Below are 70,424 nucleotides of genomic sequence, written 5' to 3'. Positions count from 1 at the left end.
ATTATGGTTAAATCTTAATATCGCCACGTTGCGTTACAGACTAAACCAATTAAAAGGAAGAAGAAGAAGAAAGCAGTTCTATTCTTAGACTTGTAAAAACCAGTTTACCGACTGCGGTTAGGATCAGAGGAGTTTCCGTGGACATTAATCAGCAGCTTAACATTTCACTTCTATGTGATGATCCAAATGTTGAGTCAACTCTGACAGCATTTGTGGGAAGAACGATGTTAAATAAAGAACATGTAGATAAGTTGAAGGATTTTAAGATGTGCACCTGAGCCATGAACTTTGTTAACGATATGATCACTGAACAGGACGAGGGTCACATGCAGCTCCAGCAGTCATTACTCAGGTATGTTAATCTGCTCTCTCTCTGTGGAATTTACTGTATGAATCCTGCTCTATTTTTCCTTTTGTGGTCAGGCTGCCCCCCCGTAAATCCACACAGCTGCAGAGCCTCACAAAGACCGCGTCCTTGTGTCCTCTAGTACATTAAAACTGTCACGAGGTGATTCTGCTTCCCACAGCACCAGACTCTTGTGGTCTGGAGGAAAGAAGCAGATCACTAAATCACATATTTCCTGTTCTGCCTTGTTTGGATGGTTCTTGCCATCTCTCTGTAATGGTCTGGGTGAGATCTGGATCAGGAAGGAGAGGATAATGACAAGAAATGAGGGGCCTCAAACCAACAAGTGTACGTCTACAAACTGAGCGCTTCGGTCTAGTTCAGGAATCTGCTGAGAACTCAGTCAATCAGCAAATCGTGAAGAAAGAAAAAAGAAGCTGCTAATTAATGAACAGTCGGTGTTAATGTAACGTGGAAAAAAACCCTAACAGTAGAATCTACTGAAGAACCATTAGTCTACTGAAGAACCAGCAGACTACTGAAGAACCAGCAGACTACTGAAGAAACAGTAGACTACTGAAGAAACAGCAGACTACTGAAGAACCAGTAGACTACTGAAGAACCAGTAGACTACTGAAGAACCAGCAGAAGAAACAGCAGACTACTGAAGAAACAGCAGAAGAAACAGCAGACTACTGAAGAAACAGTAGACTACTGAAGAAACAGCAGACTACCCTAGAACCAGCAGAAGAAACAGCAGACTACTGAAGAAACAGCAGACTACTGAAGAACCAGCAGACTACTGAAGAACCAGCAGACTACTGAAGAACCAGCAGACTACTGAAGAACCAGCAGACTACTGAAGAACCAGCAGACTACTGAAGAACCAGCAGACTACTGAAGAACCAGCAGACTACTGAAGAAACAGCAGACTACTGAAGAACCAGCAGACTACTGAAGAACCAGCAGACTCCTGATAAACCAGCAGACTACTGAAGAAACAGCAGACTACTGAAGAAACAGCAGACTACTGAAGAAACAGTAGACTACTGAAGAACCAGTAGACTCCTGAAGAACCAGCAGACTACTGAAGAAACAGCAGACTACTGAAGAAACAGCAGAAGAACCAGCAGACTACTGAAGAACCAGCAGACTACTGAAGAACCAGCAGACTACTGAAGAACCAGCAGACTACTGAAGAACCAGCAGACTACTGATGAAACAGCAGACTACTGAAGAACCAGTAGACTACTGAAGAAACAGCAGACTACTGAAGAACCAGCAGACTACTGAAGAACCAGCAGACTACTGAAGAAACAGCAGACTACTGAAGAAACAGCAGACTACTGAAGGAACAGCAGACTACTGAAGAACCAGTAGACTACTGAAGAAACAGCAGACTACTGAAGAACCAGCAGACTACTGAAGAAACAGCAGACTACTGAAGAACCAGTAGACTACTGAAGAAACAGCAGACTACTGAAGGAACAGCAGACTACTGAAGAACCAGCAGAAGAAACAGCAGACTACTGAAGAACCAGCAGACTACTGAAGAACCATCAGACTACTGAAGAACCAGCAGAAGAAACAGCAGACTACTGAAGAAACAGCAGACTTACTGAAGAAACAGCAGAAGAAACAGCAGACTACTGAAGAACCAGTAGACTACTGAAGAACCAGCAGACTACTGAAGAACCAGCAGACTACTGAAGAAACAGCAGACTACTGAAGAACCAGCAGACTACTGAAGAAACAGCAGACTACTGAAGAACCAGCAGACTACTGAAGAACCAGTAGACTACTGAAGAAACAGCAGAAGAACCAGCAGACTACTGAAGAACCAGCAGACTACTGATGAAACAGCAGACTACTGAAGAACCAGCAGACTACTGAAGAAACAGCAGACTACTGAAGAACCAGCAGACTACTGAAGAAACAGCAGAAGAACCAGCAGACTACTGAAGAACCAGCAGACTACTGATGAAACAGCAGACTACTGAAGAACCAGCAGACTACTGAAGAAACAGTAGGCTACTGAAGAAACAGCAGACTACTGAAGAACCAGCAGACTACTGAAGAACCAGCAGACTACTGAAGAAACAGCAGACTACTGAAGAACCAGTAGACTACTGAAGAAACAGCAGACTACTGAAGAAACAGCAGACTACTGAAGAACCAGCAGAAGAACCAGCAGACTACTGAAGAACCAGCAGACTACTGAAGAACCAGCAGAAGAAACAGCAGACTACTGAAGAACCAGCAGACTACTGAAGAAACAGCAGAAGAAACAGCAGACTACTGAAGAAACAGCAGACTACTGAAGAAACAGCAGAAGAAACAGCAGACTACTGAAGAAACAGCAGACTACTGAAGAACCAGCACACTACTGAAGAACCAGTAGACTACTGAAGAACCAGTAGACTACTGAAGAACCAGCAGACTACTGAAGAACCAGCAGACTACTGAAGAAACAGCAGACTACTGAAGAACCAGTAGACTACTGAAGAACCAGTAGACTACTGAAGAACCAGCAGACTACTGAAGAAACAGCAGACTACTGAAGAACCAGTAGACTACTGAAGAACCAGCAGACTACTGAAGAACCAGCAGACTACTGAAGAACCAGCAGACTACTGAAGAACCAGCAGACTACTGAAGAAACAGCAGACTACTGAAGAACCAGTAGACTACTGAAGAAACAGCAGACTACTAAAGAAACAGTAGACTATTGAAGAACCAGCAGACTCTATTAGACTCTATTGAAGTACCAGAGACTCTATTGAAGAACCAGAGACTCAATTAGACTCTATTGAAGAACCAGCAGACTCTATTAGACTCTATTGAAGAACCAGCAGACTCTATTAGACTCTATTGAAGAACAAGCAGACTCTATTAGACTCTATTGAAGAACCAGAGACTCAATTAGACTCTATTGAAGAACCAGAGACTCTATTAGACTCTATTGAAGAACCAGCAGACTCTATTGAAGACTACTGAAGAACCAGTAGACTACTGAAGAACCAGTAGACTACTGAAGAACCAGCAGACTACTGAAGAACCAGCAGACTACTGAAGAACCAGTAGACTACTGAAGAACCAGCAGAAGAAACAGCAGACTACTGAAGAACCAGCAGAAGAAACAGCAGACTACTGAAGAACCAGCAGAAGAAACAGCAGACTACTGAAGAACCAGCAGACTACTGAAGAACCAGCAGACTACTGAAGAACCAGCAGACTACTGAAGAAACAGCAGACTACTGAAGAACCAGCAGAAGAAACAGAAGACTACTGAAGAACCAGCAGACTCCTGATGAACCAGCAGACTACTGAAGAAACAGCAGACTACTGAAGAAACAGCAGACTACTGAAGAAACAGTAGACTACTGAAGAAACAGCAGACTACTGAAGAACCAGCAGACTACTGAAGAACCAGCAGACTACTGAAGAACCAGTGGACTACTGATGAAACAGCAGACTACTGAAGAACCAGCAGACTACTGAAGAAACAGTAGACTACTGAAGAAACAGCAGACTACTGAAGAACCAGCAGACTACTGAAGAAACAGCAGACTACTGAAGAACCAGTAGACTACTGAAGAAACAGCAGACTACTGAAGAAACAGCAGACTACTGAAGAACCAGCAGAAGAAACAGCAGACTACTGAAGAACCAGCAGACTACTGAAGAACCAGTAGACTACTGAAGAGCCAGCAGACTACTGAAGAGACAGCGGACTACTGAAGAAACAGCAGACTACTGAAGAACCAGTAGACTACTGAAGAACCAGCAGACTACTGAAGAACCAGCAGACTACTGAAGAACCAGCAGAAGAAACAGCAGACTACTGAAGAACCAGCAGACTACTGAAGAACCAGCAGACTACTGAAGAACCAGTAGACTACTGAAGAACCAGCAGACTACTGAAGAACCAGCAGACTACTGAAGAACCAGTAGACTACTGAAGAACCAGCAGACTACTGAAGAACCAGCAGACTACTGAAGAACCAGTAGACTACTGAAGAAACAGCAGACTACTGAAGAGCCAGCAGACTACTGAAGAAACAGCAGACTACTGAAGAACCAGCAGACTACTGAAGAACCAGCAGACTACTGAAGAACCAGCAGACTACTGTAGCAGCAGACTACTGAAGAACCAGCAGACTACTGAAGAAACAGCAGACTACTGAAGAACCAGCAGACTACTGAAGAAACAGCAGACTACTGAAGAACCAGCAGACTACTGAAGAGCCAGCAGACTACTGAAGAAACAGCAGACTACTGAAGAACCAGCAGACTACTGAAGAACCAGCAGACTACTGAAGAACCAGCAGACTACTGTAGCAGCAGACTACTGAAGAAACAGCAGAAGAACCAGCAGACTACTGAAGAACCAGCAGACTACTGATGAAACAGCAGACTACTGAAGAAACAGTAGACTACTGAAGAAACAGCAGACTACTGAAGAAACAGCAGACTACTGAAGAAACAGTAGACTACTGAAGAACCAGCAGACTACTGAAGAAACAGCAGAAGAACCAGCAGACTACTGAAGAACCAGCAGACTACTGATGAAACAGCAGACTACTGAAGAAACAGTAGACTACTGAAGAAACAGCAGACTACTGAAGAACCAGCAGAAGAAACAGCAGACTACTGAAGAAACAGCAGACTACTGAAGAAACAGCAGACTACTGAAGAACCAGCAGACTACTGAAGAACCAGCAGACTACTGAAGAAACAGCAGACTACTGAAGAACCAGTAGACTACTGAAGAAACAGCAGACTACTGAAGAACCAGCAGAAGAAACAGCAGACTACTGAAGAACCAGCAAACTACTGAAGAAACAGCAGAAGAAACAGCAGACTACTGAAGAACCAGCAGACTACTGAAGAAACAGCAGAAGAAACAGCAGACTACTGAAGAAACAGCAGACTACTGAAGAAACAGCAGACTACTGAAGAAACAGCAGACTACTGAAGAACCAGTAGACTACTGAAGAACCAGTAGACTACTGAAGAACCAGTAGACTACTGAAGAACCAGTAGACTACTGAAGAACCAGCAGACTACTGAAGAACCAGCAGACTACTGAAGAAACAGCAGACTACTGAAGAACCAGTAGACTACTGAAGAACCAGTAGACTACTGAAGAACCAGCAGACTACTGAAGAAACAGCAGACTACTGAAGAACCAGCAGACTACTGAAGAACCAGTAGACTACTGAAGAAACAGCAGACTACTGAAGAACCAGTAGACTACTGAAGAAACAGCAGACTACTAAAGAAACAGTAGACTATTGAAGAACCAGCAGACTCTATTAGACTCTATTGAAGTACCAGAGACTCTATTGAAGAACCAGAGACTCAATTAGACTCTATTGAAGAACCAGCAGACTCTATTAGACTCTATTGAAGAACCAGCAGACTCTATTAGACTCTATTGAAGAACAAGCAGACTCTATTAGACTCTATTGAAGAACCAGAGACTCAATTAGACTCTATTGAAGAACCAGAGACTCTATTAGACTCTATTGAAGAACCAGCAGACTCTATTGAAGACTACTGAAGAACCAGTAGACTACTGAAGAACCAGTAGACTACTGAAGAACCAGCAGACTACTGAAGAACCAGCAGACTACTGAAGAACCAGTAGACTACTGAAGAACCAGCAGAAGAAACAGCAGACTACTGAAGAACCAGCAGAAGAAACAGCAGACTACTGAAGAACCAGCAGAAGAAACAGCAGACTACTGAAGAACCAGCAGACTATTGAAGAACCAGCAGACTACTGAAGAACCAGCAGACTACTGAAGAAACAGCAGACTACTGAAGAACCAGCAGAAGAAACAGCAGACTACTGAAGAACCAGCAGAAGAAACAGCAGACTACTGAAGAACCAGCAGACTCCTGATGAACCAGCAGACTACTGAAGAAACAGCAGACTACTGAAGAAACAGCAGACTACTGAAGAAACAGTAGACTACTGAAGAAACAGCAGACTACCCTAGAACCAGCAGAAGAAACAGCAGACTACTGAAGAAACAGCAGACTACTGAAGAACCAGCAGACTACTGAAGAACCAGCAGACTACTGAAGAACCAGAAGACTACTGAAGAACCAGTGGACTACTGATGAAACAGCAGACTACTGAAGAACCAGCAGACTACTGAAGAAACAGCAGACTACTGAAGAACCAGTAGACTACTGAAGAAACAGCAGACTACTGAAGAAACAGCAGACTACTGAAGAACCAGCAGAAGAAACAGCAGACTACTGAAGAACCAGCAGACTACTGAAGAACCAGCAGACTACTGAAGAACCAGCAGACTACTGAAGAACCAGCAGAAGAAACAGCAGACTACTGAAGAAACAGTAGACTACTGAAGAACCAGCAGACTACTGAAGAAACAGCAGAAGAAACGGCAGACTACTGAAGAACCAGTAGACTACTGAAGAACCAGTAGACTACTGAAGAACCAGCAGACTACTGAAGAACCAGCAGACTACTGAAGAACCAGTAGACTACTGAAGAGCCAGCAGACTACTGAAGAACCAGCAGACTACTGAAGAAACAGCAGACTACTGAAGAACCAGTAGACTACTGAAGAACCAGCAGACTACTGAAGAACCAGCAGACTACTGAAGAACCAGCAGAAGAAACAGCAGACTACTGAAGAACCAGCAGACTACTGAAGAACCAGTAGACTACTGAAGAACCAGCAGACTACTGAAGAACCAGCAGACTACTGAAGAACCAGTAGACTACTGAAGAACCAGCAGACTACTGAAGAACCAGCAGACTACTGAAGAACCAGTAGACTACTGAAGAAACAGCAGACTACTGAAGAGCCAGCAGACTACTGAAGAAACAGCAGACTACTGAAGAACCAGCAGACTACTGAAGAACCAGCAGACTACTGAAGAACCAGTAGACTACTGAAGAACCAGCAGACTACTGAAGAACCAGCAGACTACTGAAGAAACAGCAGAAGAACCAGCAGACTACTGAAGAACCAGCAGACTACTGATGAAACAGCAGACTACTGAAGAACCAGCAGACTACTGAAGAAACAGTAGACTACTGAAGAAACAGCAGACTACTGAAGAAACAGCAGACTACTGAAGAACCAGCAGACTACTGAAGAAACAGCAGACTACTGAAGAACCAGTAGACTACTGAAGAAACAGCAGACTACTGAAGAACCAGTAGACTACTGAAGAAACAGCAGAAGAAACAGCAGACTACTGAAGAACCAGCAGACTACTGAAGAACCAGCAGAAGAAACAGCAGACTACTGAAGAACCAGCAGACTACTGAAGAAACAGCAGAAGAAACAGCAGACTACTGAAGAAACAGCAGACTACTGAAGAAACAGCAGAAGAAACAGCAGACTACTGAAGAAACAGCAGACTACTGAAGAACCAGTAGACTACTGAAGAACCAGTAGACTACTGAAGAACCAGTAGACTACTGAAGAACCAGCAGACTACTGAAGAACCAGTAGACTACTGAAGAACCAGTAGACTACTGAAGAACCAGTAGACTACTGAAGAAACAGCAGACTACTGAAGAGCCAGCAGACTACTGAAGAACCAGCAGACTACTGAAGAACCAGTAGACTACTGAAGAAACAGCAGACTACTGAAGAACCAGCAGACTACTGAAGAAACAGCAGAAGAAACAGCAGACTACTGAAGAAACAGCAGACTACTGAAGAACCAGCAGAAGAAACAGCAGACTACTGAAGAAACAGCAGACTACTGAAGAAACAGCAGACTACTGAAGAACCAGTAGACTACTGAAGAAACAGCAGACTACTAAAGAAACAGTAGACTATTGAAGAACCAGCAGACTCTATTAGACTCTATTGAAGTACCAGAGACTCTATTGAAGAACCAGAGACTCAATTAGACTCTATTGAAGAACCAGCAGACTCTATTAGACTCTATTGAAGAACCAGCAGACTCTATTAGACTCTATTGAAGAACAAGCAGACTCTATTAGACTCTATTGAAGAACCAGAGACTCAATTAGACTCTATTGAAGAACCAGAGACTCTATTAGACTCTATTGAAGAACCAGCAGACTCTATTGAAGACTACTGAAGAACCAGTAGACTATTGAAGAACCAGTAGACTACTGAAGAACCAGCAGACTACTGAAGAACCAGCAGACTACTGAAGAACCAGTAGACTACTGAAGAACCAGCAGAAGAAACAGCAGACTACTGAAGAAACAGCAGACTACTGAAGAAACAGCAGAAGAAACAGCAGACTACTGAAGAAACAGCAGACTACTGAAGAAACAGCAGAAGAAACAGCAGACTACTGAAGAACCAGCAGACTACTGAAGAGCCAGCAGACTACTGAAGAACCAGTAGACTACTGAAGAACCAGCAGACTACTGAAGAACCAGCAGACTACTGAAGAGCCAGTAGACTACTGAAGAAACAGCAGACTACTGAAGAAACAGCAGACTACTGAAGAAACAGCAAAAGAAACGGCAGACTACTGAAGAACCAGTAGACTACTGAAGAACCAGTAGACTACTGAAGAACCAGCAGACTACTGAAGAACCAGCAGACTACTGAAGAACCAGTAGACTACTGAAGAGCCAGCAGACTACTGAAGAACCAGCAGACTACTGAAGAAACAGCAGACTACTGAAGAACCAGTAGACTACTGAAGAACCAGCAGACTACTGAAGAACCAGCAGACTACTGAAGAACCAGCAGAGAGCAGACTACTGAGAACCAGCAGACTACTGAAGAACCAGTAGACTACTGAAGAACCAGCAGACTACTGAGAACCAGCAGACTACTGAAGAACAGTAGACTACTGAAGAACCAGCAGACTACTGAAGAACCAGCAGACTACTGAAGAACCAGTAGACTACTGAAGAAACAGCAGACTACTGAAGAGCCAGCAGACTACTGAAGAAACAGCAGACTACTGAAGAACCAGCAGACTACTGAAGAACCAGCAGACTACTGAAGAACCAGTAGACTACTGAAGAACCAGCAGACTACTGAAGAACCAGCAGACTACTGAAGAAACAGCAGAAGAACCAGCAGACTACTGAAGAACCAGCAGACTACTGAAGAAACAGCAGACTACTGAAGAACCAGCAGACTACTGAAGAAACAGTAGACTACTGAAGAAACAGCAGACTACTGAAGAAACAGCAGACTACTGAAGTACCAGCAGACTACTGAAGAAACAGCAGACTACTGAAGAACCAGTAGACTACTGAAGAAACAGCAGACTACTGAAGAAACCAGTAGACTACTGAGAAAACAGCAGAAGAAACAGCAGACTACTGAAGAACCAGCAGACTACTGAAGAACCAGCAGAAGAAACAGCAGACTACTGAAGAAACAGCAGACTACTGAAGAACCAGTAGACTACTGAAGAAACAGCAGACTACTGAAGAACCAGTAGACTACTGAAGAAACAGCAGAAGAAACAGCAGACTACTGAAGAACCAGCAGACTACTGAAGAACCAGCAGAAGAAACAGCAGACTACTGAAGAAACAGCAGACTACTGAAGAAACAGCAGAAGAAACAGCAGACTACTGAAGAAACAGCAGACTACTGAAGAAACAGCAGAAGAAACAGCAGACTACTGAAGAAACAGCAGACTACTGAAGAACCAGTAGACTACTGAAGAACCAGTAGACTACTGAAGAACCAGTAGACTACTGAAGAACCAGCAGACTACTGAAGAACCAGTAGACTACTGAAGAACCAGTAGACTACTGAAGAAACAGCAGACTACTGAAGAGCCAGCAGACTACTGAAGAACCAGCAGACTACTGAAGAAACAGCAGACTACTAAAGAAACAGTAGACTATTGAAGAACCAGCAGACTCTATTAGACTCTATTGAAGTACCAGAGACTCTATTGAAGAACCAGAGACTCAATTAGACTCTATTGAAGAACCAGCAGACTCTATTAGACTCTATTGAAGAACCAGCAGACTCTATTAGACTCTATTGAAGAACAAGCAGACTCTATTAGACTCTATTGAAGAACCAGAGACTCAATTAGACTCTATTGAAGAACCAGAGACTCTATTAGACTCTATTGAAGAACCAGCAGACTCTATTGAAGACTACTGAAGAACCAGTAGACTATTGAAGAACCAGTAGACTACTGAAGAACCAGCAGACTACTGAAGAACCAGCAGACTACTGAAGAACCAGTAGACTACTGAAGAACCAGCAGAAGAAACAGCAGACTACTGAAGAAACAGCAGACTACTGAAGAAACAGCAGAAGAAACAGCAGACTACTGAAGAACCAGTAGCCTACTGAAGAGCCAGCAGACTACTGAAGAAACAGCAGACTACTGAAGAACCAGCAGACTACTGAAGAAACAGCAGACTACTGAAGAACCAGCAGACTACTGAAGAACCAGTAGACTACTGAAGAACCAGCAGACTACTGAAGAACCAGCAGACTACTGAAGAGCCAGCAGACTACTGAAGAAACAGCAGACTACTGAAGAACCAGCAGACTACTGAAGAACCAGTAGACTACTGAAGAACCAGCAGACTACTGAAGAACCAGCAGACTACTGAAGAACCAGTAGACTACTGAAGAACCAGCAGACTACTGAAGAACCAGCAGACTACTGAAGAACCAGTAGACTACTGAAGAAACAGCAGACTACTGTAGCAGCAGACTCTATTAGACTCTATTGAAGAACCAGAGACTCTATTAGACTCTATTTAAGAACCAGCAGACTCTATTAGACTCTATTGAAGAACCAGCAGACTCTATTAGACTCTATTGAAGAACCAGCAGACTCTATTGAAGAACCAGAGACTCTATTAGACTCTATTGAAGAACCAGCAGACTCTATTAGACTCTATTGAAGAACCAGCAGACTCTATTGAAGAACCAGCAGACTCTATTAGACTCTATTGAAGAACCAGAGACTCTATTAGACTCTATTGAAGAACCAGCAGACTCTATTAGACTCTATTGAAGAACCAGCAGACTCTATTAGACTCTATTGAAGAACCAGAGACTCTATTAGACTCTATTGAAGAACCAGCAGACTCTATTAGACTCTATTGAAGAACCAGAGACTCTATTAGACTCTATTGAAGAACCAGAGACTCTATTAGACTCTATTGAAGAACCAGAGACTCTATTAGACTCTATTGAAGAACCAGAGACTCTATTAGACTCTATTGAAGAACCAGCAGACTCTATTAGACTCTATTGAAGAACCAGAGACTCTATTAGACTCTGTTGAAGAACCAGCAGACTCTATTAGACTCTATTGAAGAACCAGAGACTCTATTAGACTCTATTGAAGAACCAGCAGACTCTATTAGACTCTATTGAATAACCAGAGACTCTATTAAACCAGAGACTCTATTAGACTCTATTGAAGAACCAGCAGACTCTATTAGACTCTATTGAAGAACCAGAGACTCTATTAGACTCTATTGAAGAACCAGCAGACTCTATTAGACTCTATTGAAGAACCAGCAGACTCTATTAGACTCTATTGAAGAACCAGAGACTCTATTAGACTCTATTGAAGAACCAGCAGACTCTATTAGACTCTATTGAAGAACCAGAGACTCTATTAGACTCTATTGAAGAACCAGAGACTCTATTAGACTCTATTGAAGAACCAGCAGACTCTATTAGACTCTATTGAAGAACCAGCAGACTCTATTAGACTCTATTGAAGAACCAGCAGACTCTATTAGACTCTATTGAAGAACCAGAGACTCTATTAGACTCTATTGAAGAACCAGCAGACTCTATTAGACTCTATTGAAGAACCAGCAGACTCTATTAGACTCTATTGAAGAACCAGCAGACTCTATTAGACTCTACTGATGTGTTTTTGTTTCTTCACCATCCTCAGCTGCAGCAGTTGATTCATATCAGAAGAGATTTTAATCATTTTAAATGTACAACAGCATCAGTTTAAAAGTCATTTTCACTCTGTCTCTGCCACGATGTGGAACTTGGACAATATTATTTACGTCAGCATACTGAAATTAAATCAGCTGTTATGTCGCACTAGATTCACAGAGCTGCTAGTGTGGCTGTGGACCTCCAGTGGTTTCTCTTTGTGTTTTCTATTTCCAGCTATTTGTCTGTAAAACTCTCCTTCAGGACTTTGAAACAATAATTATTACTTTCATTGTCAGAGCCTGCGTTAGTACCGGTCCTCTGGATAGTTTAGACGGACAGACTGAAAACTGAACCTTCACTGTAGAAAAATCTAATCATCCCTGTGGGAGTGGGAGTTGTGCTAACTTTAGCTTCTACAGCTTATTGGGCTCCTTAACACGGGTGGAGCAGTATTTTTTAATGTAGAAGCACTTGTCTAGATGCAGGCGGTGTCATGTTTTACTGCCTGAACCAGTCAGTGATTCATCATTAGTTAGTCTAAAGCAGCTCATCAGTTATGGATCTGTGATGTGGCTTTGTTCACACTTGTTGATAAGTTCAGGATTGGTCCTTATGAACTCATTTCCTTCCTCTCACATATGATTGACTCCTAACAGACCATATTTGCTTTGAGATCTTATCCGTTAAAATAAACAGTCTGGAGATTTCTCATGCTTGTCACTCATTTCTGCTGCAGTTAATCGTATAATATTCACACCATCTAATCTTCCTGGAAATTATTTTTGTTGTGTTGCTTTTAAAAATTTAATGAGCGACTGGATTTACGTTCCTCTGCTGTTTAGCAACACTTGTAAGAAGGAGGTGTGGGTGTAATGGATGGAAGTGCTGCAAAGATATAAACAGTTGCACAACATCTGCAGCATCACCAGATCTACTGTTGGTATTTTTATTCTTTCCTTCCTCAGTAATTTAAATCCAGCAGTCCTGCTCAAAGTCACTTCTATGGCATTCACTCTATCTGTCGTTGCAGCGTAGAAAGGATCCATTACGGCGCCATTAGTTTATGTAATTTGTTATTCCCAGCAACCCTCACTAGCTCGCCTCTGTTCAGCGCTTCCGCTCCGAGAGCAGAAACTGCAGGTCAGGAAAGGATAGCAGGGAGGGATCGCATGTGCATCACACAGGCTGCACATGTTCTGAAATGAAAAGACCATTTAAATTTGAGTCCTCTGTGTTATGATGAGGATGTTTAATTTACTTCACATCTCAGGACATTTTGTCACCGTGTGTCTTGATGTGTCGAATTTTCTCCAAACTCCACTTGTAATTTAAATTAAACATCCTTTTGTGCACGGAAGCTTTGGCCGTCCCCTCCCTTCCTATCTGCATGTTAGCAGTGCATCAAACAGTATTTCCTAAAGAGGCTAACAGCCTGCCAATCTGCAAAGGGGGCTGTGGTACGGGAAGGGGAGGGCATGACTCACCACTCCCACTGACGAAACACATAAACATCTGGAAACTGGAATCACGTCTAAATAAAGTTTGAGCAAACAACTTTAAATCAGGCAGACGTGATGTCAGCTCCCCAGTAAGTTCTCCATGATAACGATGATGATAAATGCTATTCTCATTATTTTCTGAGTGGAATTTGGCACAAAAAGAAAACAACCACGCGCAGATAATCACAGATGATTCCAGCACGATGAACATAACAGTCCAGCTCACTCCACACGTTCTAGCATCAACACTTTTATTGATTAGACACATGTGGACCAACAAAGAGAGAAAAACACGAAGCTCTGCTTGTTGCGCCAACAGACCTGATAGTTCAGACAGAAACACCAGAGTTACGTCCACTGTAATAAGTTCTTATAGAAGTCTGTTTTGATTTTGGAACCAACACTTGGCATACCAATTTAACCCCCACCTGTGCTTCTATTTGGCACAGACACAGCTAAGTAACTGCCCCAATGAAACATGTTTGGCCTCATTTAAAACACCTTTTCCTGTAACAGGTCCCGCATGAGTTCAGAAAGTCCACATAAATACACAGTAGAAGAAATGGAGCCTGTGAGTGGGCAGACAGGCACACAGCAGGGGATTTATTAGAATATTGATTTAGTGTTCACACGTGGAGTTCAGTTTCTTTCAATCTGAAAAGTATAATGAAAAAACTAAACAGCACTGACAGGGAAGATGATTCAAGCTCATTAAAGAGGAGAGGGACCATCCAGCAGCCAGCATCAGTGATGGTAGGGTGGGGGGTAGGGGCTCCATTTATGCTGAATGATATATACATATAGCATGCTGCCGTCCACACAATGTGTTTTTCTGTGAAGTCGTTGTTCTTGAAGTCAGACAAAAACAGGCTTCTCATTTTAGGTTTAATGAGCTGTAGCTAACTAGCTAATAACGTGCCTGAGCTGTTCGACAACTTTCTCCTGCTGATTATTTTCGAGCTGACTCATTTTAAAACAACAACAACTCACTGAAGGGATCCCAAACACACATGATGGAGGGATGAGAGACTCCAACATTCCTGTGATCTGGTGTCATGGTTCTGAGCTCTGGACTCAAGTAAAAACACTAAAGAGATGCCAGAGACGACCTCTGACTTGGCACCAGGGGTTCATAATCCTATACAATCAGTCGTCTGGAAACTGTGGGAACACTGTTTCAGTATAATTTCACTTTGAGCTTGTTTTAGTAGCTTTGGAAACGATTAGATTAAGAAACACCCTCCAAACTGTTTACAAATGGATTAGTTCTTACTGCAGCTCACTGTTCAGTACATCGCTTCAACATGTTCTGCTGTGAAGAGGACTGCAGGTGATGATCAGACCCAAACTGTCTGGAAACAACCAACTTGGAGCAACTAAGCTAATGAAGCACAAAGATTTTCTTTGTACTGCTATTATTTACATTTTTGTGACATCAGCCTGTCTCCGTCTGGTCAGTCGTGTTTTTACTCTGTTTACTTTGTTGTAGACACGCCGCCGTGTTCCCACAGTTCAGCAAACCTACGTAGTATTACGTCATCATAAACCAAAGAAATGATGGACAAGTTATAATAAACCAGATTTTTTGTCCAAGCTCAGAAACACAAACAACCTCAGCGACAGCTGCTTTCAAGTTCAAGCTTTTCACATTTATCACAGTTTGTGTTGGTGTAAAAACAGAACAATGAACATGAAAACATCTTCTCAGGGTGAAGTATGGTGGGGGGAGCATCATGATGTGGGGCTGCTTTACCAACTCTGGACGTGGACCTTTAACATTTCTTTATCCACCATCACTTTTAATGTTGAATGTGTGTGTGACATGAAGGACCTGATAATGAGTCAGGAGAGAGATTAGTTGAGGACAGCAGATAAATTATTTAGTTTGCGGAATCGTAACAGAAGGATCTTGTTCTGTGAACATCAGTACTTACTTGTTAGTTGTCAGAATGTACATCGAACCATTTGTCTTTGGGTTGGTTCCAGGATGTTAGCCACACAGTGAAGTTACGCAACGACCATTTAAAATATTAATCGTGCATTTGTCTCAGTGGTTAGAGGCTCATTCAGACACAAAGAACTGCAGCAACAGGAAAATTCACACCACAAATGAGAGCTTCAGCAGATTTCATTATGCTCTCTATTGATCAGAGAAACTGATGAGCTGATGCTCTTTTTCCTTTCTTACAGCCTTCTGATGGCTAATTAACATTTCACTATGATCGAAGTGGTTCAGGGAGTGCTCCTCTTCTTAATGCATCCCCAGACTTCAGAGCATCTAAACAGATCGATACTGGCCTGCCCAGCTGAAAGCCTGCTGTTAGATACAGGTCTGTAAATAACACGGAAATGGCTTCCATCCCACTCGTTTTGCCCACGCTGGTGAAACCGATTCTCAGCCTCAGGCCACATAATGTTCTGTAAAGGTTTTGAAGAAAATAACAGCCTGTGTCCAACAGACAGAGATATGAAGAATAACAAGAAGGTTCCACAGAGTTTCTCTGTTTTTAGGAGACGACGATAAACCGTATCACACTGACACAGGGCATCAGCTGCCAGGTACAAGATTCATCAGTAGTGAATGTTGACCTGTGCAGTGTCCACATGAGAACAATGAGCATCGACTTTAAAATGCCAGAACACATTTGTATAAACCATCAGATTCGTCCTGTATGAAATAGATCATACGTACAAGCTGCAACACTCTGAACACTGAAACTGAAAACAGACAAAGAGGCATCCGAGGACATAATGATTTCAAATTCCTGAATCCTCAAAGTCGCCTGGTGCTCGGAATACATCTCAAGCTGACAACCTCATTTAAAGGGGCAAAGGTCACGTGGTGATTCAGAGTTATGAGAAAGCCATCAAACCCTTGATGGAGCAAGTGACATTAACAGAGCCATTAGTGGCCGGCGATGAGCTGCTAATGTGCTTCTTTGTCACACTGCTGCGGGGATCATACTCTTTTTTATAGGCTGCGGTCAATCAGAGTGTTTATTAGCTCAGCAATCAGGCAGAAACCCACTGAACTTAACTAAGGCAGAAGAAGAACATCATTTCTCTCTGTGGAGTTTACGCTCCAGGAGAGTGAACAGCTGCAAAGTTGTAAAGTTGAAATCTTCATTGTGCCGTTTGGTATCAGTGTGTTCACAGACGACAGGACCGTCTCCAAGCAGCTGCTGATTTCATATTTAATAGTTAAATCTATGGTCTGTGGGACCAGAACCGAGACAGGATCCGATCAGACACAAACTGATTCAACAGTCTGGACACGAGTGGTTGTTTTCTGACTGAATAAACAGGAAGAGAAACAAAACCAAAACCAAAAGACCAGCAGGAGACACACGTTCATAAATTGCTGCTTCTGATCACTGGGAATGTAGAGTAGTGTCAATGTCACTGAAAGCATCACAACCAGCACTGAGAAACCACTGCTGGTGATCAACAGACTACAGTGAACCACTGACTGAGGCAGAGCAGAAACATCTGTGCTGCTGTGACAGTGTGAACTGTGATTGGTGACTTCCTCCCAACTAAAAGCCATGTGTCACTTTCATTCACCGGAAATTCACCAAAAATGTTTTGACAGTTTCTCAGATACGATTCACTTTTTCCCAAAGTAAATTATTTCTGCACCACATCTCCTGGGAGACCACAACATAACCGAAGCACCTGCTCCCTGAGTCCAAGTTCACTCTGCTTGTTTACTCGAGGATCCGGGTAAAGTGAGGAAGCTGTGGCGTAAAGTTCGGCCTGTTTTCTCAGTCGAGTCTGTTTCAGCGTCCAAACCATCCACTATAAACATCTCTACTCCTGAGGGACGAACAACACAAACATTTGACAGCAGCGTGTTTTCAGCCCCCAGCATCAAACAGACATCTTCAGGATGACAGTTCAGAGCCCAGCTATGACAGGTATGGTGGGTTTAGAGGAAGCTGTGTGCAGGAATCCTAGAGGAGCTGATCTAAACGGGGCTGTGAACGTGGGAACGCAGCAAGTGAAAGAAAGCAGGTTTATCGTGTCAGTCTTCAGCTGTTCAGGTCGAACTGATAACGAGCGCCCTCTCACACCACCCCCGATGATGAATGATACCCTGGAGGCGGCGTCGCACTGTTTTCTGCTCAGTGTCTCACAGTGTCTGTCACGATGGTGACACAAGGCAGTAAAATTAAAAACAGCTCCCGTCTCCAACATGGCCGAGATCCGTGGTCAACAAAGTCTGGAAAGCTGCAGTCACTACTGGGTTTCTGTAAGAATGAAAGAAGTCACATCATCAGTGCTGGTTAAGGTTTGTATTTATGGTGGTGAAGCTCCTGGTCTGTTCATCTCCCCCTCTGTTTACACTTGTTCTGGTCTCTGTATCTGATGTGTTCAGCTGCAGACGACCCTCTGTGATCACTGTTCCGTATATATGAACTGCTGTCTGATAGTACGGTCACCACTTCTGCGTTCTTCAGGCTGTGTTCTTCTGACCTATCCCCTCCACATCCGGAGATCTCAGTTTCTGGGAACATGCAGTGACAGCTGGATTTCACAGACAGAGCTGATTCTGTCTATGAGAAAGTCAGTGTGGGATTAGTTCATCACTATCATCATCAGGACGTTAGGAGGCTTTTAGTCACACTGTTCTGGATGAGTGTGCAGTGAATTAGCCTGATTGTGAGCATCTCAGTCTAAGTGTGGAAAATAAAAAGTAATTGGCAAATTGAAGCTACTGGAAAAATTATAGGTCGACAACAAACCCCATTAGGTTTGTCATGTAATGCTGCTTTGTGCAGCTCCCTGAATTTGAACTCATGTCTCCAGGACAATAGTACAACACAACTGTGGCTGGTAAAAACATATACGAAGGATCATTCGAGCCAGAGGCAGTTTGTTAAATGAACAAGCAGCTAATAATCGTCCCCATGCTGCCTAGCTGACGCCGACTGTGTGTCAGGACAATCAGCACGTTAGTTTGACTTGTTTCAGTTTAAGGTGAATCTTTTAACTACTCAGTCTGATTCAGTTCTTTTCTGCTAATGAACTGTTTCATGTTTAGAGGTTTGGTGGGAGGTTTTATGCCAATGCTCGCCCAGCTGAGAACATGCTGTTACTCTAGATGTAAAGCTCACCACAGTGTGCAGGGGTCTGAATACTTTCTGAAACACAGCATATTTCACTGTGGAACAAAGTGGATCAGCGTCTGACAGCGCAGCTTTACCTTCCCTTGATCCACGCCGCTGGACTGGCACCAAACCCTCAGCAGTCAAACTCTGATTATGAGTCCTGTCACATAAATCAGGTGGATGGAGTAAAACTCTGGACTCTCCAGAAATGCAGCACAATGGGTTCTAGTGTGGTGATGAAACTGGACCTGGTCAGACTCCAGGATGAGAACTGTGACCTGCTCTGTGCGTTCACTGTTCGCTGTATGTTGTGGAGAAAGAGGAAACTGCTGGAGCTTCTAGTTGAAGCATTGTTCAACTGTTTTTAGTCTGTTTACTTTGAAACCGTCTAAAATAGGAGACGCTTCCTGCTCGTTGCTCCACTGTGTGCGATTTCTGGGTACCTTGGGTTGTTTGTGTTCAACTTTTTAGACTCACAATGGGTCCACTTAGGGAATTCACGTGGCACCTCAGGGGTCCCAGGATCTAATCTGCAAAGAGAGACATGAACGCTTCCTGTTTTCCTTCCTGGCAGAGTCAGCTTCTCTGAAGATTCAAAACAAATGGAGAACAAGGAAGTATCAAGATGCAGGAGGCCCCAAAGGGCCCGAGCGAGTCCTTCTACAGATTAACTTTGTAAAATATTTGGATCCATCAGTCCAGACACTTAATCCTCTCGTTTAAAAGTGGGATTAACTCACTCTCGCACCAAATATGGACATGAAATGCATAGAGAGCTGAGATGATCACAGTTATTTTTTAATCAGCACTTGACATTTGGTGCAGTTTTTACAACCTTCAATCCAGAGTAACTCCCATCAAAACACTGTGTTTCTGCAGTTCTGTTGTGTTTTAAAGAACTTTGACTTCTAATATTACATTCACATTAACACTTTTCAAAAAGCTTTTTAACTGAGATGCATTAGAGTATCTTCCACGGATTCACTTATTTAGCACACACTAAACTAAAACGTCAGAAATCAGGTTGTTGAATCTGTTCATGAAATAAACGGAACATTTCTGCAGAAACCTGATTTATGAGACACGTGAAACAAACGTAGACTCAAACATTCATGTGCTGCTACGTAAAGTACATTTTACAGCATGTACTTAGTACTTCAACTTGAGTAAAGAATTTTAAGTTGTACTTGTACTTGTAGTACCTGTCAATCTGTGTTTTGTGGGGAGCTGCTGAACCACTGAACCACAAACTGCAAGAACAACACCATCACTAATACGAACATGATTTGGGCGGCAGGATTCCTCCAGTGAAGCCAACTCAAACAGACAACCTACTGCCAGCCTTTAATTTCCACACGCAGAAAGACAACATGACGTTGCTCATTCCCAAAACATTATTGGGCGTTTTCCCACATCTTCACTTTCCCAGTTCATTTTAGTTACCAGCTGTAGCAGCTGTGGTTCTGGGTGTTCTGGTGATTGAGGCATAAATAGTCACTGCCCCAGAACTGAAACATTAAACTGTAACAACATCGACACAAGAAGAAGAAGAAGTTCATCTAAAGTGATCAAACACACTGACAACAGGAAAAAAGAAATGGGACTTTTCAAGCAGCTAACAGGTGATTTTAACTGTTAGTTTGTCGTGATCACAGCACAGGTACGGCAGCGAGTCCGAGTCTGCTCCTGTAAGGAAGTCTAAAGGAAGTCGGATTCACACTTTCTCTTTTCTCTCTACGTAGACTACATGATCTCAGTGTCATCGCACAGTTTCTCCTCCTTTACATTCAGACTAAAGACACTGATGAAGCAGCTTTAACAAGGAGACACAGGACATGTTAGAAACTGGAATCACAGGCCGCCAGACAACAGGGCAGGTAAGTATGCACCAAGCATGTAGGTCACAAAGGTCACAAAGGTCAGTAAGATATTGACGTGTGTTTCGTGTTGGATTGTTGTGTCTTAAAGTGGCCGAGTCTCGAACAAGTGGGATGTAGCTCAGAGGTTTGTCTTCATTTTGAGCGTTGTGCCGATCAGATACTAAATACTGTTTGTATATCCAAAGTTCGATGGGCTGATAATCTGTGCTGCTCCTGGGTGTGTGATCAGACCGTGGGGGCTTTGAGGAAACAGCTGCAGCAACTTATTCTGACACATTTTGATTTGATCATTGTAATCATCACAACATCAGCACTTTGGTTGTGCCAGCAGAACATCTTCTGATAATCTTCTTCATGGTTTATACAGTTTCCACTTTCCTCTAAATTCATGCCCCGAGCCGATTTTTCCATGTCAGAGTGTAAATACTGCTGCAGCTGTGAACTTACGGCCTTCCTGAATCCATGTAGTGATAAAACTGTTCTGCTGAGGAATTCACTTGTTTATGCATCGTGTTGGTGCAGTTTGTGAATATCTGCAGCATGTCGTCAGATTTCAACAGAGAAATGTTCCATTTTTCACACAACACACTTAATGTGTCCCGTTGTTGGAAACTCTCCATATGTTTGTTGACATTAGTGTGTCGAGGTGAAGTCGGACTTAACGTGCTGATATTTAATGTTTGCTACGTGGCAGTCAGGTGTTTTATTAGGATTCAAAGTACCGTCACTGATGCTCGGGGTGTTTGTGTGTATTGTTCTGGACGTCAGAGGGCAGCATCTGCTGCTGCACCAGCATGAGGCAATTTCTCTTTGCGTCCAAACAAAGCAGCTCATCACAGTGAGTGACCCTTCTTCAGTCCAACGGACTGTCCGAAGGACTCCCCCCGTTCGTCTCACACTATAATAAGTTCTGACAGTTCACATGGAATCAGTTGTTCTCTTTAGTGGTTGGAGATATTTTTAATGCACATTAATAAATGTTTACCAGTAAAGCACAGTGAGTTTTATGTTGTTATATTATGTTTATTCGTGTTCATCTTATCCTCGAAGGCACGAGTCAGATTGAAAAGAGCTGATGTGGGACAGAGCGTCCTGGGTTTAATGGAAGTGCTCATAAAACATTAAGTAAACGCTCTTAAAGGGGTCTTGTTCTGCTGCTGCATTAAATCTGAATGTAGAGGAACTGTATTGGAGGACCAGGACTGGACGCCCCTGATTTGAGTAACACTGCTAATAGCACACGGTGCAAGTTATGTCCTGAAATAAATGTAAAAAGTATAATCAGGAAAATGAACATTAAAAGCAGGTGAGTCTCTGTGGATGATACAGACAGATTTTTACTGTTTAATGAATTTTGAAGCAGCATTTTACTGTTAACTGAACCGATGTGGAGCCCAAGCCTCAATAAGTACTTTTACATTCATTCTGTATTGTTCAGCTAAAGTCAACTGTCCCATTCTGGTCGATCAAGTTCCTCATCAACATGTTTCTTATTGTTTTCTGATCAAATCCTCTTGTGCTGCAGCTCCACCAAGTGGTTAAAATCCTTCCAACCAAATGCTGTTCACACCAAGTTAAAAGAAAAGAAAGATCCTGGTGCAAAGATAAATGTATGGAAAGAGACAGAACAACCACAAACTGTGCAGCCATGTAGTTAACGGCGATCACGTGCGTCTTGGATAACACGGTGCATCTCTTCTGTGTTGGTTGTGTCTTTTTGTGGTCACGTTATGTGTTTTGTAATTTTGACTCTTTCTGAACACTTGACATCTCTGTATGAGACATGTTGCGTTTCTTTGTGGGTAGGGTTACGTCACTAGACGATGAGCTGTAGCGCCACAATAAAAGATCAAATTCAGTGTCTGAAACTGAAATCACATTTATTGTTTGTTCTGGAGTTGATTCACTTAACCCTTTGTGTACAGTACAGTTCCTCCCTCAACTGCATCTTTTTCTTCTTTGTCGTCGTCACTTTTTCTGCACTCGCTCAGACAGACACTCTCACAGAGACACCAAACAGCCAGTTACACCAGCCGACGCTTATTCAGGTAATCTCCAGGGGAACTCTAATACACCGGCCTCCCACTCACTTCTCAGTAACGTAGTCACAGACGTGTAGGAGGCTGTAGGTGGCATGTTCGACGGTGAGCGCACACAGAGGGTTCCCTTTAAGGCCCGTTTATTAGAGTCCTCAGACACCAGGACGCGACATATAAGCATTTTCCTCACAATCAGTCACTCGCCAGCTCCCGACCTGCCTCATTCTCACCAGCACCAAAGTTTCAGCTTGGAGAGACTAACAGTTAAAAATAAAAAATACTCTAAGATTCACCTTGCAGGACTGCAAATACAGAAATGCACAGAGCAATAAAAAATACATAGCATCAAAGTTGAAATCAAATCACGATAGAGGAATTAAGATCACTTCTTTTTTAACTACCTCGCTAATAGAACTGCTGATAGCTCTACTAGCATCAACAGTTTCTTAAGTACATGTAGTTATATAGTATGTAGCTATACTCCATAAAAGGGTCGGGGTACTGTTTGGATCATCAACAGTCATGTTTCAAACACTGGAACAAACTTGAAAAGGTCAGCAGTCTACACGGACCCCTCAGTTATTGCTTCAGTTCTAGGTTGATATGAACACTGTCTGAAGCAACGTACAAAGACTCCGAGAGGCTTCAGCCTCGGCAGCTCGAGGTCCGACGGGTTTCTGCGTTTGGACTCGGGGCTGACAGTTCTCCACAGCCCTGCTCCAAATAGAGTTTGGTTCATGTTTAATTGGAATAATCTAACCCAACAGTAACAACAGAGTCCCGTGGCGCCACTCCGGGGGCCCAAGCCTTTCAGACTGGGCGGGGGGTGTGGGGGGGACTCGATGGTACACGTAGTGGATGTTGAGTCCATTGTTCAGCGTGGTTCAGGTCCAATGTAAACGGCTTTTACAGGCAAGACAAGGAAGTAAACAGACTCTTTGGCACATCCCAACACGCCGACGGATGCATGTAAGTCGTGATCAGACGGCTCCTGCTCGGGGGGTCGCTCTGAGCTACGGAGGCGTCTTCTGCTGAAGCAGTTTTACTCCTTTCTGTCTTTCCCTTTAAAAACGGGAAACAAATGCACGTCTGCTATGTACGTACACGAACATCCAAACTAACACACACTCACAGTGTGCACAAGAATAAAAGTGCACCTCTGACCTATGTTTAAACATTCCAGATATCTACTTTAACTTTTAATGACCTAGCTTACCACATTCAGATGCATAATAATAAATAAATTAGAATTTGGGTTACATTGAAAAAGGCAGGAAGAAAATGGCAACACGGAACGGAAAAGCTTCAACACTTCCTCCCACCGTCTGTGTGGGATCAGAAAGAGGCTGTGCCTCCAACACGACATGGGGCGTTTACGTTTGATTGTGAATCAGTGTGTGCATATCGGGTGTTAATAGGTGCTTTAAGCTACATTCAATCAAAATGTATCATCTGGGGTTAATATCACATTAGAAAGTTAAAGGGGGGCTCTTCCCTTTTTAGGGTGTGCTTACACTTCATGCTCCAATTGGAATTTATCTTTGTCGACTTTCACCCATTTCCTGTTCCTGCAGAAAACAATCAGACTCTGTTTCTACACCTTGTTGTGTTGTAGCTGTAATTTGAGATGTCAGAACTGAAGCAGCACCTCGGTGAGGACCACGACCCGAGTCTACAGAGTAAAGGTCCAGACTGAAAACCCACAGAACATCTGTGGAGAGACGTTCGATCCAAACTGATGAAGCTCAGTAAGAACGAGACAAACTGACTAAATGCAGGTTTGTAGAGACTGAACCAGAACGGAATTAAGCTCCTGAATGTGTCGGTAAATTAACATTTTCAGTTTTTGATTTACAGTGGCAGGTACCAGTTATTAATTTCAAGGGTTCACATACTTTTCCACTATCACCATGAAGTTTTTATGATTGTTCTCACCAACGACATGAAAGATCAGAATGTTTAAATTACTTTAGGCACGTTATATTTGTTAATATTCTTGACTTAGACGAACATCAGACGTTTTATGACAAATTAATGCAGAAAACCATGAAAATACAAAAGGTTGACACATTTGTTTTGACACTGTATCTTAAATTTGCTTTTACTTCATGATTATAGTTTAATGAAGGACAAAAATGACTATTTTACCTATTTAAAATTTAAATCTACAACACCACAGAGTGTGAAGTGGTCTGAGGACTTCCTGAGTTCACTGGAAATGGGTGTTTGAGTAAGTGCTGAGTGACAACGTCAATGTTGAAAGTGCCTATTTTAACACTAAGTGTTACCACATGTTTAAAGTCTTGACTCCAAGACTGGCGTAAATATAAATGTCATTTAATCTCAGTCAGGATCTTCATGGGAGAGGCTGAGGCCAGTAAAAGAGGGACAGCACCTGTCCACATCAACCTGGACATTCAGGATCAACAAGGCAAACGCAAAACATTAGTTAGTCTCTGCTCATAACCTCAGAGAGTTTCCACAATCACCCAGATAAACCAGGAGAGCTTGGTTCCCATGGAAACAGGACTAGAAAACCGCTTCAAAGGTGCTTGGGGCTAAGAGGGCTCTTTGGAGGGAAACACTCCTCTTCAACAACACTTTGTAAAGCCAGAGGAAAGAAACAGATGATAAGGAAAACTGGTAAAAACAACAGTGGACGATGAATTTGAGCTTACACCGACTGGGTGGGGAGGGGGAGAGGAGGCGGCGCGAGCGTGGGCTGCTCCTCCGAGACCTTTACTGTCTCTGTGGCAGTGACGATGGGAGCGCACTCGGCCGGAGGTGTAGGGGAGCGGCTTTTGGGAGCTGCGGTGCAGGTCGGGGTGGGGCTGAGGGCGGCGGCCTGGGCCGCGTCTGGCTCATCAGTCGAGGCAGGCGGTTCAGCTGAGGCTGCTTTGGGTGCAGCAGGCTTGTTGTAGTTCATCTTGAGGATGTGCTGCTGGAGGTGTCTGATCCAGTCTTCCTGCACAGACAGCGGGCCATGAAACTCCACCTCGCAGAACCTAATGCACACAGAGGAACACATGAAGACAGGAAGTACACCCAATCTGTCCAACAGCTGCAACATCCACTGCAGCAAAAGCTTTTACACCGACAGACCGAATGAAATCTCTGGAATAGATTTGTTTTGAAGGTCCGCACCGACAGCAGAGGTCAAATCTCTGAAATCTTATATGTTTTAAAACGGGAATAAGGGTCCACATTTCCATGCAGTGTCTCCAGGGAGACATACGTAGTCTGAATGAATTTGTTTTCAGAGAGTTACACATCGAACTACTGGACAGTTGAGTCCAGCCTGGTGACATATCAGTCTCCTACCAGTTCAGTCCAGGAGGATCCTCATCGAACACCTGAACCGCGTCATCTGGCTCTAACAGAATCAGTGATCAATCGTTGTTGTAATTTCGTGCTCTCGGTCACATGTGGTCACGAGCCAAAGCTCAGATCTCAAGATCTCTATTCCACATTACACCTGTGAGTCTCTAACTTTACTGTGAACACAAACCTCAGACACATGAACTCTAACTTGGGGCACTCACTCCAAACCCAGAGGGAACAATCCACCGTTTTCCAGCAGCGAACCATCTGATGCAGTCAAATTCAGTTCCTCCCCCAGGAGCAGCTGCTTCTGTTAAAACTTTTATACTGCAGTTACACTAGAACTTAAGCACTCATTCATGCTGCCTGAAAATCCCAAATGATTCACTATGCTCAATATAGTGCATTAGCATATAAAAATGGAGTACTGCTCAGCAGGGGGTGGGGGTGCTGATTGCTACTTGGGGATTAAGGGACTATTTAAAACTTAGCCAGACGCTTCTTTTAATGCTGCTGTCTCCACATTTCCCACATTCAAGCCCCCTGCTCTAAAACACTCACCGGCACTTCAGGGTGTAGAACTTGCCCACCAGTTTGACCAGTGGGTAGGAGGGTGGTTTGGGCACCAGGGCGGGGACGGTGCCAGTGCGTGGTGGCTTTGGAGGGTCTCTTTCTGTTCCATCGGGACAAGACGGATGCTTCAGCGGTCGACGTTCAAAACCTGAGGAAGAGGAGAAGGCAACAAATGGTTGGTGCAAAGTGGAGCCGCACCAAACACTCGTACATCAGCACATCAGGCATTATGAAGAGGAACAATTCTCTTTTCCTATTTAAATGTCTGCTTGTGTTGTTCAAATGTCCTTGGATACAAGATGAAGATGAACCTAAACAAATTCACGTCTCACGAAATTCAAAGTTGGAATGATCACAAGCTGAAATAATAATAATAAAATAAAGTAATAAATCATGAAAAAGAAGTAGAAGAAGCTGAAGAGTCAAAACATGAAACTTTTTCAAGCAAAAAATAATTAAATGTCAAAAAAATAATAAAAGTTAAATAAGAGGCAGCTCAGTGAAAACAAAGGCTAACACAGCACTAACTTTTCATTTATTTCCCCTGACGAACTGCCTCGATTTCAGTGTTTTACTTTTCCCTTTATTTGAATTATGTCTAATGTTTCCCACAGTTAACGCCGCTGTCGTCTGGCTGCTCTTCGTCGGCTTCTTCTGAACAACAGGCGAGCGTCGTGATCGCGGCTCTGTAAGTTCGGACTAAACGCTAACGTCAGCGACATCGTGCCTGCTAAACCATCACTGATGCCTACAGACATGAACACTGGTCTTTATCTGCAGTTGGTTACTGAGAACCTCTTCGTGTACATCTGTCTGCTTTAACATACCTGGCTCTCATCCAGGAACCTTTGTTCTATTAAAAAAATCTATTTTCACTCAGAAACACATCTGTTGATGGCGACAGTGAGAGTTCTATAAAATAATATTTGAAATGAGCCTGTTCTTCTGTTGTTTCCTCTAAAATAAAAAAACAGACCAAATGTATCTGCCTGAGACACAACGTGTTGGATCCTCACGTACCTCTGGGCAGCCGGACGTTCAGCTCACTTCGTGCCACCTGTGCTTGAAGTGCGAGGCCGCCTGAGAGCCGCGAGAGGCTGGGACTGCTGCGGCCGGGCCTGATGGCGGTGGCCTGCCGGTTGGTGCTAGCTTCGCTCTCTGTGGTCTTGGAAGAGCCCTGGCTGGCCTCACGGCTCAGCGGTCCCACCAGGCTTACGGCCAGAGAAGAAGACCACTGGGAGGAGGATGAGGAAGAGGAAGAAGAGGCCTTCTGTGATGAGAGGCGGAGGACATGATCAGAATCCATGGATGAAGTCAGAGGGGAGCTGCTCTTCTGGAAGTTAGAAAAACATGAGTGATCCTATATCAGCTCGACACCAACACGTCTGTGTGAAGTCCCAGATTATTGGAGATCACAGCAGATCTCCAATAATCCAACAATATTTTTAACCATCTGATTTGTTCTGGTCACAGTAAGAAGCACTTAGTGACATTAAGGTATATCTGTGAAAAGCTTGAACAGACCTCTTTGAGTTTTTAGTTTTTTTAGTGGAGTGAAGGAGAGTTTTTTCTATTGATGTTATTTTGTGTCGGCGTGGAGTTTTTCTTTCCTTTTGACATAAGAGCAGATATAACAAGGCAAAATAATTTCCCTCTGGGATTAAAATTTTTTTGAATCTTAAAATACCTGCAGCTTTGGGATGAGTAGTTATAGCTCATAGTTTTAGGTTAAGTTAAGAAACTCTTGGAAGGATGGATTTGATTATGACATCCGTTTAGATATTAGCTGTATTTCCAGAAGGATTTGAGGTAGGAGCTGAAATCTACCTGCTACAAGTCTGATCAGGGGGGAGGCAAGGAGCCATGTAGTTTTTCAATTAGCTAAATACTGACCCCTCATCATGTAACAGCTGCATCCAAAAAATGGGAGTTGTTTGAGATGGATTAAGGCTGCAAAAGCAAATGATAAAGAGGTGGAGTCCTGTGACTATTACTGCATTACACATATTCACTACGTCCTTATGTGCTTTATTTCATTGTATTCAACCTTTGTCTCTCCTAATACAGTGCAAGTGTTGCCAGACGAGTTTCCACATCTATTGAACAACGCCAAGTACGGATGTTTGGTTATCAGCGACTTGAATGTGAAATAATCCAAGGACAAGCTGGGCCAGGGTTAAACAGCAAATATAACAGACTTCTTCACAGTAAACATGAAGCAGCTGGTTAGCTTAGCTTAGCAAAACAAGCAGGCAGCAGAGCTTCACTACAAATGTCTACAAATAGAAAATCTGTTTGAAATTATTATTATTTGCTCTTACACGTGCCGCTTTGTTGAGCTCATTTCTGTATTACATAAAAAAACCCTTTACAATAAGATAACAAGGTCATTGAAGAGTTAATCCATTCTGTATGTGTGTCACATCGCAGCTCGGGGAAAAGGTGTGACAGTGACGCCAATGCACCAGAAACTAATTCAGCAGAGAGGGAAAAAAAGAAACATACATTTTCTTCTATCAACATCAAGCTATAATTTATCTGAAGATGAAACATAAGCTGCCAGGCACCCCGGTTACTATGGCAACTATCAAGTCAATAGCTGCGTTGTTCTTGCATCTGTCCCCACCGTGATTTCTGCTGCGTGTAAAGACACGGGATCTACAGTAAGGCTCAAAGCTGTTAGACAACACGTCTGAAGCTTTCCAAGACACAAAATGTCTGGCGAGCCACCGGCTGAGACGCCGTCAGATCTCCGAGTGTGGGAACACGGAGCGTGTCAGAGCAGGGGCACCGGTTATGATCCTTCATCGCTCTGTTTTGTTGGAGGCACAAGTTCTTTTCCTTCTGTGAGAAACAAAAACAAAAGATCTGAAGTAAATGGATGAGGTAAAAGAGAACGGACCAGGGGCTGGTGTCAAACCCTCCACATATGACCCCCAGACTGAAGGAGTCTGTTTTGTTCACTTTGTCTCCATTTTTACTCCTTTGGTGTCTAATTTCAATCTTTTATGGATTTCCCGTGTCTGTTTTTGGTTCTGGTATCTTCTTGTGTTCTCTGTGAGTTCTATAACTTTCTTGTTGAAACATACAGGAGGCGCATTCATCCTGAGAACTCCCCTCTTTTCAGCTACACTGACATGAGTTACCTTCTTGAGAGTGGAGCGGTTCCCCTGCATGTAGCTCCGGTGCATCTCCAACACCTTCTGCGGCCTGCTGCGCATCCAAGCGCTCAGCGTCTCGATCGGGGATCCGTTCACACACCACTCGGTGACACCAAACTGCCTCAGGTGGGCACGTGCGTGGCTGGCCAGGGCCTTACGGTTCTCAAAGTAGAAGCCACACAGCTCACAGCTGGGATCTGATACGTACAGGAGGGACGGACAGATTACACAGATCAGTCAGATGCATTGTCTCAGTCCACCACCACAGATTTGAATGTGTTTTGAACATTTAAACATTTTCAAGTGTTGCTGTTGTTGTCATCTGTCACTACAAAGTAAAGAGAACTCATTTTGAAAATTATAACCACAACACATTTGGGGAGAAACCCAGAAATAGTGACTCACCCTGGTGTCCGTGCTTGTCCGGGGAGGGTTTCCTTTTGAAGGAGAAATCGCGTGGCAGAGGAGAGAAGTTTTTAAGTTGATGTGGTGACGAGTGGGGAGTCTCCACTGACTGGGTCCCCTCTGAAAGAGGTCTTTTCCCCAGTGGGGACATCCGGAAAAACTTCCCTGCAGGTGGGGCAGCAGATGGACCCACAGACCCCTGGCCCTGCTTATGGAGCCTCGATCCTGACTGCAGCAAACTGAGAGGAGATTTACGGAACTTGGACGCCTGGTATCCAGAAACACCCAGACCCTCTGAAGTGCCGGCGCCTGCTGTGTTCTCCCATGGAGGACTGCTGGCTCCCTGGCTCGACTCCTTCTTCACTCCCTGGTCTGAGTGAGAGGAGGAGCCCAGACCTCTCTTGTGCATAACCTCCCTCAGGGTGTCGATCGGCGAGCCGTTGACGGACCACTCCGTAATGCCCATCTGACGCAGGTGGGAGCGGGCGTGGCTGGAGAGGCCTTTACGGTTCTCGAAATATTCACCGCAAAACTCACAGCGAATATCTCGCGTAGGCTCCACTTCATGAGCCATAGCTACGGAAACACGAGAGGGAGAATGTCAAGAAGAAGAAAACAGTTATTTACATATAAAAGAAAATATATAAAGAAAGAAATGTGAAGCTACAGCCAGCAGCCGGCTCAGACTCTGTTGGGTGTCTGACTACTGATCCTACACATAACCCCCTGAGCAGGTCAGAAGAAGGTTATCACAGTAAATAACATTCAATAAAGGACTTTCAGAGTTTTTCCTCAACAGCGACATATTGACAGAGCTCCAATAACCCGTAGCTGACGCACAGAAACACCAGCAAAGCTGCTCAAGGTTAAAATTTCTAAGAAAGTAATAGTGACGACCTGCACATTATTCTACACGTTGATTTTCTGAATTAGGAGCTGAATCTCCAGCAGCTGTGCCACGACGTGAAAGCTTGCAGGTGCTAAACACAGGAGTCTAGCCCGTCTTTAACCTCCCTCCCACGTGACATGAACGCAGCATTAGGACACTCAACATCCAACTTACCCAAGTTGAGTGGGAACACACTGTCAGAGTTTCTCCAGCTGCAGTTCAGAGGTTCACTAGAGAAGCCCCCGGACCTCCCAGCTCCCTGCGTGGTGACTTCCAGCTGCACCGGCTCAGGCTTCAGCTTGAGGATGAGCCCGCTGGAGGAAGTCGGTGGAGCCGAGCTCGATTTCGACCCCGCTGGCTGAGGAGGGCTGGAGGGGCGGGCGAAGGTGAAGGGATGACGACTGAGGAGGGTGGCTGGAGGAGAGGAGGAGGTGGACAGAGGGGAGCGAGGGGGTCCGGGAGAGGAAGGAGGTGGAGTTTTCAGAGGCTTTAGAGGAAGAGCGCAGGGCAGGCCACGTCTTGTGATAATCTCCCTCAGGGTGTCGATCGGCGAGCCGTTGACGGACCACTCCGTAATGCCCATCTGACGCAGGTGGGAGCGGGCGTGGCTGGAGAGGCCTTTACGGTTCTCGAAATATTCACCGCAGAACTCGCAGCCGATTTCTTTTGGAGGTTCGTCTAACAGAAAAGGAAAAGAGAGAATTACACCCCACTGATCATTTCTGATACAGGCTCTGCTTTAGGTGCAGCACTCACTGTGTGGAAGGGCCATGAGCTCCCCACTGCTTAGGCGGAAGACCTGCATGGAAGAGGACTTGAGACGCTTGGCAGGTGGGCCAAGTAAAGACGAAGCAGGGGAGGAGGTAGCTTTGGATGTCGCCCCACCCCCATCCGTGGTCACCTTGTAGAGGAGCGGGGAAGTGGAAGAGGAAGACAGGCTCAGCAGGGACTGCTTAGAGGAGGAGACGTTGGTGCTGAGGCCCCGCGGTTCTGTGTGGATGTCGAGCTGCAGTGCACTGGCTTTGTGCTTAAAGTCGTCGGTATCGATGAGCTGGTTCAGGAGGTCGATGGGAGAGCCCTTAGCTTCAGAGTACTCCACCCCAAAGTGCCGCAGATGTGCTCGAGCGTGGCTGGACAAACCTTTCCGTGTCTCAAACCAGGCACCACACAGCTGACAGACAATGTCCTTGTTGGGGTCCACCTCCAGAGCTGCACATGAAGAAGAAATAACTACGTCAGACTCACAGAGCACAGAACAGTTTTACAGTATGATCAGAGACAGTGACACGTACTGAGGTTCAGTGGAGCATCGCTCTCCTGTGGAGCCCACAGGGGTTTGGTTGCCGTCACGGTGGCCGGGGCAGACAGGGTAGAGGTCAGGCTTTTCATTCCCCCGGCCTTGTGCTCAGGGGAGCGCAAGGGGGAAGACACGGGCAGCAGGGAGGAGATGGGGGCTTTCTTCACTACAGGGGAGGGGGAGGCAGAATGAGGCGGAGTTGAAGAGGCACCAGGAGACGGTGTAGGCGTGGATGAGGAGGTGGGTGGCACTGCTTTTGCTGCTTTGGCCAGGAGGGACAGAGGGATCGGTTTCTCGTCCAAGTCCATGTCGTCTAAATCCTCATCCTTGCACGGCGTGGTGGGGGACGGGTTCTTGGCTGAATGGAGATCCAGGAGAGATGAGCTGATTTGGCCGTCTACGCTTTGCTCCTTGGCAATTTGGTAGAGGAGGTCGATGGGCGCTCCGCTGCTCTCTGAGACGCTGATGCCCAGCTGGCGCAAGTGAGAGCGGGCGTGGCTGGACAGACCCCGCCGGGTCTCAAACTGAGCCCCACACACCTCACACTTCAAGCTCAGGACTGCAGCAGAGGAGAGCACAGAAACCACAATTAGCTTCATGCAGTAACTTCTTATTTTCCTAAACTTTTCTCTGTGAAGTCAGATTCACCAAACTCAAACTAACATGTTCTAAACCAGCAGTTTCAGACTGATGAATCCCACCTGGACACAAAAACACGAGTAAAAGAAGAGTTTGAGCTTCAGATCTGCTGTCACCAAACATCCTGTTAATGTATCAGCATTAACACAGCCTGTGAAACAACAGCAGGTGGCTCAGGTTCCTGTAGAGGCCACGGAGATCCCAGAGGACGAGTCACCCTTCTTACCCTTCCTGTCCACAGCCTCAGCCTGAAGGGACACTGAGGCTCCGGTATGGTGACACTACTTTCCAGGACTTACAGTACCTGGGGACGACCCTCTGTAGAGCCACAGTTCAACACTGACCTGAGGTCACGTGTACAATTCCCCCCCACAGCTGACTCGGCTTGGCTGTAGCTAATCAACCCCCTGTCAACACCGGTCAGTGTCCCTTATTTCTGTCCCACCTCACCTTTGGCGTCTGCATCCTCCCCGGGAGAAAGGCCGTCTGAGTCCGCTCTGCACGGCCGTGATTTCCCGGGACTCAGATCATCCAGAGTCTGAAGCTGCAGCTCCTCGTCATCGTCTTCCTCGGCTGCTTCCTCCTCATCACCTAAAACAACACAGCACAACGTCAGGTTGATGAGGCCGATAAGTTAGGATGATAATAAACCACCAGGACTTCATCTGGTTCTTAAAGTAGGTTCAGTCTTTGAGCTCACTGCCTGGAATCTTTGCAATAACAGCACATTAGCCTCCAATATCTGCTGTGATGAAATGTACAAGAACAATGTGAAACCCGGGGAGAAAAGTAAGAACTGCACAAGTGTGTGGACCCAACACGGAGGTCTGGCTCCCGCAGTCAGCTTTCAGAGACAAAAGTGCCATTTTCTGCGACAAATCGGGAAATCAGAAGAGACAGAGACAGACAATGCTTCTGTCTGGTGGGCGGCTCTGCGCTGTCACTTCATCTCCTGACTGTAAAAGAGCGGCCGATGTGGCACCGAGGAGCGCAGCGTTATAACACCAGCTATTATACCGACACGGTCCCGGATCAGCACCGGGGGACCGATGGCACCGGGCTCCGCGCAAAACCGCTCATTTGACTTTGGATCCGCGCAGGCACAGAAACCCCGAGCTAGTGAAAGTGAGACTTCGGTTAGACTTGGTTGATCCGGATAAGTTGTGGTGAGATTGGAGGCTTTCCGCGCCCTCGGTCCACAAACTTACACCGTCTCCTGTCCGAACCCGCGGGGCTTCACCGTGGGAACCTGCACCGCGCGTCCTCCATCAAAAATCAAAGCGGAGTAAAATGGCGAGGATTGGCCAACTGTAGGTAATTTCAGAGATCTGCAGCACTGGAAGCGCTGGACGTCATCCCAGACGTGCACAATAAAACCTCAGACAGAGGAACCGAGCACAGCAGCGAGAATCTGCACAAAGCTCGGAGCTGGAAACGGGACGAGCCGCGGTTCGAGCTCGGATACCTGCACATGCTGCCACATCCTGAACACTTTTAATGTCTGTTTGTCCGGACGCGACGTGGCCGCAGATCGGCGGGACACGCGCGTGTGATCCGAGGGCACGCGGTGCGCGGGGGTTGGAGCGCGCGGTACTCACCGGTCCGCAACCGCAGTGCATCGGAGTCCGGGCGGCTGGAGCCAGACGGCTGCTCCGCTATTGTTTGGGTCTGCGGGGAGGTGGAAGCAGCCATTTTGCCCCCATATGCACCGCTAAGCTAAGGCGTGACCAATCGAGTGGAGGCGGAGGTTGGAAAAAAAGCACCGAGCGAGCGGCACCGGAGCGGCGGGCACCGGGACTCACACAGTCTGTGTCTGTTGGAGTCATGTTCTCCACAACCACGGTCCTCAGTCAACACAGGTTCATTTAACCTCTTTCTAAACTCACTTTCCCACCACTTCACCTCCTGTGCTCCAAACACCTGAGCAGCTGCACAACCAGAACCAGAACCAGTCAGCAGCAGATGGAGCAGTAGAACCTACCTTCACCTTCACCATCCTCCTCCTCCTCCTCCTCCTTCTTCCAGCGTTGAGGAGATGTTGAGGGGAGGGCATCAGAAACATCAGCACTCACAGTCCTCTCACTTGTCTCCCCCTCCAGCTTCACCTCTATGATTCCCTCCCCCTCATCATCTACTTCTTCATCCTCCTCCTCCTCCTCCTCCTCCTCGTCCTCCTCCTGTGGCGAGCTGGTGCTCCTGGGGGGAGCCGTGGGGATGACGAGGTCGGGCCTGCTGGAGAACAGCTCCCTCAGGATGTGGATCGGCGAGATGGTGACATCCCAGTTAGTGATGCCAAAGTCGCGGAGGTGGGCCCGGGCGTGGCTGGAGAGGCCGGCCCGGGTGTCGAAACCAGCGCTGCAGAACTCGCAGTGCATCACACTGAATGTGTCGGGGTCAAAGTTGGCAACTGTGGAGAGAACAAGCAGAAGTTCAGACCCAAGTGAACGTGCAGTGTGATCCGGTACAGCTGTGGGATCCGGTACAGATGTGGCTCCAACCCTCTGTCCCTACAGTCTTTAAAATAAATCTGGACAGGGTCTCCACCCACCTAAAGCCAACATGAGGCTTCAGCAGACTGAGGATTAATTTCAAGGTTGAAGGACAATTTAGTACAAAGGGAGCACTGTAGGTGATCATGGTCCACAGAGGAAGAACTGCACGAACTCTGGTGCCAGTTCTGGGTCAGCGTTGGTTCAAAGTGAAGACTTCTAAGAACTGAGGTGCTTTATTAGCATCAACTTTAATCAATGACACTGTAGTTAAACTAATCTAATGATTCACTGATCTTGTTGGTCACAATAATCCTATCTCCAGCCCCTGACACAAACGGTTCTCAGTTCTAGACCAGCAAAGTGCTGGGGTCTCTCTAGAACCAGTTTTCCTGCATAAGGACCGGTTCTTTGTTTGGTTTTAAATTAAGCACCGACTCTGAACCGGTGAAGTGAAGCAGTGCACACATTCATGTTCCCCTCAGAAAGAACCATAATCACTCTGTGGTGTCTTCAATTTTTATCCAACCCCATCATCTCGTTTGGATTTTGACTAAATACCAACATGTTTGTAGCATGTAAGTGTAAAATAAATGATGTTTAAAATAATAATTTGTCTGATTCAGATTTATTTCTGTGCCAGTGAACTAAAACTAAAAACTTCAATTTGCTGATAGTTGTCAACAGAGCACATACTGGTTGCACCGACGTACGGCCAATATATTCTTGATTCCTAATGTTTTTTGATTAGGAGAGTTGTCCTAATGTCGGCACGTGTTATAACTTTCTCTGTTTATTTGATCCTTTATTCTTTATCGTCCGATTTTTAGCCTGCGTTTGTGTGTTTCATGTTGCACTCACTCCCTTGAGGAACAGGTGCAGGTGGTTTTTACCTGGTTAAATAAAAGTCTGATTTAAACACTTCCACCGTCAGGTTGAGACTCACAGCTTTATGGAAATCACTTCTAAAAGCAGATAATGTTCGCTGTCAGCAGAAATGCAAGAACAAGAACTTACTACACGTCATCTGCTGAGGTTTTAAAATCTACACAGCCTTAGAAACACAAGCAACAAGCTGCTGACCTTTTTTCTTCTTCTTCTGATAGGAGAACTTCTTCTCAATCGCGTTGACTTCCTCGGGGGATATGAAGTGACGCACATTGTAGCTGACGCCCACTCGGTTCAGGTGGCCCCTCACATGATTGGCAAGTCCAATGCCATTATGAAATCGATCAGGGCAGTAGGGGCATTTCCTCTCCACACTCCTCAGCGCCTCCGCGTCCTCATCAATCTCGTCTTTGTCTTCATCCGAGATGCCCTCTGACAGGAAACGTCGCACACGTTCATCGTCACTGTCATCGTCATCGCTGTCACTTTCTGCAGGAGCAGCAGCGACTCGCGTGCTCCTCCTCAAAAAGAAAACCTTTCCATCCTTCTCCACCTCCTGCTTGCCTTCTTCCTTCGCACTCTTCTTAGGAGGAAGTGATAACGTGGCACCCTGCTGTGCTGAACACTCGTCTAGAAACAGACAAAATGTTTTACATAACACTGAAAGTTAATCTGTTTCAGCAGACACTCTTTAAAAAGTGATTAAAAACTCCGTCTGACCCAAGTTACATCTGACAAAGTGTCAACAACAAACTGACAAACTGTATCTCAACACTTAATGAAATACTGGTTTATTGTCTATTATTAATAATCGGATTATACTCGTCAAGGTAACTGCAGACACCTGGGAACAAAACATCACTACAACGTTCAAAAAAATCTTAATCTGTGTAAAATGTTCCATATTAGCACTTTAAAGCATTAAATGAGTTTCATACACATTCACTGTTCATATAAACTTCCATAGTTTCTTTGGTTGTGTAAAGCTGCTTTGTGACAATGACAATTGTTAAAAGAACAATTGAATTAAATGCTACAAAACCAAAACCAGCAGCTAAAAGTCGCGATGACATTCAGTGGAGCTAAGGACGATAACTCTCTATGCATCCGATTAGAAAACAAAGCTACAGGTGTGTATAGTGCGATTTAAAAACATCCCAATAACCTCATTTGACAACAACTGACTGTGAATCTCACCTGTGTTCGATCGTGCTCTCGTGTGCCGTTTCTGTCCTCCAGGTGAGCCGGCTTCTTGTTGGGGCAGCTCAGTGTCGAGCTCTGTACTCTGATCTTCATCCCGGTCTTCTTCTTCGCTGCCAGGCAGCCTGTGATCATCCAGTCTGCAATGAAACTTGTTTGCCCACGTCCTCCCTCTCCTGCTGAATCTCCTGTTGAAGACCCCCCGCCCGGTGGGCCGACTTGTGGGCCGAGCAGCAGCGCGGTTGGGTGTTGTGCTGTCCTCAGAGGCAGTGACTCCTTGCTGGCGTTTGCCTTGAGCATCGGGCGACACTCCGGACTCAGAGAGATCATTAGGATCATGCACAGGATTAGAGATTCCAGCACCCACATTAGACCTTGAATGTGACCTGGACTCTTCACCCTGTGTCCCACTGATGGAGACCTCTCCCGGGTGAACCAGTTTCTGGTGTTCCCTCAGTACGCTTGGACTTGATGTCAGGAAGGCACAGTGACCACAGGTCAGGGAGGTGGATAACAAACATGGTGGTGAACCAGGAGGGGGGGAGTCTGCCTGGGGAGCAGGTTTTTTCCTGTTGTGGGTCTTGGAGTGATTAGCCAGAGCCTGTGGGGTTCTTGTGCTGAAGTTACACTTGTTGCAGACAAAGCGGCGGCGGTAGGCAGAGACAGGCCGGGCCTGAGCTGGGGATCGGACTGAGTTTGGAGGAGTTGTGTCCGAGTCAACAACTGTTGGATCAGCCTCTGGAGTTGAAGCTGGGGCCGGGGACTGGGCTGGAGACGTGACTATTTCTGGGTCTGACACTTTGCCTGGAATCGAGACGGAGCCTGCATCTTGCGTAACAGCTGGCTCTGGGTTTGCATGCTTCAGCGCTTTGCTGTCCACTTTCTGAATCTCTCTTGGCTTCGCGTTTTCATTCAGTTTCTCAATCTCCTCCAGGATCTTCAGACGGGACTCCTCGTGCCTCGCGTGGTGTTCTGCCAGCGCCGGCCGATTTGGCAGGTTCCACCCACACTCGACACACTGAAAGCGCCCGGCCTTTCCTGAACGCCTGCCGCCTGCTGACGCACTCCGACTGTGCTCCACCATGTGCTCCTGCAGGTGGACCTGCTTTCTGAAGTAAATGCTACATTCCACACAGGTGAACACCTCTTTTCCTGGCTCTACCGCACTTTCTTCTTCCTTTTCTCTTTTCCCTCTTCTGCCTCTGAACTTCATCGGTTCGTCCATCGCTCCAGCTTCAAACGCAGTTTCTTCGAAATCATAAACACCTCCACTTCGACTCTGCTGTGCCGTCTCAGCAGTTTTTAATTTCTGAGGACTCGCTCTTGCCAGCTTGCCGGCCTCAGGCTCTGTGCGCTTCATGGTGCCAAGTCCAGAGAAAGGCCTGAGCAGCACTCTCTTCTTCTTGCACCGCTGAATGAATGTGCAGTGAGCCCAGGGGGCAGGAGGGGGGCTCTCGGGATCAGAGTCTCCTGGGAAGGTGTACACATCTCTCTCGGGCTCCTTGGTTGCCTTTCCCTTGGGCCTTCCCTCTCCCTCACAGTTGCCCGTCTCCTCGACCACCTGGCAACCTTCCTTTGGTTTCACGTTGGGCAGAAGCAGCTCAGCTCCTTCAGATACACTCCAGACGTCTGCGTCTGCCACTGTGAAAAGACAATAGAGGAATTATGAATGAAAGGAGCCATAAGAATTCATTTTCCCTTCTGACTTACATTGCGTTGGGCCAAGCTGAGAGGTATTTGGCTCTTCTGTCTTTGTGCTCTCATCGTTGTGCCCCTCCACAGGGGGACATGGATCGGTCCGACTCTGCGAGTGCAGTTTTTCAGGTTCATGCTCATCTTCACTATCGAGTCTGTGCAGCATCGGAAGAAACATTGCAGTTAAACAAAGGGAGGTTCTGCATTTCTGCCTAAAATAACAATTATACACATTTCAGCTGTCGCTTCTTATTCTCAGAGCTGCAGCTAGTCGAGCAGAAGTCACGTCATTTTTATTTTCCAGGGAATTTCTGGTTTCTAACAAATTATAGGTTGTGTAATTATAAACAGAGACACGGTGGGAATGTTTCACACCGAGTTCAGTTTTACAGACTCTATTTAAGGTTGACTACTTCTAGTCAAACAAATACAGGATTCATTATGCATCTACTATCATTTTATTATTACAAAGAGTGCAGAAGGCTTTGAAACATCATCTCAACCTGCATAAATAAATAAAACAGTAACTTTATTTACAGATCTGTCGTTCAATTACAAAGAACTGAAAAGAACTGTGTAACCTGGACTTTAACAGTGGTCGCAGAGGAGATGCAATAGTTTTACACCATGCAAAATACTTTTATTCACTTTCTTGGCTTTAGCTAATTAAGAAAATTGATGCCACTCATGTCTGTCCAGCACCTGGTTAGCTTAGCTTAGCATAAACACTGTAAACAGCCTGACTGTGTCTAAACATATAACTAGCTAAGCTAACCAGCTGCTGGCTTCAAAACTCTAGTAGCACTTGTAAATCAGGGTTTCTGCAGGTTTCTACAGATTAATTATCTTTAACAGATCGACTGGCCACTTATTACTCTGCGTACTTTTATAATTTCTCTGTTTTTAAGCTGAAACTGTCAGAAAGGTGATGATTCTACTGTCTTCATTACTGAGGCCTGATGCTAACAGCTGCTTTGGTCAAACTGTGTACACGAAAATGTTTTAATATAATGAACACAAAAAACAATAATGTAGACGACTGCATAACCCCAGAAAATCTACTAGCTGTGGATTTGACCTGTTTTGTAAATGTTAAACAAAGCAGAAATCTTTTTATTACCTGTGGACAGAGTCAGATAGCTGCTCCTCATGCTAAGCTACGCTAACAGCTTCAGCTTCATATTCAACAAACAGACGTCGTGTGGTGTCAAACACGGATCAGATATTCAAACTAAAGCGTTCAGCTCATGCTGTGTGACGTCCAGAGGAACCTCAGGACAGATATCTGCTCTGCCTCCTCCTCCTCCTCCTCACCTGAGTCCAGAAGAAGGAGATCCTGGGCTGTGAGCAGCCAGACCGTGAGGGTTAGAGAAGTGCTGTAGCTCGTCCTCTGACACAGAACAGCACACAACAGAACAGACAGCACAACGAGGGGAACGTCACTTCACAGCTCAACAGGTAAAACACATTAGAGAGATGAGAGAGTTCTGACTACATCCACACTGAATCACATTGAAAACAGTAAGAGGACAACGAGGTGCTGCGTCTGCGTCTGCAGCGTCTGCAGCGTCTGCAGCGTCTGCGCAACAGGTTACTGACACATGTTCAACGTTACCATCGAGCGCTTCCTTCTCAGAGTCAGAGTCCCAGCTCAGGGAGGAGGGAAAGGCGGAGGACCTGAACCTCCTTTGTGCGCTCGTCTCCAGGTCGGAACCTTCCGTCTGCTCGGGGCCCTCGTCTCCGGCGTGGCCCCACGAACATCTGGCGGACATCAGGCCGTCTCTCGCACTCGGAGAACACGAGGACTGGTGGTGACAACAACACACATCTTACTGACAGATGAGGACAAACACACGAGACGCTGACGATGGCATCTTCTCACCTGTGAGGTGCAGCTGAGGAGGGTCTGTGCTGAGTGGAAGGGTGGGGGCCCATAGCTGGTCCCTGGGGTTAGGGGTCGCCCTCCTGGCTCCATGGTTCCCCCAGAGGACAGTATGGAGTCCCACTGACGACCAGCCGGCCTACATGGTGCAGCTCCTCTTCTTCTGGAAACATTAAACACAATCTGAGTTTGTCATGGTGTCAAAGTTTCCCTGAAAACCGGAACCAACGCGCAGCCTGTCCCCCCGTCTCTGTCTCCGTCCTCCTGTCTCCCTGTCTCTGTCCCCCCGTCTCCGTCCCCCGTCCCCCATTTCTGTCCACTCCTCTGTCTCTTCCCCCGTCCCGTCTCTTCCCCCCTCTGTCCCCCGTGTCTGTCCCCCGTGTCTGTCCCCCGTCTCCGTCCCCCTTTCCCTGTCTCCCTTACAACGCCCGTACCCTCCGTCACCTCCTCCTGTCTCCCTGTGTCTTTCCCCGTCCCCTCTCCCCCCCCGTCCCCCTGTCTCTGTCCTCCCGTCCCCCTGTCTCCGTCCCCCTGTCTCCGTCCCCCTGTCTCCGTCCCCCTGTCTCCATCCCCCTGTCTCCGTCCCCCTGTCCCTGTCCCCGTGTCTCTCTCCCCCCGTCCCCCTGTCTCTGTCCCCCCGTCCCCCTGTCTCCGTCCCCCCGTCCCCCTGTCTCTGTCCCCCCGTCCCCCTGTCCCTGTCCCCCCGTCCCCCTGTCTCTGTCCCCCTGTCCCCGTCCCCCTGTCTCCGTCCCCCCGTCCCCCCGTCCCCCTGTCTCTGTCCTCCCGTCCCCCTGTCCCCGTCCCCCTGTCTCCGTCCCCCCGTCCCCCTGTCTCCGTCCCCCTGTCCCTGTCCCCCCGTCCCCCTGTCTCTGTCCCCCCGTCCCCCTGTCCCCGTCCCCCTGTCTCCGTCCCCCCGTCCCCCTGTCCCCCTGTCTCTGTCCTCCCGTCCCCACTGCAGTGTTCCACTGTCTGACCTATTTTCACAGTATGTCTACTTAAAGAATGACCCCCCCCCCCCCCCAGCGGCTCTGTTACATAAATAAGTGGCCTCTCTTCGGCCCCCCCTCTCTTCAGGCCCCCGTCCTCCCAGCTGCCCCCGTGCAGAGCAGGAAAATGCCCGGTTACACCAAGGTGTCCCACGGCTGGGTCTCAGCTGCTTCGGGGGACGTGGCTCGTATCGATCCGGTCTCTGTCAGGTGACCACAACAAGTCTGCGTCCGTGCACAGCGTCTTTAAACCCCGAACGGCCCGAGGATCAGGTTTTAGTAGATACTCACTGGACTCGGCCTCGTTCTCGGGTCGCACGGAGCCGCTGCTGCCTACGCTCCGTTCGTCATAGTCCGAGGACGGAGCTGAAGCTTTACGCCCCGACACGAACCTGGTTCCCCGGTTTCACTGCTCCCATCGGGAAACTCGCTGCTGTTTAGTCGCTGCTCGGGTTTTTGCACGGATCTCTGGGAGATGCCAGGAACAGGACTCCATGTTATTTGGCTTGCAGGCACGCCACGGCTGCGTGCGTAACGTCGACGGGGAGGGCGACGAGAAGAGTTTCGAGCAACCCACCGGAGACAAGTTTATTAACTTTTCCGAGCGCCTCGTTCAAATCCTTAAATCTGCATCGTCCCACGTGTTTCGAGGAGCTTCCTGCTCTCAAACGTGTGATGTCCGTGTTTTCTCTGTGAAGCCACAGCACCGAGCACCGTCCGCTCCTCCGTCTCAGCCCGTTGATCATCCACTCGGATGATTTTACCTTCACAGGTGACGCATTACCTGAGGTTTGTGCCTGTTTGGAATCAGCTGTTCGCTTTATTTCACGCACACAGGAGCCGCAGCACCGAGCAGCGTGTGTGCGGGACACGGGGCTGGTTCCAGGTCACGGAGACAAACAGCTGACGAACAGTCTGTGGATCAGTTGGTGCAAGAAAATTCCCTAAAAGCTGAAAATCCATAAAAGCCTTAATATCGATGATGACACGGTCCTCTAGCGCCCCCCGCTGGTCTCACCCGGTCCGTGCAGCAGGACCCCCCCCCCCCCCCCCCCCCCCCCTCGTGTTCAGATGATGAGTTGTGTCTCGTTCAGTATTTGGTCGTTTGGTGTCTCTGTGTGTTTGGACATTAGTCTGTGTCCCTGCTAATTTATAGAGGGGGGAGTAAAGTACACATCAACACTTGATATTTATTTCATATTTAATCACGTGCACATAAAAAAGGTTTATTGTGAAGTTTTATCTTCTCCTCTTGGCCTCAGATGGATCATTTTCATTTCTTGACCTAAAAGAAAAAAGGATTCAGAACATTGACACCAGTAACGGATGAGTTGAGTTTGTTCACAGAGGTACACGTCAGTTCTTCTACCTACCCCCCAGTGTTTCCAGCCTTTGATCTCGTTGTACAGAGCATCTCCAGGACAGGTGGTGTCCCTCACCTGTCTGTGCCCCATCAGGGTGTAGTTGGCCACCAGTCGGCCTCCCCCCACAGCGCAGGACGCCAGACGATCTCTCACCAGCGTCATTGATTGCTGGGAGGGCAGCTCGGTCATGTAGTCTCCGATGAAGGAGACGCCATAACCTACGGAGTTGTGTCCGAGGGTGTGGGCCCCTTGCCAGTTCCAGCCTCGGCCCTCGTAGATGTTCCCATCAGAGCCGGCGACGAAGCTTAAGGAGCACAGAGGATCTTAATCACTGCAGCTTTTCACAGGTGCATATTTGAATCAGCCTCAGTGTCTTTACCTGTATCCTATGTCGTCCCAGCCTCTGTCCACCTGGTGGAAACGCTGCATGGAGCGCATGTCTGCAGAGCACTGCTCGAAGGTGAGGCAGGGCTGGCTCGGTGTGTGAGTGTGGTGGATGAACAGGTAGGTGAGAGGAAGAGACAGATTTGTCGGCGTCCCTTTATACGGTTCTGCACCCCACATGCACCGAGGTAGGATGGGGGGACAAACTGAAACACATGTTCAACCAGAGCTGGTTAACAGAGAATTAATATTAACATTTGTAATATTAAACACTAAAACTCAGAGGTTCACAGGGACTGTTCCCTGATGAACTTTTACCCAGGGGAGATTTTCAGAGCAGGATTGTACTGGAGTATTTGTGGTGTTAGTACTTTTACTTTAGTAAAGGATCGGAGTACTTCCTCTACCACTGCAGCTCTGTTGTTATTTTTCTGATGCACTGTAAAATTGATTGATCCCACAGTCTTCTCACTTCCTCTGTGGTTTCGTCTCGTGCTCACCCATGTACATGTGCACAAACTCCTTCATTCCTTCTTTCACCGCTGACTTCAGCTGCTTCTTCTCCTTCGCCTCCATCCGTGATTCACCCTTCAGTCGACGCTGCAGCTCCACCGACTTCACCACCTGCTTGGACAGCTCCGAGCTGACGACCAGGTCTCTGAAGTTGTCCCTGCGGCGCCGGCTAATGAGGCGTGGGGCAGCGTCAAGTCCGGTTTTCTCCAGCTGGTGGCAGTAGTACCCTGTCAGCAGACTGCTGAGCTTGAGAGGACGCCTGGTCTTGTCAGAGACCTCCATCCCTAGAAGAATGCCGTCCATGCCTCCGTTGACCTGGGGGGTGGTGAGCAGTGAGGAAGAGTCTGACAGGGTGAAGACTTGAGGAGAGGTTAAGCTGTCCCAGCAGCCGTCGGAACCCAGAGGCTGGGTGAGAGGAGAGCCACGGCTGAGAGAGAGGCTGAGGTCCTGGGCCAGACAGAGCTGGTACAGGCCCCGAACACGCCCTGCAGACTTGGAGAGGAAACCAGCCTCGAGGCCCAGGAGGAGCGGCCCGAGGGCCACGGTGGTGCCGTCAGCGGTGAGAACCACACCTTCCTCTGTGGCATCTGCAGTCACCCTGTGGTGCACAGTCTTCCTGATGTACTCAGACAGACCAGCATCCATTTCAGGACCACTCGAGTCCTCACTGCCGAGGAAGTGCCGGATGAAGGGGTCGCTGAGACCGGCTGCCCTGCGGAGCATCTTCAGCACAGCTACTGGCTCCAGAGCAGGGGCCCCGTCCTCCACCTGCTTCACGGCCTCGATGAAGTCGTTCATGTGGCGGGAAAACGAAGCTGGAGACAGAAAAAATACAACTGAAAACCAGTCTCCTCCCGTCCCTGCACAACCTCAACACTCACATGGGAGGCAGAGCACCCCGGGCCCCAACATACTCACAGTACTTATTAAAGATGGTGCAGCACTTTCAAGTATTTAATAGTTTGTGGTTCTTAGGAGTTTCTGCACATGAAGCAGATGTGATACAGAACTATAATGGAAACACAGTCGAACTTGAAAAATAGAAATTAGCAAACTGTGAAAAGGATTGAATTAAAAAAGTAAGAAAGAAGAATCGGTTTTGTAGATGCTCCTAAATATTTCAATGATTATATTGTTGTTACTGTGAAAGAAGGAACTCTATTTAAGTTCAGCTTTGTGGTGAAATATTTCTATTTTTGTGGTGATTTAACTTCACTGCAGTACAAATGTAAATGTTGTTTCTTCCACTCGTGTATTTTTCAGTTTCACATCGTTCAAATCTAATGAACTAATAAATGCTGATGTGTTTTTAAAAATGAAGGCGATGTCAGTGTCTGCAGAAATCAGGCATGTGGAACATGTTCAACGCTGATTAAAACACTTTGTTGTGACTGTAAATCAGTAACTCGCTGTCTCACTGCTACCAACACTGGAGCGAGTACTTTCCCTTTGAAGTGAGTACTGGGTGTGTGTACTTTGTGTACTTTGTGTCACCTCCGCTCATTGGTAAGTGAAGCAGCATTGTGTTCAGTATGAGACACAGCTGCAGCTCCTTCATCACAATAATCTGTTCGTTAACTTCGGTTTAGATTTTGTGGCCACAAATATCACTGATGCAAATAAACCTTCAGCCCTTTGATGAATACAAACAACATTATCACCTCATGACCGAGTTGATTTATGTTTAACTTGTACCTAATAAACTGACAGCTGGGTGTATTTTACCACAACAGACAGTAAACTGCAGTGGAAAGTAGAAACACATGTTCTTACCTTGTGTGTATGAGCTGACAAAGACCACAACAAGGGTCAGAGTCAGTTTCCAGCAGCCTGAATCCATCCTGAGCAGCTTCAAGCCTCAAATATCTGTCACCTTGTTTTCTCTGTGCTTTATATACATGCAGAGTAAGTGGGTGGTTATGCAACAGCTGTACACAAACTGGAGATACGCCTACGTTTAATCAGTTGGCGTGGCCGACTGAGCAATGTGGGAAAGTGGCACCTGGACCGTGGGCAGCGTGGACTCTTCCTGTGACCTGACACACGTCGTTGATGTGACTGACCTGGATGTTTTCAAGAAATTCACAGCTTCTGTAAAAAACCTCACTCATCTCGACCGTGTCGTTAATGCGGCGGCTGCCAGCAGCACACTCTGCATCACTGTACCAATCAGTGGCACTCCCCTCTGAGGCAATAATGTTCGTGTTAATGGTGAGAAAACACAAAACCAGGCTGCAAAACTGAGGAAGTCCCAAAACCATGAATCACGTGTGTGCTGTGCAGCAGTGACGGGAACATGTCTGCATGCCTCTTTATTCAGCTTGGACTTTATGGAAGATGCTCACAGCAGTCACGTGACGCCAAGAACAGGAAGTGGATGTGGTGGAAGCTGGAAAACACTTTGCAGAAGGTCAAATATGTGATAATCAGTAGAGGGAGGTTAGACTGAAGCTACGGCCTGTTTGGATTCTGTCAAACTGTTGTTAAAAGTCTTAAAGGTTGTGATGAGACTACATTAAAGTCTCTGTGCAGAACTCCAGTATCCAGTCTACTCATCACCTGCTAATATCATCTCCACAGTGCAGCAGGGCGGTGGCAAGGACAGGGAGACTGGTCAGAGCCGAAGGACGGATGAATGCAACCAAATACAGAGAAGTCCAAGAAAAAAAACCTCCTCCGGAGGCCGGAGACTGAGCTGGTGGTTTGTCAGCCAGGGGAGCGTCTTCAGAACTGAATATAGTAATTAACACTGTATATTACATAACAGGGAAGGTTTCAGTATCAGGTGTAGGGTTTTAAAGTCAGTAATCGGTTCTGATTCCACTAGTTTGTTAACAAAGGTAATACACATCCACAGTGTTTGACACAGTTCATGGAGTTTTCAGATGTACGAAGGCGGAAAATAATTTGGGCTGAGTTGACAGAAATATGCAAAAGACCCAAAAATAAAAAAGAAGAAATAAGCAGTAAATTACAGCAAGACTGGGGTTAAAAATATAGTTAGACAAAAAATGAAGAAGAAGAAGAAGAAAGGCGCACACACACACACACACACACACACACAAAGAGAGAGAGAGGAAGAGGATGGGATCTGAACAGTATTTTTACACTGTGCTACAGTAAATATCAGTAGAAACAGTTACACTTCTAAAGAAACGTGATACACAACAGAATAAATGATTTTATTTAATGTTTCAACATGTTTATGAAACAGGTTTAATATGAGCATTCTGCCCCCACCAGCAGGGGGCGGTGGCGCGCCTAAAAGCTGTTTATCGACAGAAGAAGAAGAAGAAGGAAGACGACAATAAGTCAAACGTAGAAGAAGAAACAATAGAACTGGGCCCAGCTGATCCGGTTCCGTCAAGGTTCGTTTATTTACGAAGATCTGTCTTTTAGAAATCAGAACCAGTCACATCACATGTTTTCGCTGTGTTTGTGTTGTTGTGTTTATTTGTTTCCTTTGCTGGACGAGCTCGCAGACAGGAAGTGCCTGTTAGCATTCGTAGCTAAGTGGCTAACAGATAATCAGCTGATTGTTGGGTTGAAAACGATCAAACTGGGAATTGTTGTAAACATAATTATTTTTATTATTATTATTTACACCAATGACAAAGTGTTTACTGGAAAATAACGAACATCAGACGGTTTGAAGCCTTTTGATGAGACTTGATGAGACACTAATATTTAGTTTTAATTATTGAAGCTCGATGCACATTGTTATTAATGACCTGTGTAAGAAACAGAAGGAAATCAGTCCCCGGTGTGGGTTTCTAATGTATTGACATTGGTTGGTTAAGTTATTATAAACAAACGTGTTCCCATAAGAGCCTGAAATAAAAGAAGAATTAAATGAATTTATATATTATTTAGACTCAAACTGAGACGTTTATTATTTTTTAAATATTTGCTCATTTTGAATTTGATGCCAACAAAATATTTCTACAAATGTGGGACGTGGACAACAAAAATAAAAAAATAAAAACATCAGTTGGAAAATCTCAGGGGGATGTAGGTTAGTTAACAGCAGCAGCACAGTGTCAAAGAAACTAAGACACAAGAACAAGTGAAGGAAATAGAACGAGAGTGAAACGACTTTGAAAGTAAAAGTAAAGATTTAAAAGGAGAGAAACAGAGTTTACTGCTGGTTCTAGTCGTAGGTTTCGGATTTGGTTTCTTTCTGGACAGAGACCAGAATTATTAATGAGGGTTCGAGTTAACCTGCCGGAGGTGTGTGTGTTGTGCACATATGAAAATATGACTTTGGCAGAAAAGTAAAGAAACTTCATTTCTCCCTTCATCAGAAAATGGACACACGGTTCACTAGAGGGAAGTCCAACATCTTGGAGCGACCCCTGACCCGACCCAAGACCGAGGTGAGCGTGAGCGCCTTCGCGCTCCTGTTTTCAGAGATGGTGCAGTACTGTCAGAGCCGCGTCTACTCTGTGTCCGAGCTGCAGACGCGCCTCTCGGACATGGGCCAGAGCGTCGGAGCCAGCATGCTGGACGTGCTGGTGCTGAGGGAGAAGAACGGGAAGAGGGAGACCAAAGTGCTGAACATGCTGCTCTTCATCAAGGTGAGCAAATGGTAGTTAAAGGCACAGCAACCATGTACCGTACACACAGGTCACAACAGGTATCAACACACACATCAGCCCTTCACATGATGGATGCTGGTTTAACTGAACGCCTAGAGGAAAACGAGTGATACAGAACTTAAGAGTGATTTATATGTAAAAAAAAGACGTTTCTCTGATTTCACATTAAAAGCTGAAGACGTAAGAACACGACTTGTGGAAGCTGATCCCAGTCTGATCATCAGCATAAAGAAGTGTGACGCCCAGTTCTGAGCTGTTCAGCTTCCACAGTCAAAATATTAATAAAAGATTCAAAGATCCAGAATGAGAAGAGAAAAAAACATTCAGCCTTTGACCTTCAAGCAGAAATGAATTAACATCTACTGATGATAATGTTGAAACAAATCCTCGACCTCTCTCTTCCAGGTGAATGTGTGGAAGTCTTTGTTTGGGAAAGAGGCCGACAAACTGGAACAGGCCAACGACGACGACAAGACGTATTACATCATCGAGAAAGAGCCGCTGATCAACGCGTACATCTCCGTGCCCAAAGAGAACAGCAGCTTGAACTGCGCCGCCTTCACCGCCGGCATCGTGGAGGCCGTGCTCACGCACAGCGGCTTCCCCGCCAAGGTCACTGCTCACTGGCACAAAGGCACCACGCTCATGATCAAGTTCAACGAGTCGGTCATAGCCAGGGACAAGGCTCTGGATGGCAGATAAAAACTCAACACAGGAAAGAAGAGAAGTCACAGAGGCTGGTGTTGGGACGTATTTCCTCATGTGACTGGATGGATGGATGGATGCACCACACTGGGCCTGATGCAGTGAGCTGGTTCAGTCGTGCAGGTTTTGTGTTGCTCATCTTGCTCCTGTGATTCTTTGGTTTCATTTATAGTTTCATGTCACATTTTACATCACTGATCAAAACACACAGTTTGTAATTTGATCGAGTTCAAGATTCAATTTCTGACTTATTATAGACTAAAATAATGGATCAGTGAAGTGAAGATTTGAAAGATCTACAAGTCTGTAGCTACTGGATATTTCTATGATTTTCTTTGTATTTTTGGATTGAGAGGTCACAGTGGGAACAGTCTTGTATCTGCAGCGTGTCCTGTTTTATTGCATGACACCCCCCCCACCCTCTTCTCCACAGACCAAAAACCAGCTAACTAAATAAAGGTTCCTGTAAGTGTTAACAGCTGTCAAATAAATATACAGATAGATGCAGCAGATCAATAATCAGGTTTAACAGAACAGAAGAAGCTAAACCTGACATGTTGATGGAAAACACAGTCAGACACAGACAGAGATCCTTTTTAGACCACGACCAACCTGTCGACTTTAACAGATGCTCGGTGGAAACCAACAAGGAGTCATTGCTTCATGTAATGCTCTCATCCAGGCACTCCACTCTGCTACTTTCCCTGTCTGCAGACTTGTGTCCTGCACATTCCAACTTCGAGAAAGCTGTGGCGTTGTCCTCCTCACTTCAGTCTTCAAGTCTTAGCCCAAACAAACAAATGTGGACTATGGACTGTAGCATGGAACAATGAGAGAAAACTGATCCCATCTGTCGGGTTTAACTTCGTCTCAGAACAACAACCAATTCAATGAAGTTCTGTCTAAAACTGTTTTTTCGTTCATTTGTGCATTAGGTAGATCCTTTACAAAACCTCAGTACATATAAAACCATGATTATTTTAATTTGTCTGTTCACCTTAAATAAAACTGTTAACAGTGAGTCAGTGGAACTTCATCTGTAAATGCATGAGAAACACTTTTTAAACACATGGGGACCACCTAATCTGGAGTTTACACACGACTGCTTATCATGTTTCACATACAGCTGCAGATTTATTAATTCTATTAAATTAAAAGTCACTAGAGCTGTTAAATGAGTATAACATATTACAAAGTAGATGTCTCAGCATTTTACTTAACCCTGTAATAGCCAGAAAATTCTAATTGTTTTGGAACTGAGATGTTAATGAAACCTTTTAACAAAATGCACAACAAGTTAATTTTAGATTCAAAAACATGTTTGCCCATCGCATTTTGAAAAATAACAGTTTAGGCAGATTTTCTCTTTGTTTTCTTTTACATAAATTCCTCCGCTGTATGGCATTCTTCAGGAGGTAAGCAGAAAAACTGTCCTTGTAGTTTTGAAACCATAACTTGTACAGATTATCTTGTTTTTTGTATCATCAGAAGCACTGAGGTTGTCCTGTCGTCTCCATCTCCTACTAGGCTCTCACACAGGGCATCTGTACTAACCCCATATGTATGTGCAGTACATGGCTTGAACCTAGTGGCTAGAACCTGTGCAGGTTTGTTTGTTCTGCAGTTTCCTGTAGCATTTCGTCAGTGACAAACTGTTTGAAGTACATGTATGGTGTCCAGTCATTCCTGTCATCCATGACTTCCTCAACACATGCAATGAAATTTACAGATGGCTTTTGCTTTGCCTTTCAATAACTTATTTCTGATTGTGTCCTGTGTTGTTGTTGGGACCTCAATATCCCAAGACATTCATCTTGCTAGTCTTCCTCATCACTGCTATCTGAACTTTCCTTATCATGCATGGCCAGAGGAGTCCACTCCTATTCCTCCCTATCTTCCTCCCCTAACTGCTGCCATCCACTATCATGTTGATGATATTTTCACCTGTACAAACAGGCTACGTACCACAGACTTTTAAGATAGCTGTGGTTAAACCTCTACTCAAAAAGCTATTCTGGACTCAAATTATAGATCAATATCCAATCTGCCCTTTATGTCTAATGTTTTTTGAAAAGGTAGTTTCTAAGCGATTGTGTGATCCCCTGATGCAGAAGTAACCAGTTGAAGATTTCCGGCAGGATTTTATTACACAGGCTGGAACGTGTCATTGGGATCAAAGGAACAGCACTAGGCTGGTTTAAATCGTATCTATCAGATAGATTCCAGTTTGTACATGCTAACACCAAAGTTAGCTAGGGAGTTCCACAGGGTTCTGTGCTTGGACCGATTCTTTTCACTTTATATATGTCCCCCTTAGGCAATATTATTAGGAAACACTCATTGCTATGCAGATGCTACCCAGCTATATTTATTTATTAATCGGAAGAAACTAATCAATTAATCAAACTTCAAGCTTCTTAAAAGACATAAAGGCCTGGATTCAAATTCCTTCTTCTTCAGGCAAGACAGAGGTTATTTTGTTTGGTCCTAAAAATCTCAGAGACTCGATGTCTAATTACATTCGCGCTGTAGATGACTTAGTATTGGCCTCAAGTAATACTGTCTGACTGACTTCAGACTGCTTCGTATTTATTTCATATTTAATCACATGCAAATTAGTCGAAGTTTTATCTTCTGCTCTTCTTGGCCTCAGATGGATCATTTTCATTTCTTGACCTAAAAAACAGAAAAAAGTGGAAAAAGGATTCAGAACATTTACAGACTGAAGACACAATCGGTAAACGTATATAGTATATGTTAAAGGTAAAAGTTGTTCTGTGTCTGATAGAGTTTTGCACCAGTTATCTCAGGAAGGAAATACTAAAATACTTAAATACATAAAAACTATGGCTCAGGCTCCTCCAAAGAGTCGCCAGATAAATCTGAAGGTTCATCAGATGATTGATGGGAATGGAGAAAAGAATTTCTGCTCCTAACATCTCTTTGTTTTTTTTTGCTTCCAGATTTAACAGAACAGAACTAATCCTCCTCCATGTTTCTTTTGTTTTTATTTCACTTTCACCCTAAACGTGTTCATGATATCAGCAGCTGTGGTCACATTAACATCAGCTGCTTGGACGTGGTCCAGTCGTCTTTACATTTGCTAATTTTTTCACTCATTTTATTCTGTGACAAACCAAAAAGCTGCAGATTTGCAGGTTTAACTAATGAGCTTTAGTTTCAGTGCAGTCAGAGAGGTAATGTAAAGGTCAGGTCACCTACTTACCTCAGAGTTACACCCAGTGTGGCCAGCGTTTGATCTCATTGTAGAGAGCATTTCCGGGGCAGGACGTGGACACCATCTGTCTGTGCCCCTTCAGGATGTAGTTTGATTTGAGTCGGCCTCCCCCGACAGCACAGGACACCAGCTGATCTTTCACCAGGTTCATTGATTGCTGAGAGGGCAGCTTGGACGTGTAGCTTCCGATAAAGGCAACACCATAGCCCACAGAGTTGTATCCATAGGTGTGGGCTCCTTGCCAGTTCCAGCCTCGGCCCTCGTAGATGTTCCCATCAGAGCCAACGACGAAGCTTCAGGAGCACAGAGGATCTTAATCACTGCAGCTTTTCACATGTGCATATTTGAATCCGCCTCACTGTCTTTACCTGTATCCTATGTCGGCCCAGCCATTGGTGTCCTGGTGGTAGCGCTGCATGGAGCGCATGTTTGCAGAGCACTGCTCGAAGGTGAGGCAGGGCTGGCTCGGGGATTCAGTGTGGTGAATGAACAAGTAGGTGAGAGGAAGAGACAGTTTTGTTGGTGTCCCCCTGTATGGTGCTGCACCCCATCCAGACCGAGATATGATGGGGGGACAAACTGAAACACATGTTCAACCAGAGCTGGTTAACAGCTGATTTCATAGTAAAATGCTGCTTACACATTAAAACATGAGAATGAATAAGTAAAATTAATAACATTTATAATATTAAACACTAAAACTCAGAGGTTCACAGGGACTGTTCCCTGATTGCACTGTAAAATTGATTGATCCCACAGTCTTCTCACTTCCTCTGTGGTTTCGTCTCGTGCTCACCCATGTACATGTGCACAAACTCCTTCATTCCTTCTTTCACCGCTGACTTCAGCTGCTTCTTCTCCTTCGCCTCCATCCGTGATTCACCCTTCAGTCGACGCTGCAGCTCCACCGACTTCACCACCTGTTCAACCAGCTCTGAAGTGACGACCAGGTCTCTGAAGTTGTCCCTGCGGCGCCGGCTAATGAGGCGTGGGGCAGCGTCTAGTCCGGTTTTCTCCAGCTGGTGGCAGTAGTACCCTGTCAGCAGACTGCTGAGCTTGAGAGGACGCCTGGTCTTGTCAGAGACCTCCATCCCTAGAAGAATGCCGTCCATGCCTCCGTTGACCTGGGGGGTGGTGAGCAGTGAGGAAGAGTCTGACAGGGTGAAGACTTGAGGAGAGGTTAAGCTGTCCCAGCAGCCGTCGGAACCCAGAGGCTGGGTGAGAGGAGAGCCACGGCTGAGAGAGAGGCTGAGGTCCTGGGCCAGACAGAGCTGGTACAGGCCCCGAACACGCCCTGCAGACTTGGAGAGGAAACCAGCCTCGAGGCCCAGGAGGAGCGGCCCGAGGGCCACGGTGGTGCCGTCAGCGGTGAGAACCACACCTTCCTCTGTGGCATCTGCAGTCACCCCGTGGTGCACAGTCTTCCTGATGTACTCAGACAGACCAGCATCCATTTCAGGACCACCCGAGTCGTCACTGCCGAGGAAGTGCCGGATGAAGGGGTCGCTGAGACCGGCTGCCCTGCGGAGCATCTTCAGCACAACTACTGGCTCCAGAGCAGGGGCCCCGTCCTCCACCTGCTTCAAGGCCTTGATGAAGTCGTTCATGTGGCGGGAAAACGAAGCTGCAGACAGAAAAAACACAACTGAAAACCAGTCTCCTCCCGTCCCTGCACAACCTCAACACTCACATGGGAGGCAGAGCACCCCCAACATTTGTAAATATTACTTTAGTGAATTGTGAAACATTATCTTCTGTAAATTGTGTTTTTAGTAATAAAATACAGTAATAAACAGCAGTTATGGGATTTATAATTCTATTCAAGTACTACTTCAGTACAGTACTTTATGTTACTTTAACTCCACTGCAGTTGAAATGGAAATTTCAATTCCTCCTTTTGAAACATTATACATACCATATCTGAAGATGTTAATCCGTTTTAGAAGGGTCAAATTATTGTTATGAATCAAAGAGAACATCTGAGGAGATTGATGAAACTATTAAAACTGGGTTAAGAACTGTCCAATGGAAGAAGGTCATGTGGTCTGATGAGTCCAGATTGACCCTGTTCCAGAGTGATGGAGCATCAGGGTGAGAAGAGAGGAGGTGAAGTGATGCACCCATCATGTCTAGTGTCTACTGTACAAACCTGTGGGGGCAGTGCTATGATCTGGGGCTGCTGCAGTTAGTGCACGTGTCATTCTTTGGACACCTGAATATACTGAATTACCAGGTTATTTGATCAGTGGATTTTTCTTTCCTGATGACACGGTCTAGTTCTTTCATGTCAACACATTAGGTTGTTAGTTTATTAGGTTTTATTACTTTATTCACTACATTTGTGTCACTGAGGCTAAATTATATGAAATAAATGAAATGGAAATGGCTGCAGAAAGAGAATAAGATGGAGAATCAGGACCAGGGAACCTGAAAAAGATTTTTGTGTGAAATTCAGAGAAGAGCTGAGTCAGAAGCCATGAAAAGGTGCTGGAGCACGTACTGCAAATGTAGGGATGAAGACAGCTGGGAAGGTATTTGGTATAAAGATACTCAGGTAGGTCAAGATACTCTCTATCTAAGTGGAAAGAGACAGTTGAAAAAGCACATGGATATCAAGAGAGATGAGGAAAGTAGACAGGAGTACAAGGATAGAGAGAGGACAGAGGACTGTCCAGGGAACTCAGTTAGATGGAGACAAATGATCCGCTGTGGTGATTTCTAAAGGGAGCAGCCATGCGAATAAGTTTGAACCCAAACTGAACATCACCTTGATGACAGAGGATTAATTACAAGACTCTTGGACTAGACAGTAAACTGCAGTGGAAAGTAGAAACCAATATTCTTACCTTGTGTGTGTGAGCTGACAAAGACCACAACAAGGGTCAGAGTCAGTTTCCAGCAGCCTGAATCCATCCTGAACAGCTTCAGATATCTGTCACCTTGTTTTCTCTGTCCTTTATATACATGCACAGTAAGTGGGTGATTATGCAACAGCTGGAGTGGAGGTACACCTGTATTTAAACAGCTGGGAAAATGGCACCTGCACAGCAGCCGCATTAAATTGTTTGTCCTTCACATGCGAGGGCTGACCTGGATAATTCTTGGCTCTTAACCTGAACACTGTGAAGGTATCTGCATTTCACAGGTGAGCTGCTCTCTCTACAGGAGAGAAGTAAAAAGCTCAAAAGCTTGTTTCGATGCAAAGTTACACATTTGCAGACTTTCCTGAATCCTTACTTCCACCACGCAGTTTTAAAAACTTATGGCACTACGTTAACATGTATTCTAGCAAATACGTTGGTGCAGCTGTACTTAAGCAAACCATCAATGCTGAAGGATCCAGGTTACACAGCAGCATGTGCTCCCATCCAGACAACATCTTTTAAGGGGAAAGACATTTCATATTTCAGCAGGACAATACTAAACCACATTCTGCATCTCTGTAGTCCAGACTTTTCACCACCTGAAAACATTTGGTGCATCTTACAACACAAAAGGAGCCATGTTAGCCTCGATAGTCACTAACAGGCCAAAGCAGTTTAACTAGAGAACAGAGACCAGACGTGCAACTCCTTCTGGTTCACTGAGGGTTTAGATTTAGGTGGAGTTTCCATGGGCAAAGAAGGACTGTTGAGCAGTTAGAATCCTGTATCAGGCAAAAATTGAACATAATTCATCTCCCAATCCTCCAGCAGTTTTAAAAGAAGAGGTGATGTTACACGGTGGTAAATACGACCCTCTCCCAACTGTTTAGTGACATGTTCCCATTAAAATTGTACAATTTCTTAGTTAAAACGTTTTTTATGTTTCCTATGTTCTATTGTGAATAAAATAAGGGTTTATGAGATTTGTATTCTTATACTTCTCTTATATTTATGCCGGTTTTATACATTGTTCAACTTTTTTGGAATAGCGTCGTTTCACTTTATTCATCTGCCTTCCCCATCCAGCTGGTCATGGTTAGAAGAACCAGTGCCAAGTACAGAGATAAGATGTTCCATGACAGAAGGCCAGTGCTAAGATAAGGTTCTGCCAAGACAGTGTCCTGCATCCTGCATCAACCTCCCCAGGAGAGGTAGGAGATCTGAAGTTCTGGAGCAGTTGAGTCAGTCTGACACTGTCGGTGGGCAGAAGGAAACATGTGTTCAATGATGAGCAGAAAGGCTGGAGAGCACACAGTAAGAGGACAACAGAACAGGAATGACAGGAAGAGATCTCCAAAATAAAAGCATGAAGCTGGGAAGAAAAAATGCTGAAATTCAGTTAAACTGAGATTTTTGGGGAAAAAGCCAAAAGGTAATTTTTAATTAAAGAAATGTAATTATATTGTAAGATTTATCAATATTTACTGATAACGCTCGTGTTCACGTGTAACAAGTCGTGACAGGAGAAATCACAGAGGCCGGTGTTTGGTGTGGGACATATTTCCTCCTGTGACTGGATGGATGAGTGACAGAGTCTGTTACTCTAACAGATGCAAAATAAACATTTAAATAATAAAATAAACAACCACAAAAAAATTACATTATTTAAAGTTTTATTTATTTAGAGACACGTTTTATTTCAGCTTCATTTTTATTATTTTATCATTTATACCAAAGTCAAAACGTCAAGAAAAATATCATCATTTTACCTGCATACACGTGTAAATATGCTATAAAATTTTTCTTGTGTTTTGTTTTCTTGAATTTTAGCGTTTGAAAAAAAATTTCGGCGCAGACATCGGTCACGTGATGAAGTCACATGACCACCACGAAGCTGGGATTTGATTGGTTTAAAGACAGTTACGTACAGTGCACGTAGGTTCCTGCCGTCCACTGCTGCCACGCGTCAACGCGGCCGCCATTTTGGTGCGGGGTCTCGACCTAATGCAGGAGGTTGATTTACTATTCAAATCACTGTTGATTAGTTGATGTGATGTTCGGACAGACTGCAGTACAGCAGTGTATTCTGTGTGTATTTGTACTAGAATTATACAGTAATGAATGAATGGGAGGGAAAAGACACGAAGAGGCAGTTATTTAGATATTCATGTAGTAATATATACATTACTGCTTTTCCTTTTCTTCATCTCATCATCATCATCATTTTAGTTATAATTAGAAAACACAAAAGTTAATGGTTACCTGAAAACACCAGGTGGAGTAGTTTTTGTGATGTAGGTCAATTTTCTATAGATTCAATTGTAAGAGAAGAGAAGATTTAAGATTCAACAAGATTTTATTGGTCCCAAAGAAGAAATCATTACATCACATATATTACTTTTTTAGTTTAATGGACAAGGATCAATAACTGAAAGAATGAAATAAATTCACATCTGCTCTTTCTTTCACCAAAAATATCAAACTAGAAAATTAGAAAACTGGTGCTTCGTGCAGTCTGTGCTGAACCCCGCTGCAACATGGCGGCAGCAGAGCCGCAGCCCACAGACCGGATGTGAGCTCTACGTGTTTGTGTGTGTGTTTACCTGTGTGTCATCCACACACTGCGACACCGAGGACCGTGTCTGCTACAGCCGAACATGTGTCCGCACCCATGATGAGGGATCGAGCAGCATCATGACATCTTCAGCTTACAGCAGCGTCCAGGACGAGGAGGCCACAGGTTCGTCAGCAGGTTTCTTATCGGGCTTCTGTGGGGTGGGGGGGGGGGGGGGGGTGGGATTCGCATTGTTCTTCTGCAACAACAAAGAAATGCTCACTGTCAACAAACAGCTTCGTCTGCTGCTTCAGATCCTGTTCAGTTTATTACACACAGAGAGCCTGAGCTTAAAGGTGCATTCCACCAGTTTTACACAGGGTGTTGGTGTCAGCTGTAGGATGATCAAAGTCTGACAAACAACCCTGAGGGACTTATGAAGGAGGGGACATGAAGGAGGCAGGTTATTTCTATGAGCATGAATTTAATCTGTTAAATGAAAGAAAATAAATAAAAGTTATTTAAATTTAAGGTCTGTTCTTTACTGCAGGAGATGAATCTCATTTCTGTCCATGTGTTTATGATGATTAAGACTAAAGAGGAGCAGTTACTCACTGATATTATTATTAATTTATTATTATTAATATTAGTTTTTTGCACCAACACTCACAAACATTTATGTTGGACTGAAGAAAAGCGGCAAATTCACATGTTCATATGTTTTACTCCGCTGTACATAGAGATCTGCATCTGCTTTCTTCTGTTGTATCTATTTGTCCGTGTCCATCCTCCTGAACTATGTGTTACAGCGAGAGCCACAAAAAAAACAACAACACATTAATAAGACCAGAAATACAGATTCTGATCTGAGGTGTCGAAACAAGAAAATATTTAACATCATTAGAGTTTTGGTCCAAGACCACATAGAAACATTTTCAGGTAAACCTGGAAGTAATCCGAAGGTTTGAGGCTTTATGTCCTGTAGCTGTTAGTGGGGGGGTCTGAGCGTCTCCTTCACACAAAGAGAAACAGAAGTGATGACAGTAAACGAACTCTTGCACAGAAGCCTCATCTCAATTTTCATCTCCATCACCTAAATGATCCAATTTAAACATAACTTCACAACATAAAGAAGCTGAGTGATGAGTACAGACCACCGCCACCTGCTGCCGTGGAGAGTTACTGTTTCTCTCACAGTTACAGAACGTCTGTGCTAGCTGGACGTTGGTCGTTGTGACCCTGATGTGTTTCAGTTCTAACTTATTAGAGGTTCTGTTTCTAAATCCTCAAACATTCAGATTAGTTCCAGGTTTTACATGTGGGCTTTAACCAGTCCCCATGTTTCTGTTTCCCAGAGAAGGACCGACTGCTCTCCTCTGTGGCCCACTATGGATCCCAGGACCTTCTTGGGGGTGGGGGTCCCTCTGGTCTGTTGGGCCCTGAGATCCGGCAGCAGCAGCAGCAGGAGGAAGAGGAGGAGGAGGCCCTGAGGAGGAAACTCAAGTACTTCTTCATGAGTCCTTGTGACAAGTATCACGCCAAGGGGCGAAAGCCGTTCAAACTGGGCCTGCAGCTGCTGAAAATCATCATAGTGACTGTGCAGGTGGAGACGCTCTATTCTGAACCAGCTCACATCACGATTTGTGTCTTTTTTCCTTCGTTTGCCTGATTATCAAACTCCTTTCTTCTTCATTTCTGCAGTTGGTGTTGTTCGGACTGAGCAACCAGATGGTGGTGGCGTTTAAAGAGGAAAACACGGCGGCGTTCAAACACCTTTTCCTTAAAGGTTATCAGGACGACGCTCATCAGGCCGTCCACACCCAGACCGAGCTGGACAGCCACATCCAGTTTGCCGTAAAGCAGGTAGCCTAATAATACCATCAGTGAGTCACAGCAGCATCCGGTCGTGCAGAACGTTTTGGAAACATGTTTCCTAGAAATCCCGTCTCGTGCTAGTGAGAACGGTTTACACTGGAAGGAACTGTTCTGTTGGTGTGTGATCACAAACACTGAAACAGGGTCAGAGGTCACTGTGAGCTCATCAATATGGAATAATGAGCCTCTGATGAGGAAGAAAGGCAGGAGGTAGCAGGAAGACAGAAGTAGCATACAAACTACTGCAAAACCTCAAAGGAGCTGATTTAACGTTAGTTGTTCTGATTACGAACATGTTTCTATAAAAACACCCAGACGCTCTTTAACCTAACATAACTTCAGTTTATGTGTCCGTTTATTTAGTTTGTGTGAAAACCACCAGTATCCCTCATAATTAGACTATTTACTTAATAACTTAACGTGTACTTTCAAGGCTGTGTGGAGGGAATTCTTCTCCATCTTAGAGGAATAGAAAACGATCTGCAGGTCCGGATACGACTAGAGCGAAACGATCCTTTAAAGCACTTCCACTCACTCAGCTTTGGTTTGTGCTTGTGATAAACTGCTGTTGGTCTCTTTTCCCTCCCAGTACATGGCTCTGCCTCAGATCTCACTGGGGCGCTACGCGTACGTGCCGGGCGTCGGTGTGAACGGCAGCGCGCTGTCGCTCTGCCAGAGGTACTACAAGAAGGGCAGCATTGACCCCGTCAATGACACCTTCGACATCGACCCACATGTTGTCGCAGGTGGGATGAATTTCAGTTTGTGCTTGTTCTGTCTGACCCTTCAACACTAAAACCGCCAGCTTGTTTTTTTATTTAGTGTGTGGATATTCATGCATGTCAAACTAGTACACACGGCACTTTTGGGTATAATAAAGTATTTTCTTGGCCACTGAGGTTAAAACTGTCAGAGAGTTGCTGCACGTGCAAGAACCAGAAGATTCTTATTCTCCAGTGACGCATTTGAGAGATTTAACAGAATTTGTGGTGATTTTCTTCTAATTTTCTCTGGAGTACGGATGAAATCGTGACCCACATCTGTCGAAGTCTCCAACAGACATGATGGTAGCTCGCAGAGCAGTCGTCTGTGAACCGAGGGTCAGACTCCTGCTTCCCTCCGGCCACTAAAGATTAATAAAACATGTTGTCGTCATCCTGTTCTTATTTTATGGTCACATTCGGTCCCAGCTGTTTCCATGTGTCAGTATTTGATTCTGAAGTTAAAGTAGAGACCAGGTTCAGGTCTGTGTCCAGTTCCCTGCTCTGTTCTAGCAGCTGACAGTCGTCTGCTTCAGCTCCTCACTCATCAGTCATGGAGCAGATGTTTTTCAGTGTCCCACCTCCTGCAGCCTGAATCCTTTCGCTGCTCACTGACAAGTCGACTGTTGCTGCTTTAATTGTTGCGTCTCCTCCAAACGACTGGAACATTTGTTCTTTGCTAGTTTGAAGATTTCTCTGCAGACCTGAAGCTCCACGCTGACACATTTTACTGACATATTTGTGCATGAAACGTTCCCACAAATGAAGCAGAACCGGAGCTTTTAATTGTGATTTTAAGGATGTTGAAGCTGTTGCAGATCAGATCTAATCAATACGTGATATGTATCAGTGTGACACAATCCATTTACAATAACTATGTTCAGTCTGTGCAAACACAGACCCTGTGGACGCAGCACAGCTCCTGATCTCTGTGCTGGGAGATGTGTTCTGGCATCGTGGTAAAAATAAAGCAAATAAAAGTCATGTTAAGCTCTAGAGGAGATGATGATGCATTGAAATGCTTTGAGGAAGTTTAAAGTGCGGTTTGTGTTTCATGTGATGTGGAAAAAGATGATGATTGGAAAACCTGACTTCCCCATGCGATTTTTTTCTGACTCTTTTTTTCCAGACTGCATCGGACTGAATCCTCAGTCGTTCAGTTCTGCTACAGGAGACGGTGACTCCAAGAATTTAACTCTCAAGTTTTACAAGTGAGAGCTGATTGTATTATATTAACATTAGAAACAAAAAGCAGTGCTTTTCTTTATTTAGGTCTCTGTCATTTCTTGTCTCCAGGCTGATTAACGTGACCATCGACTTCCAGCTGAAGGCCATCAACATTCAGACCATCATCAACAATGAAATCCCCGACTGCTACACCTTCGCTATCACGGTGAACTCTCTCTTCTGCTGTTTCTGTTCCATGTTACAGCGAGCATCGGTGTAACATTGAGAGGAAGGAGGGGACATGAATGAAACAGTACAGAGACACTTGAACTGTCTTCACTTCCTGTTTCGCTGCCTCTGGATGGAGCCATTTCCTAGAAAACGTTTTTGTGCTTTCTCATCAGATGTTATGATCGGCACGCGTCACAGGACTAAAAATACCTTTGCTGGTTTTATATTTGTTTTCTGTTTGGTCTCCAGTTCAGATTTGGGTTATTTTAAAATCAGTGATAGTGACCAGTCACCAGGTTCCACTACACTCGAGATATATTTTTCCTGTTAAAGGCAGATTCAATACGCTTTGTATGGTTTTATTTTGGAGGGTGGCTGCATTTCAGCTTCTACCTCAAAATCTCCAGATGTCCTCTGGTTACTACACTCGGTCGACCTGCTCCTCCTCCTCCGTGTAGAAACATGCCGAGGTTGTTCATTTACTGTGGTTCTTGTGTGTGTTGTCAGATCCTCATGGACAACAGAGCGCACAGCGGCAAAGTTAAGATCAGTCTGCACAACCAGGCCTCCATAAAGGAGTGTAAAGACCCCAATGTGTCTGGACACGGTGAGTCCGCGGTGGAGGACGAGCTGCAGCACGCTCATGATTTGTGGAGAAACACCTGAATGGGCTCCTGATATCAGCTGTTATTATCTGGGCCGCCTTTGATCCTCTCGTTCTTCTCCTCTTCTGCCAGCCGAGAGCTACGCTCGGGAATTCTTCGATGTGCTGGTGGCCATTGTCTGCCTGCTGTCGCTGCTGCTGTGTGGGCGCTCCATCCTCAGAGGCGTCATCCTGCAACACGTAAGAACGAGTCACGTCTAACTTTTCTTTAAGACCAGTGCAAAGAGTCAACTTAGGACTAACAACAAGGGACTCCTGCTGAGACACATTTACATGTAGAATTTACAGCACGGTGCAGCTGAGACTGTGAAGATGCACAGACAGCAACTAACATTAGCTTTATGTTGGTGCTTTGCAGCCCTGATGTATTCAAGCTGTATCATCCTGTTATGGTGGTTTCTCTTTTTTTGATGGAGCAGTCGGATCCTGCAGAAAAAAACTCAATATTCCATTATAACCCAGAGAATCTTTAACAAGCCCCGTGTCAGTAAGAGTCTGACAAATGTCCCTGAACACCATCTGCTCAGTCACAACACCTCCTACGTGTTGTAGAAATGTGGGTAAATCTACTTCTAGTCATACAAGTAGGAACAAAGAAGTCACTTTGAAGACTTTTGGCCAGTCAGGAGTGAATTCCTGCTCTGAGGTGCTTCATAAATATGAGAACGTACGGTAGGTTTTTATATCTCTGTAGATCTTCAGGTATTCAGATTTTGTCATTTGTACCTTTATCTGGAAGTTTCTTCTGATCCTTTCCAGTTTTAAAGTGAGAGAAATAACGTGCACATCATAACAATGCGTCTCATGTCTCCTCCCAGGAGTACGTGCAGTTCTTCAAACACAGACTTGGCCGCTGTGTGAGCTGGGGAGACAGAATAGAGTTCATCAACGGCTGGTACATTCTGCTCATTGTCAGCGATGCCTTCACTATTATCGGCAGCTTCATCAAAATTGGGATAGAGTCCAAGGTAGGATGACCACTAATGACGTGTTGGTGCTGAAAGCGATGATGTCACAGTTTCTGGTCATTCGTGACGTCACTGTTGTGTTTCAGAACTTGTCGTCTTACGACGTGTGCAGTATCCTGCTGGGAACCTCCACTCTGCTAGTGTGGGTTGGAGTCATCCGCTACCTGAGCTTCTTTCAGAAATACAACGTAAGTAACAGACACACACACACAAATAAAGACAAAGCTGTTAGAGGGATCAGATCAGTCTGAGGATTCTCTCCTGCTCTCGTCTCCCCACAGATCTTGATCGTGACTCTCAGAGCTGCGTTTCCCAACGTGATCCGCTTCAGCTGCTGTGCGGCTGCTATTTATTTTGGATATTGCTTCTGTGGATGGATTGTGTTGGGCCCCTATCATACCAAAGTACAGTACACACACTCAGTCATTCAGACCAGAAAATGTCCTCCTGCATCACGTTTATAGCTACAATGGTTTTCAGAGAGTTTCCAGACTCCTTCACTTTCTGTAACATTTATTCTGCTGTTGATTTAAATTTAAGTGACAATAGAAAAATGTTTTATTTTAAGAATATTTTCACTTCAAAATCTCAAATCTCTCATCTACAAAAGAATTCAGTTGTGTCTCGAAGCGTCTCTGGCTGCAGTTACAGCAGAACCTTGTTGGTTTAGCTTCCCACACCTGGGTTTAAGCGGTTTATCCCGGTCTTCCTGACAGATCCTCTTAATCACCATCAGTCCTCTGTAGCTTCCATAACCACTAACTAACTGGTCAGCCACTCCACCATAAAGGTGTGATGGGTGGAGAGTTACTGAGAGGTTCGTCTGGTGCTGTGTTGGAGTGACTGTTTGGTTGCTGGTCACTTCTTCTAGTCCACTTACTCAGTGTGGTTGGACAGTCAACTCTGAAGAGTCCTGGTTCTGGATCCAGACTGTTTAACAATAATGAAGCCACTGAAGCTTTTCTACCCCTAAACTGTGCCTCATCACTAAGTGTTACTGTGCACGTCTACTTTGGACTTTATGTTCTGACCCACGGTGGGACTATAAATATTATTTACAGTTACAATTTAAATTAATTAACATTTAAATGAGCTCAAAGTGGAGATTTATGGAAACTTTCTGATGCCACTAATTATTAGAAGAACTAAACAGTGAATCACAGTGAACGTTCTGTTCTGTTTTAAAAAGAATTAAACCACATTGTAGATAGAACATAATAAACCCATAAATAAATAAAATATAATAATAAACCCATACAAAGTGTTGTTAACGTTGCTAACGTTGACCCTCTGTGTACAGTTTCGATCCCTGTCCATGGTGTCCGAGTGTCTGTTTTCTCTGATCAACGGAGACGACATGTTCGTAACGTTCGCTGAGATGGAGCGAAGCGGGACGCTGGTGTGGATCTTCAGCCAGCTCTACCTTTACACCTTCATCTCCCTCTTCATCTACATGGTGCTGTCCCTCTTCATCGCACTCATCACCGGAGCCTACGACACAATTATGGTAAAGTTCTCTCATGTCCATGATGCTCGTGTTTCTGTCTTTATAATGCTCCAGCTAGAACGTGGATGTACGGTGGCCCAAAGGTACAAAACACAAGGACAAACGGTCCTCACCATCCCTGTCATTAGCATTAGCCACATTAACCTGGACACGCTTTAAGTTGAGGAGTTTAGTTTTAATATTCAAGTCATTTGAAAGCACTGGTGCAGTTTAACAGCAGTTTTCTTACTTCCTGCATTTCTTTTTCTAACAGGTAACAAACATATTTAGTGATGTACCTTTGGGCCACCGTACTTCATAGCAGTCACCTCACGCTGTGATCGGCAGTAACCTACTGTAAAATGTGATATAGTGGAGGATAATTAGAATCATCGAGCCTCCTCCTTGGTCTGTTTAGATCAACTGGACAGAATGAACCAGTCAGCTGAGCTGTATGTTTTCACCCCTCAGGCCCAAACACAGGAGCAGGTTCGCGTCTCAGATCTTCACGCGTTCATCGCAGAGTGCACCGACACTCCCAGCTCGGGCAAGTTCCGTGGGCCCGAGGGCTCGTCCTGCTCCTTCCTCTGCTGCTGTGAGTGGTGAGGAGGAGGAGGAGGAGGAGGAGGAGGGATAGGCAGTGTGTGTGTGTGTGTGTGTGTGTGTGTGTGTGTGTGTGTGTGTGTGTGGGATTCTTCCCCCTCATTTTAAAGCACCATATTTCCACTTCAGTGACGACTCACTTCAATCGCACTCTTTCTCCAGTCGCCCCGCAGGGATGATAAATGCCTTGAGAGTGAACTGGCTGACCTTGGACCACGTTGTCCTCTGTTGCCCATGTTTGAATTTTGCATTTAAATTTGTGCTGGAACGGTGGAACACACTGCAACACTCACAAGCCCAATTACCTGCTTTGGCTTTTGTACTGTATGAATAATTTATTGTCTCTTTCTGAGATGTCAGTTCGTGCAGACTTTGATGACTCGCACAATGCCAGCAAACGCATTTGTTGCTGTAGACTGGACAAAGGATCCGCCAAGTAAAACGGATGCAAATGTTCTTGAATGATCGACTATGTACAGAACTTTTCTTATGATTTTCTTGACGTGGCTGCCTAGGAAACAGGATTTCCATGTGTCTTGATTGTGTAAATATACAGTTCGTATTTCCTCTGGATCTTCACAGCAGACTTAGAATAGACACAAGAGAACAAGCTGATTAATACTAAACGTTATCTCGTGCAACATTTTCAGACAAAGCTGTTGCTCCATCGTTTTCTCCTCGTTCCCTTTGTTTGTTTCCTCCTGAGGATAAAAGGAGACGATGGCTGCACGAGGAAGGACGAGCCCTGCAGCCAACCAGTTAGTCATCAATATGTATGAACTGTTACTGCTGTGAAGAGCCAGGTGACTGCAAGACAAAGCATTTTCACTGTTTGGTTTAAAGCACCCCATCAAGACGGTAAAATGTCATTCTCATAGAAAATCAGGATTCTTGTGTGTTTAAAGGAAAGTGTGTGCCTTTCACAAACGGGAAGCAGTAACTACAGAATCAAATTAATTCAGCTGTCAACATGACACCAAATTATAATAATAGTAATAAAATAAAATTCAGTACTGTGTAAACTGATGCAGATATACTCAGATTTTTGCCAGTTTGGATGTAAAATAGGTGAAATAGACCTTTATATTGAATTAAAATCAAAATTAGCTACAGATGGTTTATCAACTGCAAAATTAAAAATTAATGAGTTTAATTGTACAACTTTTAATCCTGAATCTTAATCACTGACATCTGATCTCTAATTCTTCTTCAGCTCTCTTGTCCATTCGAATTAATGAGCTACTGTAATAAATAAACATTTTAACTAAGAACTAAGAAACATTTTTTTATGTAGCCGCATGAAATCATGATTCTGCTCCTTTACTGAGTCAGGCTGGTTTATCAGGTGTTAGTGTTCCTTTGCATGAAGAGAAATAAATTAATTACCTACTTTTTTGTTCATATTATTTATCAGAACAAGTTCAGTTACCACATCATCCAGTTAACTTTTAATATTAATGATGACCAGTTCCAAGAAGCAAGAAAAAAGGGTAAATCAGCTTTAGCTGATCTTAATTAGCTGGTGTGCAGTGTGTTATTATGTTTTTATTAATTAAATATGCTGAATTTACTATTAGCAGTTCCTGTTTGCTATTTACAATTTGATGTCCTGATAAGTTTACATGAATCACTTTGATACTGAACAAAACTTAAAAATGGGATAATTCTCAGGCGAGTTCATGATCTACAGTATAAGAAGCTTTTTATTGAGTATAAGGGACGCTGAATCTAAAATGATTTTAGTTTTACCTCATGACGGCATGAAGCTAAACAGGAAACTGAAACTGAAATACTGATCTTAAAAAAATAAGAATAATCAAACTATAAATAAGTGTATTAAAAGTGTTTGAATTCATTCCTTTGCTTAATTCTTCTAGCCCAATTTCTTTAGTATAAAGACATTAATTTAATGTTTAATTTTAAAATATTAGGAGGGTTATTTATAAAAAAAACGAAACTCTCTCTCTCTCTCTCTATACATACACACACACACACACACATACATATATATATACATATATATATATATACATATGTATATATATATATATGTATATATATATATATATACATATATACTAAACTCTTATTATGAAATCATCGTTTTGATTTTGTCTTCACACTAACAGAACATACAGTATGGCCTCCATTTGGCTCCATATCTCCTTTTCCTTCCTCTGAAAACCTTTCCTGACTTTCATTCTCACATTTCTGAAGTATATTAATCATTTTTATTAAAGGCACGATATCAGACAGTCTGATTCTATGACACTACTGTGTTTAGTCTTTGTGTGGAAGCAGCTTACTGATGTCTGTGTTTCATCACCAGTTAATGGTTCATTCGTTTTATTTGTGGAGAACTGAGGGCATCTCTACAAACCAGCAGAAATATTTCTGTTACTCTAGAAACTACTGACCTGGTCAAGTCGTTCCAACGTGTCGTACATGAAGGATCCTGTTTGAATGTTTTAAACCAACTCATTCTGTTTACAGTAACAGTCAGAGGGTCTGTTCACTTACTTATTTGCACTGAATGAAGATCGATGTGCAGCTTCATTTGATTTCAATGTGTCACATGGGAGCGATCGAGCACAAATGAACTGTGAGTGTACATCTATTTATGTTCTCCTGACACTTCTGCTGTTTTGATTGAATGCTAACACTATCACTGCTCTCATTGTTTTTTACTTACTTGTACTGTACTGTTCTTATTCTTTTACCTCATATTGTTAAAAGGGAGATTGTACGATTTTTACCTTCATGTGTACTGAATCTTTTCTGTGAAGATGAAACCTTTTGAATGAAATGACTCATCAGCAAAATAAACTGGAAACATATTCAAACAGTGTCAGCGTTGAAACTAATTCAGCTTTGTTTCCGTCCACAACACACACACACACACACCGGGGATGCAGATTTTTTTTCCCTACACCCTTAATTCAATTAATTAATAATTTTTATTTTAGCAGTGAAGCTGTTGACTCTTAAATAAACAGCTGACATCAGACAGGAGGCAGAGCTGAAGATGTTGAGCTTCTCTTTGGGAGTGATCAGGATGAACAGGATCAGGAATGAGTCCATCAGAGGGACAGAGCATGTCAGATGTTAGAGATAAAGTCAGAGGACAGACTGAGGTGGTTTGGACGTGTTCAGAGGAGAAGCTGTGAACATCAGTAAACACATGCTGAGGTTGGAGCTGAGAAAATATTAATACAAATAAAAAGAGGAATGATGAAAACATTAACAAAACAGTATAATAAATTATTTTAATTAATTTATTTCTCATTGTCATATTGATGTTGAAATTCCACTTTTTTTATTTAGGAACTAATTAATTAAGGCCAAGAATCAAATAATAAATTATATCTATGGGCTGTTTGATTTAGTTTTTATAGATTTATTTTAGATTTTAAATTGTCATTTGTGGATTTGATAAATGTTTCTATAAATGCTGCTAATGGACCATGAAAATATAACTTAATGCAATATTTTCTGATTTATTCTCTTTATTTATGGATTAAAAAATTTAATTTTTGACCAATTTAATCCTGTGTTGTTATTTCTGACATAATGCAGGAATACAGTTATAATAAAAGGCCAGTATGAATGTGTAAGTATGATAAACTCTGATGTTGTGGTTGTTTGACATCACTCAGCAGAGACAGTACAGGCTCCGTCTGCAGCCACCAGACAACCAATCACAGGAAATCAATGCAGTCCTGAAGCCACAGTGAAGTCACTTTGGAGGAGAGAAGGAACATTAAGAAAAGGAAGCGTCTGATGCCTTCATTAATGATAAATAATGCTGAGAGTACAACCAAAGTACTTCACCCTCACCATTATCACAAACTACCTCACATCTCAAGACAAGACAAGGTAAGTGCAGGGCGAGTCACGCTGCAAAGACAACATTCGTAACGAAACATGCAAATGGACAAAACTACATGAAGGCGTGTGATGAAAGGAGCTTTCAGAGGCCACGTCGATGAAAACACTGCACTGATTCTACAGAAGATCGTTCCACATCAGTGGTGTCCTGAGTTAACCTCGACCCTGGAGCAGTGGCTGGTTTAGCTGTCCAATATCCTCAGTACCTGTATGCATTATTTAGTCAAGGACACTGCCAGGGCTGATGCACTTAGAACCAGACTGACAGGAACAGGATCTGGCTCAGGTTTCAAGGTAAAGTTGATTAAACAGTCCCACAGAGAAAACTCTGCAGCCTGCAGCTGGTTTCTACCTGGTTACAGACATTTCCACTG

The 70,424-nt window shown here is 44.7% G+C and overlaps 5 protein-coding genes across 8 annotated transcripts; 2 read left to right on the top strand and 3 right to left on the bottom strand.

Moving 5' to 3' along the window:
- Positions 1–24,739: 24,739 nt before the first annotated feature.
- Positions 24,740–43,193, bottom strand: LOC113154133 (protein Wiz-like). 4 transcript variants are annotated; one of them, XM_026348148.1, is made up of 17 exons: positions 42,479–43,192; positions 41,202–41,364; positions 40,935–41,124; positions 40,634–40,709; positions 39,335–39,474; positions 37,622–39,265; positions 36,620–37,054; positions 35,029–35,454; positions 33,498–33,638; positions 32,404–32,967; positions 31,868–32,320; positions 31,286–31,789; positions 30,223–30,798; positions 29,803–30,014; positions 27,677–27,989; positions 26,645–26,804; positions 24,740–25,767 (listed from the first exon to the last, which is right to left on the bottom strand). In XM_026348148.1, the coding sequence occupies exons 2-17, from the start codon at positions 41,292–41,294 to the stop codon at positions 25,437–25,439; spliced, it is 6,258 nt and encodes a 2,085-aa protein (XP_026203933.1). In that variant the 5' UTR covers positions 41,295–41,364; positions 42,479–43,192; the 3' UTR covers positions 24,740–25,436. The 4 variants fall into 4 exon arrangements, with proteins under 4 accessions (XP_026203933.1, XP_026203942.1, XP_026203951.1 ...); XM_026348157.1 differs by having other exon boundaries at positions 41,202–41,361; XM_026348166.1 differs by having other exon boundaries at positions 27,677–27,926; positions 42,479–43,191.
- Positions 43,194–43,352: 159 nt separating this feature from the next.
- On the bottom strand, positions 43,353–46,529 carry LOC113154544 (N-acetylmuramoyl-L-alanine amidase-like). The gene is made up of 5 exons (XM_026348811.1): positions 46,222–46,529; positions 44,436–45,263; positions 43,931–44,141; positions 43,561–43,855; positions 43,353–43,472 (listed from the first exon to the last, which is right to left on the bottom strand). The coding sequence occupies exons 1-5, from the start codon at positions 46,286–46,288 to the stop codon at positions 43,461–43,463; spliced, it is 1,413 nt and encodes a 470-aa protein (XP_026204596.1). The 5' UTR covers positions 46,289–46,529; the 3' UTR covers positions 43,353–43,460.
- A 1,175-nt stretch (positions 46,530–47,704) lies between these two features.
- Positions 47,705–50,772, top strand: LOC113154848 (trafficking protein particle complex subunit 5-like). The gene is made up of 3 exons (XM_026349255.1): positions 47,705–47,816; positions 48,753–49,025; positions 49,452–50,772. The coding sequence occupies exons 2-3, from the start codon at positions 48,756–48,758 to the stop codon at positions 49,746–49,748; spliced, it is 567 nt and encodes a 188-aa protein (XP_026205040.1). The 5' UTR covers positions 47,705–47,816; positions 48,753–48,755; the 3' UTR covers positions 49,749–50,772.
- A 2,212-nt stretch (positions 50,773–52,984) lies between these two features.
- Positions 52,985–54,596, bottom strand: LOC113157902 (N-acetylmuramoyl-L-alanine amidase-like). The gene is made up of 3 exons (XM_026353561.1): positions 53,786–54,596; positions 53,358–53,568; positions 52,985–53,282 (listed from the first exon to the last, which is right to left on the bottom strand). Exons 1-3 carry the CDS (start codon positions 54,594–54,596, stop codon positions 52,985–52,987), a joined length of 1,320 nt encoding a protein of 439 aa, XP_026209346.1.
- A 3,636-nt stretch (positions 54,597–58,232) lies between these two features.
- On the top strand, positions 58,233–68,135 carry mcoln1b (mucolipin 1b). The gene is made up of 13 exons (XM_026348729.1): positions 58,233–58,593; positions 59,763–60,010; positions 60,109–60,270; positions 60,872–61,028; positions 62,173–62,254; positions 62,340–62,436; positions 62,949–63,048; positions 63,179–63,285; positions 63,924–64,073; positions 64,160–64,261; positions 64,355–64,477; positions 65,374–65,580; positions 66,031–68,135. The coding sequence occupies exons 1-13, from the start codon at positions 58,548–58,550 to the stop codon at positions 66,163–66,165; spliced, it is 1,716 nt and encodes a 571-aa protein (XP_026204514.1). The 5' UTR covers positions 58,233–58,547; the 3' UTR covers positions 66,166–68,135.
- Positions 68,136–70,424: the final 2,289 nt, after the last annotated feature.

Source organism: Anabas testudineus, chromosome 8 (assembly GCF_900324465.2).
Source record: "Anabas testudineus chromosome 8, fAnaTes1.2, whole genome shotgun sequence".
Lineage (NCBI taxonomy): Eukaryota > Metazoa > Chordata > Actinopteri > Anabantiformes > Anabantidae > Anabas > Anabas testudineus.
The sequence above is the reverse complement of the archived record's forward strand: the minus strand, read 5'-3'. Positions and strand labels throughout refer to the sequence as shown.

Bases quoted from the DNA above. Each gene is read 5' to 3' on its own strand.
- LOC113154544 (XM_026348811.1), bottom strand. From the start codon at position 46,288: ATGGATTCAGGCTGCTGGAAACTGACTCTGACCCTTGTTGTGGTCTTT. The intron at 44,142-44,435 runs GTGAGCACGAGA...CATGTGTTTCAG, and splicing joins GTTTGTGCACATGTACATGG to TTTGTCCCCCCATCCTACCT. The intron at 43,856-43,930 runs GTAAAGACACTG...GTGCTCCTTAAG, and splicing joins TGGGACGACATAGGATACAG to CTTCGTCGCCGGCTCTGATG.
- LOC113157902 (XM_026353561.1), bottom strand. From the start codon at position 54,596: ATGAACGACTTCATCAAGGCCTTGAAGCAGGTGGAGGACGGGGCCCCT. The intron at 53,569-53,785 runs GTGAGCACGAGA...CATGTGTTTCAG, and splicing joins GTTTGTGCACATGTACATGG to TTTGTCCCCCCATCATATCT. The intron at 53,283-53,357 runs GTAAAGACAGTG...GTGCTCCTGAAG, and splicing joins TGGGCCGACATAGGATACAG to CTTCGTCGTTGGCTCTGATG.
- LOC113154133 (XM_026348148.1), bottom strand. From the start codon at position 41,294: ATGGAGCCAGGAGGGCGACCCCTAACCCCAGGGACCAGCTATGGGCCC. The intron at 39,475-40,633 runs GTGAGGAGGAGG...GATGCTGCACAG, and splicing joins TCTCCTTCTTCTGGACTCAG to ACTCGATAGTGAAGATGAGC. The intron at 26,805-27,676 runs GTACGTGAGGAT...CCTCTTCCTCAG, and splicing joins GAACGTCCGGCTGCCCAGAG to GTTTTGAACGTCGACCGCTG.
- LOC113154848 (XM_026349255.1), top strand. From the start codon at position 48,756: ATGGACACACGGTTCACTAGAGGGAAGTCCAACATCTTGGAGCGACCC. The intron at 49,026-49,451 runs GTGAGCAAATGG...TCTCTCTTCCAG, and splicing joins ACATGCTGCTCTTCATCAAG to GTGAATGTGTGGAAGTCTTT.
- mcoln1b (XM_026348729.1), top strand. From the start codon at position 58,548: ATGACATCTTCAGCTTACAGCAGCGTCCAGGACGAGGAGGCCACAG. The intron at 58,594-59,762 runs GTTCGTCAGCAG...TCTGTTTCCCAG, and splicing joins CCAGGACGAGGAGGCCACAG to AGAAGGACCGACTGCTCTCC. The intron at 65,581-66,030 runs GTAAAGTTCTCT...TTCACCCCTCAG, and splicing joins GAGCCTACGACACAATTATG to GCCCAAACACAGGAGCAGGT.